Source organism: Passer montanus, unplaced genomic scaffold, assembly GCF_014805655.1.
Source record: "Passer montanus isolate IOZ18808 unplaced genomic scaffold, ASM1480565v1 scaffold2, whole genome shotgun sequence".
Classification (NCBI taxonomy): Eukaryota; Metazoa; Chordata; class Aves; order Passeriformes; family Passeridae; genus Passer; species Passer montanus.
In genome coordinates this window covers 1549296-1620548 of record NW_024366591.1, presented here as the reverse complement: position 1 = coordinate 1620548, position 71253 = coordinate 1549296, and the positions used below count along the sequence as shown (strand labels likewise).

The 71253-nt window shown below is 42.7% G+C and overlaps 2 protein-coding genes and 1 long non-coding RNA gene across 12 annotated transcripts in view; 1 reads left to right on the top strand and 2 right to left on the bottom strand.

Moving 5' to 3' along the window:
* TUB (TUB bipartite transcription factor) overlaps nucleotides 1–20204 on the top strand; it is a 144998-nt gene extending 124794 nt beyond the window's left edge. For 7 of the 8 annotated variants that reach the window (XM_039706956.1, XM_039706957.1, XM_039706950.1 and 4 more), the window contains 6 exons: nucleotides 468–659; nucleotides 1235–1347; nucleotides 2315–2429; nucleotides 7280–7378; nucleotides 7775–7946; nucleotides 8362–20204. In XM_039706956.1, coding sequence (XP_039562890.1) covers nucleotides 468–659; nucleotides 1235–1347; nucleotides 2315–2429; nucleotides 7280–7378; nucleotides 7775–7946; nucleotides 8362–8495 — 825 coding nt within the window. In that variant the 3' untranslated portion in view covers nucleotides 8496–20204. The remainder of the gene's footprint in view (nucleotides 1–467; nucleotides 660–1234; nucleotides 1348–2314; nucleotides 2430–7279; nucleotides 7379–7774; nucleotides 7947–8361) is intronic. The other variant, XM_039706954.1, reaches the window with a different exon arrangement.
* Nucleotides 20205–25772: 5568 nt separating this feature from the next.
* Nucleotides 25773–40827, bottom strand: RIC3 (RIC3 acetylcholine receptor chaperone). Of its 3 annotated transcripts, none has more exons than XM_039706960.1 (6): nucleotides 40538–40824; nucleotides 34607–34830; nucleotides 33977–34055; nucleotides 32401–32494; nucleotides 27402–27550; nucleotides 25773–26286 (listed from the first exon to the last, which is right to left on the bottom strand). In XM_039706960.1, the coding sequence occupies exons 1-6, from the start codon at nucleotides 40749–40751 to the stop codon at nucleotides 25799–25801; spliced, it is 1248 nt and encodes a 415-aa protein (XP_039562894.1). In that variant the 5' UTR covers nucleotides 40752–40824; the 3' UTR covers nucleotides 25773–25798. The 3 variants fall into 3 exon arrangements, with proteins under 3 accessions (XP_039562894.1, XP_039562896.1, XP_039562895.1); XM_039706961.1 differs by having other exon boundaries at nucleotides 25799–26286; nucleotides 27402–27547; nucleotides 40538–40827; XM_039706962.1 differs by lacking the exons at nucleotides 33977–34055; nucleotides 34607–34830; nucleotides 40538–40824 and adding an exon at nucleotides 32650–32707.
* Nucleotides 40828–43517: 2690 nt separating this feature from the next.
* LOC120501436 lies at nucleotides 43518–71007 on the bottom strand. Its single transcript, XR_005627289.1, has 3 exons — nucleotides 70854–71007; nucleotides 49140–49302; nucleotides 43518–43636 (listed from the first exon to the last, which is right to left on the bottom strand). It is a non-coding gene; the product is annotated as an uncharacterized LOC120501436 (long non-coding RNA).
* Nucleotides 71008–71253: the final 246 nt, after the last annotated feature.

Genomic DNA, 71253 nt, shown 5'->3' with positions numbered 1-71253 from the left:
TTGCTGGGCATTTTCCCACCCTGTTCTCTCTGCTACCATCTGAACGTAAAATAAGATTTCGGCTGGTTCAAATATTCTAAATCACAAGCTCTTACTAAACCAGTTGATGATGCCCTGCTCTTTTATATACTCTACTGACTTCCCATCTTTGTTAGATCTCTCTGGAGCTTAAGCTATTACTCCCTATCCCATTTCTTTTTCCGTCAAAGGCCATCCCTATCCTTGAGCATGGCCTTTCTGACAAGGAGTGTGGTGGGATGGGCAGGTGTGAGCCAGGGTTTGCTCTGTAAGCCCTGTGCAACACTCTGTGCTCCACCAGGTGGGTCTGCACACAGAGCACCAGCAAGACAATATGGCTCTTGGTTTGACTTTCTAAAAGTGCAACTTCTATCAAATGTCATTCCTTTGTGCTTATAACCTTGTTGTAAATGAACATTAAAAAGCCCCGAATTTTGCTTGTGTTTTAGGAAGCAGCCTCAGCCCCCAGTCCTTCCACAAATGAGCCTCTCATAGATGTGGATGACCTGGAGGAGTTTGCTGTCAGACCCGCCCCACAGGGGGTCACTGTCAAGTGCAGGATCACGAGAGACAAGAAGGGAATGGACCGAGGGATGTACCCTACTTATTACCTCCACTTGGAAAGGGAGCATGGTAAAAAGGTCATAACATAACTTGAATGGCATACCAGTTGCATCTGAATATTAAAAAAAATTAATAAAAATATTAAGGAGTCTTACAAAGAAAATGTAATCTTATATTTTGAATACATTTTTGCTTTCACTAGATTTACCCTACCTTCTTCACGAAGCCAAAACAACAGTATCACTTTCTCCCACTGCCTTTCTTCATATTTAATCTTTGGCCTTAAATAATCCATGCATGGCACCTTTATGTGACTGCCAGCAGTTGGGGCTCTCTGCATTCTGTGGCCTGAAAAGCATCTACTTTCAATTCAGCTGGAAGAGCCAGAGCAAGTCAGAATGAAACATTTAACAAAATAGATCAGATTTAATTATTTAAACCATAAATAATGGAATGAGTGGTTGAGAAGTCATTTTCCCTTACCAGATTTTTTTTTTTCCTTGGTTTTGCTAAATCCCAGGAGATTTTCTGCTACTTTGCTAGTGATGCTTGAAGACAGAGAAATTGCTTATGGTTTGCTTATATCAAAGCAGGAAGTGGTGTGTGCTAACCTCTTTAGCATTCTAGAATATGGTTTTTTTGCATTGCTTAGGTGTTTCTGTTGGCTGGAAGGAAACGAAAGAAGAGTAAAACCTCTAATTACCTCATCTCTATAGACCCAACTGACCTGTCTCGGGGTGGAGAGAGTTTTATTGGAAAACTGAGGTAAAGAGTGATAAGTCCAGGAATTTTCTTTATATATAAAGTTTATTTGATATTAAGAAGTCTGTAATCCACTGTGTCTTCTTAGTTAGAGGCTTGACTAAATCATGTGATCATGGTCTTAAAAATCACCAGTATCCAAGGCATGTTTTCAAAAATGTCTCAAGTACTTACAGGATCACATTTTATTAAAAGTCAGCAGGACTGAAGCTCTTAAGTGCTCAAAGGCCAAATTCTCAAGGGTGTACCAGCACAACTTATCTTAATGGGATTTGCAGAAGTGCATGAGTACATTGTGTCTAGCCTCTATTGATATAAATACTTTGGAATGCACTGTTACACAGTCTGAAAATCCCTTTGGTTTTGCCTTTTCCTCAAGATCCAAATTAGTTATTTACAGGTAGTGGAATTATTTCAGAACCACGTGTTCCTTTTCTGTCTGTCCCCATGTTGTACAACCAGTCTGGTCTTGATCCCTCTGTGGAGCCTCTGGGTTTGTGTTCAGATCATCTGTGCCTGCGTTGTATTTTACACTCCTTTCCATTGCAATAGGAAAGATTTGATCTCACTAATGGCTTTATAAAAGTCACTCCCTTTATTCTAACAGAGTTTAGTAGTCAGGTAAGAAAGCAGATGGTTTTGTTGTGAGTATTTTAAAAACCGAGCAGACACACAAAATAACCCCGCCCAAGTGTTTCCTTACAGCTTTCTTGTATTTCCTAGTTTGCAAGATGTTATCAGAAATCTCCAGCATGATGAAAAGGGACCTTTAGTATACACATCTGTACTGTACCTTTACATTTTTGTCCTTTTGGCCGTTAATCTGGGAATTGCCATGTATCTGGGATTAGAAATAACACCTCGCAGTGCTCAATATTTGCCTTTCCTTTGGGGCCACAGTGCAGTAAAGGATAGATGTCTCGGGCAGCATTGCTGACAAATGTGATTGGATTTTCCATTTTTTTGGTAGATCAAATCTTATGGGAACTAAGTTTACAGTTTATGACAATGGAGTAAATCCAATGAAAACAACGTCCAGCCTGGAGGCGAGTACCCTGCGTCAGGAGCTAGCTGCTATTTGTTATGTAAGTACTGCTCACAGGCACAGCATGCAGGAAGGGCAGCTCACTTTCTGAAACAGCACACTGAATTTCCTTCTCACTTATGATTATGTAAATCAGCATTCAGGCTTTGATGTAACCAGGCAGCTGATCTCCACCAGAGAAACAGGGAGGCTCAGTGCAAAGTAGAGGTGAAAAACGTTGTGCACTGAACAGGGTTGCCCAGTTCTCACCTTTGGTGAGAAGGAGGTGTTGGAGCTCTTACATAACCCTCTGGAAAGGGTAGGAGCACAGCCTGCAGGCACCTCCTGAGGGAACCTCCTGAACTGGGAAGAGTTGTGTACGTGGCATTACTGATCTAAAATACGATTGTTTGTTATGGTGTTTTGGAGGAGGCCTCTCTGATCCAAACCATTGGTAGCTGACAGCTAGGTCTGCAGCAGCTGAGATTGGGATAAAAACTCTAAAACTCCTTTTTACCAGGAAACAAACACAAGTAAAATCCAAAATTTGATTGAATGAGAGAAACCAGGCTCTTACAGGAGAGTAAGTAGCATTTATCAGGAGCAATGCAGACAATCAAGACTTGAAACACGGTTGCTGTTGTTTCACGATTGCTGGATGAATAACCTTTTTGGTGAGAGTGTTCTTCCTGTCCAGAAATGTTTGGGCCCAAGAAACCCTTCCAGTGAAAACTGGTATGTACACTGCTACAGGAAGTTGTCTGGTTTCACAAATCAACACCTTCAATAAAAATACCCAAGAATGACTTTTCTGAAGAGTTCCTGCCCAAATCTAATCAAGGATACCTGGAAATCTCTAAGGCTGAGGTCCACCACATACCCCATGTATGCACAGAATGTGTTCCCAGAAGGGTGAGCTTTGGGCTGTGGGGAGCAATGCGTCTGGAAGATTTCCATGAACAAGGAAGCTGAGAGCCATCCCTTTTGTGCAAAGTGCTGGGAGTTCTGAAGGAGGGCAGTATTAGCTGCCAGCACATTCTCTTCCTGCTGCTTAGGATGCAATTTTAATGTGGCAGATGAGCGGATACATATCACTCCCTTCCTGTTGGATTTGAAATTCTGAGAATTTCCAAAAACTCAGCTTGTAGGATTTAAAATGAGACTGCAGGATTTGAGGTCATTTTGACTGAAATCTCAGTAGAAGCCTAGCAGAACATGCATGTTTAATAAAGGTAGTTTTATTGGTTTATATAGGATGGCATTCCCTGGAGCCAGGCAACTAATCTATGCAAACTGGAAATGCAAAAGGAAAACCAAAGTCAATTTTAAAAAAAAGTTATGTATTGAGAAATTTAGGCATTGCTTAAGTCAGGCAACTAATCTATGCAAACTGGAAATGCAAAAGGAAAACCAAAGTCAATTAAAAAAAAAAAAGTTATGTATTAAGAAATTTAGGCATTGCTTAAGTTAACAACAAACAATACTTGAATGATGAACAATACCAAATAAAAAGCTGTTGTGGTCAGCAGAGGTAATTAGAAGTATGGGTGTTGGAAAGAACCAAACCATAGCCACTGTTTGGAGAATGGGGCTGAGATAAGCTGCTTTTATGTCTGTAATCAGCAGTTTGAAACCTGGTACATTTGTATAAGAAAATTACTTGTTCCATTGATATTTTGGTAGTAGTGGAGAAAAGAAAGGCAGCAGGCTTGCAGGTGTGCTGTGGCCAGAGGACAAAAGGAAATTGGAACTGTATTTTATTTCAAACTAGCCAGGTTTGCTGAAGTGAGATTATTGTTCCTAGCTGCAGCAGAACCAGAGCAGAGAGTGCCAGGAAGAGCAGAGCCGAAACACCCTTGTCCTAAGGCAGTCTTTTAATTCCTGCCCTGAGATTTCCCCTGCAGCACAAGCTATAAAAACAATACTTTGAAAGCACCACTATGCCTCTCACTGTCCCTCAGCTCATCTGAGCAAGTACCCATGTGGAGATCAAGCTGTACCCAACTTACTGAGCATGACCTGCTTAATCATCTCAGCAGGTATAATTTGTATAGGCAGAAACTGGTGCTGCATCTGTGGCTGACTGTGGGATAAATGTGGTGAGGGCTCTCTTTGTGGAGCTCACCTTAAGTGTGTTTCAAGCAACAGGATCAGAGCTAGGTGAGGTCTGAGTTTCCTTGGGTGTTGTTGACCACTTTTGCTCCCCTTGTGTTGGCAGCCCAGCATATTAATAAACCTGCAGCAGCACCTAATGGCTGATTGCAGAATCGTTGGCAAAATTTATCCAGGAGCAGTGAGGAGCAACTGTGCCACTGGTAGCAGGATTTTCTGTGCTGGATTCCACAGGATCTCAGAGTTGAGTTTGAGTCAGATTCCAGGCAGTGAGCTCAGCTGATGCCCTGAGGTGTGGCTCAGGTTTCAGTACAGTAGCAAGATTCTGTGTTCCTATTCAGGCCTCAATCACTTGCATTGTGCTCCTCCAGTGTTGTGGGTTATGTGAGCTGGGTCTTCCTTGGAATGGTAATTTCTAGAGAAAATATTAAGGACAAGGCACAGCTGTGTGCAACAAGCCCAGGAAGGGAAGTGGCTGCAAGAAAATGGGAGTAATAAAATCAGGAATCTCCTGGGAGCTGCTGGGATATTCACCTTGCTGCTTTTATCATGACAACTATTGCCACTAAAGCAATGTGCTTACATAATTATTTGAAAGTATGCAATATTCTAAAGGCAGCCCTGGGGAGAGGCACTTGCAGCCCAGTTTATTGTGAGGCTGACTGGATGGGCTAAGGCAGAGAGTGCAGCAATCCTGGGCTAAGTCCTGAGCTGATAAAAATCATTGGTGTCCTGGTTAAGTCAATAGGGCTCTGCCAGTGAACATTTGTATTCCTGTGTAAACCAAGACTGTCAGTGGCACTAAAATGGTGTGAAATCAGAATTTGGTTTGTGCTCCCCTAATAATACCCTTTGCAGTCTTAAATTTCCACACACAAAAGAGTGGAGGAGGAAAATAAAAGAGAGGCAGGGAGTGAAGCAGGAGGTGAGGTAATTTTAATAATTTTCCTCACATATTCCATGTTTATATAATTTCAGTTTGGCACTGTGAGTTTAGCAAAAGGGTAGCATTTGCCAGCACAGTGTGTGATAATTGGTGATGGTAGTAATGTGCAACTAGTAGCCATTCTCTTATCATGTGCCAGAGGTACCAATTTCAGTGTTTCTGAGTAAACCCAAAGAATATAGTCCTGTTTCTTTCCTCTGCTTGTTGGGAGGGAAGTGATTCAGCACTATTATTTCATTTTACCTTCAACAATGTCTTCAACCAGTCAGCATCTAAATTAATTATGTATAGCATAACTGCAGCTTGAGGAGAAGAAAAGCTTGTAAGGCATAGCAGAGAAGCCCAAAATTGTCAGTACTTAGAGGAAAATAAGCATAAGCATGAATCTTTTCTTAGAACTTGTCCTCTGCTGAGCTGAGTCTCTCCTACTTATAAAATCTGCTGGCAGTCATATCAGTTTTCATCTTGCCATGATGCAGAACCAACTGAACTGATAACATGTTTTACTCTGCCAAAGGAGGGGACATAAATGATTCAGAAAAGAGGCAGAATCTTCTCATTAATGCGTAGAGTTAGGAAGATATATGAATATGCCTGGATTGCTTCAGGAGCATGCAGTAAAATAATCCAGTAGAATTTCTCTTGCCTGCATGAAAATCTTTAATGAGTTGTGGAAAATCTCCAGACGATTTGCTGGAGCAGGTAAAGTTATTTCAAAGGTCTGATGATGGCAAAGCTGCAGGTATTTTAGGTGGGTATTTCAGATGTTTCCAGTGGGTTGAGATGCATGGATTTTTGCTTGCAAAAGTAGAGGTGTTTTAATAAGTTTAGTGTTCTGTAAAATCAGGACGTTTTAATTAAAAATGTAAAAGCAGAGACAACTGAATGTGTCACTTTTAAATGTCCCAGTGGTAAAGCCACAGCAGCTGGAGCCTAGGGTTGTCTGGTTCTTGGCATCCTGTGGTATGTTGCTGGGAACAATGGGAATGTTCTTCCTGAGATTCCTTAGTGCATCTCCAAAGCCCTTCATTTCAGTTTGGCAGATGGAGAAAAAAACATGTATGTGACTGAAAAAAAGCGATCACAAAACACGAGGAGATGGACTTCAAGGTGTCACTGTTTCATTCATTGGGTTAATGCTAAAATCAGGTTTTACTGGAAAATATTGCTTTTTACCTTTTCTGGTTTTCTTGTGAAAAGCTGGTCAGGAAAGCATCAGATTATTTTTAATAGAAAAATTTGTATTTTCTGTGGATTTATTTTTGCTGCCCATGTGGTTTCTTTACTTTCCCTGGCTTCATAGCTAGAAAATTTGCTTTAATGCTAATGTGTTTGTTTTTTTTTTTTTTACTGTGGTCATCTCTAAGCAAACTTTGAAAACCACAGCACCGCTATGAGATGTTCTGACTAGCATTTTGTTTGCTTTTGTGCTGGCTCTGGAATAAATGGAGCTGATCCCATATATTTAATTTTGTCTCGCATCAAAATGTGTGACTGCATTTTATGATTTTTAAATTGCAACTACTTTATTTTGGGATCTAGCAGTAGCCAAGCAATCTGGTTAATTCATATCCTTTCTTAACAAAGGGATTCTTAAAAAAAAAGTATTTTAAGGTTGCTGGCAGCCAATGTTAGGAGTGTTTTTGGAAACCTCTCTATTTCCATTTTTCCTGTTGTCGGAGCTTCTAAGACAAAGCTAGAATGTTTGGCTGTGCCAGTGAAGGTGGGAGTTTCAAGATGATTTTTGAGTTGACTAACAAATAAGTTCCCTGGGCTGCCACAGTGTCTCTATGCTGAAAAAATTAACTTTAAAACTAAAGATCATGATGAAATCTTTTCTAAATATTTTTTAGGAAACAAATGTCCTGGGGTTTAAAGGACCTCGTAAAATGAGTGTGATCATACCAGGAATGAATATGGATCATGAAAGAGTTTCCATCAGACCACGAAATGTAAGTCTTACCAGCAGCCAACACTAAAAATTACTTGAATTCTTTTTCCGGTAGAGTTGGGTTTTTTTATTTTCATTTCTGAAGGTCTAGAAGTTAATAAAATAGTATTAAAACAATTGAAGAACAATGGGATGTGTGACTACTTTTGTGACTCACAAAAGCTCTACAAATAAAATATTTTGATAACAAAAGGTACAACTAGCATTTATCAAACTGTGGAATCAAATGCACATTTGCATTTAGGTCCTCACCGTTCTCAGTTTCATTCACTGAAGTCATTTTGAGGGTCGAGGGTTTAGTCTTTGGGCCAGGATTGATGAATTTTTTCGTCCCTGTTCATGTATTTTGTGTCACGTGAGCGTGTTAAACTGAAGCGTGTATCTGTGGTGTGTGCAGGAACACGAGACGCTTCTTGCAAGGTGGCAGAACAAAAACACAGAGAGTGTCATTGAGCTGCACAACAAAACCCCAGTCTGGAATGATGACACCCAGTCCTATGTTCTGAATTTCCATGGTCGAGTCACCCAGGCCTCGGTGAAGAACTTCCAAATTATCCATGATAATGATCGTAAGTAGAGCTCTCTGCCTGTGAGGTGTAGGAACAGCACTGCCTGCACAGTCTGGGGGGGATTCTGCCCTCACAACTGTCACCAGAGCAGGTTTAATTGAGATCTGTATCAGAGGCTTCAGCAGTCTATAGAGAAGCCATCGTCTCCCTGTTCTTGCAAAAAGCACTTTTTATATGTGTCTTTTTTTTTGACGTTAACAAGTCTTGCAACCCTTTATCACTCAAGCTGTCCTTGCCTCTCGCTCTGCTATCAGCACACCCACTTGCATGAATAAGTGCTGTGAAGTTTGATGAGTGAGCATGTTTGGGTGGTGTTTCCTTGCTCTGGGACAGAGGGTTGGGTTGGATGCCTACTTAATTAGTGAGGGCTGCAAACAGCAGTAATGCTTTTTGCCTTTCCTGACCTTTCTGGCAGCTGACTACATCGTGATGCAGTTTGGCCGCGTGGCTGAGGACGTGTTCACCATGGACTACAACTACCCAATGTGTGCACTACAAGCCTTTTCCATTGCCCTTTCCAGTTTTGACAGCAAGCTGGCTTGTGAGTAAAGGGGCGTGGGTGAGCATCCTCTCGAAGGAAGCAGTTTGCCATATGATTCCCAATTCCTGCTGGTGTCGCTTATGGTCCATACTAAAAAGGTCAGGGAAAAATACAGTTGTGGAGGACCACTCTGTTGCTGAAGAGAAAGTAAAAGGAATCTTCTAAAAATTCAGGACATTCAGGAAATTATATTTTCCTTTTTTTTTTTCTGTCATATTTTTCTGGAAGTGACATCAAGTTTTTGTAAATAGGAGTTGTCTCTCACGTCCCTGGTTATGTTATGGATGTGTGCCATGATGTACTGTACCGTGGCTCCAGTAGCACCATGACAGTGGTGTCTTTTTTAAAAATCCAGAAAAGGCGTGAGCACTCCAAAAATTTCTTTTTACATTTAAGAATCATTCCGAGGCTGCAATCGTACCTCAAGGTTGCATTCCTGCATCAACTAATCAGAGCTTCACATCATCCAGCATAAGAGAAAGATGAGGAAAAAAGATGCACTTTTTTTTCTTTTTTTTTTTTTTGGATTGTGCAAGGATCTCATGTAGTATGCAGCTGAGTCTGAAGGTTGAAAACCTCTACTGGACTGAACTTGATGCATTGCTATTGTACATGTAGTAGGGCATGATGAATTTTAATTGCAGTAGGAGGAAATGGAGAAGTGGAAAGCACAAAATAATGTTGCACAAGTCACTTGAATTCTAAGCTGTCATTATGTTTTAACATCTACATGCTTTTTAATTTGTTTCAAATGGGAATTTGTATTTGCAGTACAGAAAGGGAAAAGGAAAACATCTCAATGCCAAGAAAGCATAACTTATGTTGAATTTGGCATTTCATGGGCTGGGAATTTATATCCTTGTATTGCTGTGGTAATTCAAACACATATTTTGTATGAAGTGATATAAACAATTGGATAAAGGCACTCTGCAGAGAGTCTTATTATTTTGAACAGGCTGTGTAAAGCTGAGGAAGGTAAATGGAAGTATTTTATTAAATTTGTCTGACCTTTTGAGCTTTTACAATTTGTTGATTGCATTTTTTGAACTTTGAGCAACAACCACTTTTCATATTTATTTCCCATTGTAAGAATGCTTGAAATCGATTGAAACTGTGTATGTTGTTCTCTGATGTAAACGTGCCAGCTACTGAGCTAAATCCTTCTAGGCAAATCTAGTGTATGCTGCATACAAATGAGACACTGGCAGGACACAGAATAGCTTAAAATAGTGCAGATTTTGCATCTCCATTTTTCTGATCTATCTGGAATATACAAACAAATACCATTTCAAAACAAAACACAAGCAAAGAACAAGCCATGGTTATCGTCTCTCCTGAACATTTCAAAAGCCAGGAGCTACAACTCGAAAGCACATTGTAAAAATAATAGTCACATATCTTTAAAAATAATGGTCTTGCTGCCATTTTCTGTGCAATGCTGTCCAGAATGGCACTCAGAGTAATAGAATTTATATGTTCACCAGAAGGGTGTGGAAATGTGAGTGAAGTAGTAGCTGTGTTTTATACAACATGTATTCAGGCCCTCCTTTTTATTCCTTTCAAACTCTTGCACTGCACAACCAGAGATTATGTAATGTAAAAATGAGACCAAATCTGATTGTCTCATAGTTGACAGGCCCTTTTTGACTGTAGGGCACAGGCCATAAAGCTCTCCTTAAGGTCGTGCCATTTGGACTGTGTTATTTCAACTAACAAAAGAAATATGCTCTCTTCACCTTTGCCTTCAGCTCTCCTTCCCAGTATACAGACAAAGGAATTTCAGATAAGAGATGAAAATAAATAATTACCAGCATTTTTAAAATCTTTTAAACAATCTATGGGAAGAAAGTCTGCTGGCTTTAAATGGTGTTTTGTTGATAGACTCAGCATGTCAAATATTCTCTTTAATTAACAGGAAGCTCTGTCTTTTTTTTCCCCCTCATTTTTTTGCAAGGAGCCTTTCCATGCAATGATATAAAACGGAAAGACAACTTTTGTTTGAGAGAGCATCAGTTCCCTCCATGAATGATGGAAGTGCTGAGTCATGAGCTGCAGGGTGATTCTTTGGCTTTGCACATGAGAGCTTTGTTTTTCTCTGTAGCTGGTGGTTTCCCACAGTTTCACATCCCATCTGTCATCTCACTTTGGATTTAACAGAGAAGGCCTTTAGGCCTTCGCTTACCTCATCTCAGCCTTTAAAAACTAGCTCCAGTGACCACCAGAATTTTTTGTTTGGGCTACTGCAAAACCAGTCAGGAATTCCCAGTGCTGTTATTTAGGTGTGATGTGGATTTGAAGAGCTGTGCAGCATGGGAATGGCTGAATCTGCATGGCTTGAATTCTGTGCCTTGCCAGTCACACTTTAGGGCTGAGAAGTGGCACCTGACACAGTTTTCTGCCTCTGTCCGTGCACAAGACTGTGTCAAAGGAGCTGAGTGTCTCGTGGTGCAAATGCACAATCTGCTGGCTTTAGTGGTGGAGCTGCTTTAGGAAGGGTTATTTTTAACCCAGTTCATAACAATGGTCTGACTCACATCATGCCCCCCCAGGGAATTGGCACGAAAGGAGACTCATGTGCAGTGAACTCCTGCACAAGGGTGAGAATGAGGGGCTGGGGAAAGGCTGCAAGTTCATCTTCTTGGGACAATTCTGCTGCCAGCACATTGTGTAACTTCACTCTCACTGCATGTTCTTCCCAGCCAGGTATTTTTTTTAACCTGTAACCATGCCAGGAGGAAAGTGGTGACTCAAATTCCCATCATCTTAACAGAATCGTACAGGGCCATCAGCCAAGGAGCTGCTGAGGGAAAAACACCCCACAATAAACTGAGGTCACTAGAGGGGGATGTTAACCTGGGACTAGGAATGAGGGACTCTCATTAAATCTGGTTCAGTTCGAATAGGATTTGCTCCTAATGCCCTTTGCCAAAATCCTAATTCTTCACTGTTGTTGAGCATGGTACTGGGTTTGATTCACTTGGCCTCCACCATCTGCTCTGGAAGGAGTTTCAACGATTAATTTTGAATCTGTATAATTTCTGATGGATAATTTTTGCTGGATATTTTCTGGTAAAAGTCACATGCAAGGTGATGCCACAAGCTTTCCAGCACATCTCTAAATTTTGTCCTTTTGACTTGGAAAAGTCCAACCAAGTTCTGTCATACCTGAAATTACATTTTCCTTACGAAGTCACATTTCCTTCCCCATCAGTAATAAAATCTTGGTACTAGTAAGTCTTTTCAGAGACACATGCACACTGAAGTAACCAAGGAGTAATTAGTGGTGCACTCCTGTTAGTAACTTCTGCTGGGCCTGCATTCAGTGTGCAGCAGGGCATAACCTTGTTTATTCAGTGTGACAAAGAATAGAATGGCCCCGAGCTGTGTATTTCCTTCACACAGTCTTAGTGAATGTTTGGATACGGTAGATTTAATGTTATTTAAAATCCCAATATTGATGATTTTTTGCATCTGCTGTTGATTTTGGCAGAGTTGTAAACAAATTCCTTGCCTGAATTGCTTATGGGCAAATGCTGCATGCTTTAATGAGAGTTCTTAATCTAACTTGTCACTCTGTTTACATCAAACAGTTTCTTCCTGGCCCTTTATCTAATTTTCTTCATCTCTGATGTTCTGTTCCTTCTCATTCTCTTTACAATTCCTTTATCTGCTCTTCAAGGATGTGCAGCTCAAAAGTGTTTGACAATATTGCTCAGTGATCTCTCCACAGATGAATAATGCCTTTGGTGCACATTCAGTGATGCTCCTACAATAAAAGCCTTATCAGAAGGGTGAATTTGGCCCTTTGGCTTTTCAGTAGAGTAAATTAACACATTAAAAGGTAGCAGATAAAAAAGCTTGCCTAAAATATAATCAGAATTTTTCCCAGTAAACATTCAGTTTCCAAAGCATTGGTTGCAAATCAATGAGCAGAGCTGTCCACAAGCCTGGAGGCAGGCTGTTAGATTCCCTTTGTAGTGCTGCCTTATTTTTCCTTTTTTTTTTCCCCCAAAAGGTTGGAAGTGATTTTGTGAGCTGAATTGTGTTGGTGGCCTGAAATAGTTTATTTTGTAGAAGCTAGGCATCGCTCTGTTCCTTTTGTAGGATAATATATAGCACATAAATCTGTAATGTCATAGGCTCTTGCTATAAATTCTGCTGTTAAGAAATCAGTGAGAATGGTTTTGTAATAATTACTGGGCAAATCTCTTGCTATTCAAGTTGCCTTACAATAGTGCTGGAGTTCCCAGCTGGCTGTCCTCATGAGGTCCTAGCACTGAAGGAGCTGGAGTGAAAAGGGCTCTGTAATAAAATCTGGTGGCTGCACAATTGAAAAATATCATTGTGGAGTCAAATGACACCACAGAGTTTTATCAGTCATGGGGAACCAACACCATCAATTCAAACTTTCTGAAGTTTTGCTCCCTTGTGGTGAGCAAAGGAGGGGCTTTAAACAAGCAAAGACACCAGTGAGCTCTCTAAAAGTATTGGGCATTAGACCTACTTTTCTGCTATTAAAATCTTACCCCTACCTGGGTGATGCCATTTAAAAAAATCAGAAAATCAATCCAGTCCTTACTATGGAAAATCATTCCCAGTTCTTGTGTCATAGCTTTTTACAAATTTTATTATTAATTAATTTGTGATTTCTCATAAGGATAAAACAAGGATGGGGAAAGCAGGTTTTTGCCCTGAAGGGATGACGAGTCTAGACCAATATCAGATTATTTTGTCTTTGTTTATTGTAGTAGGACAAGACATGGGGCTGCCTGGTGTTCTGGGCAGAGAGGGTTTCTCCTAATGTATTGCGGGTGTCAGAGGGAAGATTTTGGGTTTGATCCTGTGACATTCTAACTATTTGCCCCATACTATCTCCTAAAACATCATTTGTGAGATTTTTTTCCTGCTTTTACAGAAGCCTGTGCTCACCAATCAGATATCTTTGCTTGTCAATTAAGGACAGCACAGCAGTCACCTTTATTAGAATTGTGGGCTGATGACTCAGATTTCTCAAAAGGCCTCATTTTGATTACTAGAATGAAGTAGTTTTATACATATAAATCTTGCAGTAGAGTTAATCTAACTGTAGGTGCAGGCTTCTCTTGTATGTGCTACTTAATGAATCAGGCTCCTGTTGTTCCTCATGTACAAAAAGTACCTTCCAGGGTTCTGCTCTGTAAGTCTTTGAAATTAATTTTGTAGATATTCTTCAGTTCTTTCTGTTGCTCGCCAAGGAACTAAGAAAAGAATTTGCACAACTATCTCAACGCTTTGGTGTTTTGCTATGAACTATAGCTCAGTAGCTGATACTCACAAATGCCTGTATATTGGATGAAAATGCATTAAAACTTATTTTGTATGTTGTATTTTATTTAACTGCCTATACATTTTTGATTCCCCTTTTTCAGTAAGGGTATGTTTATCTGTACCTTTACTGAGAAGATGTGAATTGAGTGGCTTTCCTGAAACTCTTTAATGGAACCAGTACTCTGCTTTGCTGAAAGGCTCTAGGAAGAGGACACAGTTCAGAAAAATTATGTGTACATTTTTGAGAGAAAACCTTCCCTATTCACATCATAATTGGATTACACAATAACACTGGAAGCTTATCATGGTTTTATTTAAGTCTGCAATGGCAGTTTGAAAATTACTCTGGCAAAAGCTTGTTAAGCACATGGCCTGTAACAAAGTCCTCCTAGAGAGTCAGAACCTCACAAGTACTTGGAATACTCATAATCTATTCTGTGCTTGGGTACAGGCAAAAAAAAAAAAAGTCCTGAAGAGTCAAAATCTGTATTAAAGTCAACACAGTCTTCTAGGCTGATTCAACACAGGCCTGGGGATCAGGTCACCTGGGCTTTAACCCCAGCAGAGTGTCTGACTTTGTGCAAATCTTGGAACCTCTTTGTGCCTCAGTTCCAATGAGTTGAATGGAACTCCTGGGTTTTGGCCTGGCTGTGTCCTCTCTGTTCTGCTGAGAGGATTTCCAGGAGTGCTTTGAGGCTGGTGGATTACAGGTGGTGTTGCCCTGCTCAGAACTCAATTTAATGCTCCCTGAACCAACCAAAATATGAAGTTTTCTGTTGCCTATGTAGAAACCACGTAACTAACCAATCTCTGAGGATCAAATCTTGATGCTGTTGAATTCTTGTCAATGATTGAAGTGAAGCTTCAATTTTTTTACCTTGTGTTATTTTTGGTTACTAAAAGTGCAGAAAAAAAACAGTAAGGACAAACAATCTGATACACTATTCCTTCTGACAGTGCGTGTTGTTGGTTGTGTTTTATTTCCCAGCATCTGTTGTTTTAAAAATATTATTCCTGAGCACATTGCAGAGGTTCACTTAATGCAGTCACCTATTTATGCTTTTATGTAGCAAACTGAGACCCTTGGCAATTGTGCTGCAAATTGCCTTTTTGTATTTTTGTATTTTTGTTTGCTTTTTTCCTTTCCCTTGGATGTGACTCAGTTGTTCAGAACTATTGTTACTGCCCACTTTGACTCTGTCATGCACATCTGATTCAAAAAACAATGAGCCTCATGATCTCTGACTACCTTTATACTCAGCTGGGATGTTTACAGTGTTTCTCACATTTCACCCTGCATCCGTGGCTTCTTGCTGAGGCTGTCCCAGTTGGCACAATACCATTAGAAGTGTCAGTAATTTTGAAGTGTAAGAGTAATTCTCAAAGTAACAGAATGTGATTTATAAACATTTTTATCAATTTTAGCATTAAAATCTAGGTAGGTTGAATGCTTGCAATTTGGATGAAATTGCAAGGAGATTATTTGTTCAAAATTTTCTTTCCTTAAGCTTGGTTTGCAGCTTGAGCTCGCATTTAGGAGATATAGGAAGCTTTAGTAAGCTTCTGATCCTGCAGCTCCATGCAGATTGCCAGGCTGTGACTGCAGCAAGCTGTCAGTGTGATGAGGACACACTAATTGATGAGAATTCCAAAATCCTGGCAAGAGTGCACTTCTTAATTGTCTTAGGCACTCTTGAGCATCACGTAGGAAGTCATATACCTTTCCTATATTGACTTACCAAATAACAGCAGGAATATTTTCACTCTCTTTGAATTTTAATTTTGTTTTTAAGGCCTACTATCTAGGTAAGTGTAATCTTAATATTTAGTCTTGATGTGCTGGAAAATTACATCATGAGATCACTTATTTTACCAGTGCAGAAAATCTCACCAGAGTGTGTTGGGTGGGCTTTGGACACCTCTCATGGAATCAGTGAGGTTGGAAAAGACCGCCAAGATCATCAAGTCCAGCCTTTGATGTCCAGTGTTCAAACAAGTTTATGAGCCCTGGCACCTCCTAGCCAGAGGTCTTCATTCCAGGCTGGGTCAGCAGAAGATCACCCAGCTCTTACCATCCTGTTCTCTTCCCTAGGGAGAATCTCACGGCCTTCTAGAAGTAGAACTTTGTTGATCCTGATGTGTCTTTAAATATTACAGCATTTTTTAGCTATTTTAAAAATGTTTTCAAAGATGTGGTTTAAGCTCAAAAAAAAATAGTCGTTCAGGTAGTTAGAGGTGTACCAAGTGGGCATGGCTGAGAGGCAGCTGCTTTTTCCAGCAATTTCCTCAGCTGTTGTACAAGCAGAGCTTGATAGTCCTGCTGGAAAAAAAACATAGCATAGCTGTTATATTATATATATATGTACATCTATCTCAGCGTATTATATAATAATATGCTCTCCTTGGGTTTTGCCTAATGATGCTGCTGGTTTGTGCACCACGACATTTCTTTCTGAAGGGCAGAATTTCCAGTACTAAACACAAATAGAGCTGTGTTTTCTAGTAAAGGCTCTGCCTCATTTCCTGCTGCCTTACATGTGGTTTGGTATTTGTTACTAAAAATATAAACTTTTCATCCAAGAAAAAAATAGGATTTCTAGGCAAAATCACTGACACTTAGTGCTGTATGCCTGGATTGGCAGAAAGCTTTTTTTGCCAACCAGGAATGCTATTATTCCTTACTGTTCCAGCTGTTGCCATGGGTGAGCACTAGGAGACAGAGGGTGTCCATTTTGAACTTCATTCTGAAGACTAAACTGTTTCACTCTACAATACTGGAAAACTGAATCATGTAACTACAGAGTTTTCATCAGGCAATTAAGTTGCACTGAAATTGAGTTTCATGCTAATTAATTTATGAGAATGACCTCAGACAAACATGGGAACACTGAGCAAATGTCAGGAACTGAAAGGTTGCTCAGCAAAATATTTAAATCAAGTCCACTGAGTTTTCCTAAGTAAAAAAAAAAAAAAAAAAAAAGAACAACAACAAAACAAATGAGGCTCTGTTTCATTCCTAATTGTATTTAGTTGGGGATTCAGTGTTTTATAACGTAGGCTGAAAAGAAATTCTGTGTACTGTTAATTCTAACTTCTGTTTTAAAGTAGGGCTGCAGCCCTACTGTTTACTCTTACAAGCTTTCTAACAGTGTCACCTCAAAAAGCTTATTGTGGAATATAGCTCTAACTGAGGAATTCTCAAGAGTCCAGTGATACTATGACAAGGTTTTTGTTGGTTTTCTTTCCAAAAAAAACCCCAAACCTGTTTTCAAAAGCACTGTTTATTCTGTCTTTTGGGCTGCATTGCACAAGTCCATGAGGCTGAATTCCTGTTTGGTATCACTTCAAACACTTTCTTGCAGGTGGTAGATGCTTTTCAGCTTCTTGGTAATCTGTGTTACTGGAATTCCTTCTTTTGCTTCAAGTTTCCTGATTTTTTTTTCCCCACCCCATCTCTAACCTTCTTTTCTTTCAAACTTGTGCAGGTTTTTCCATATGGGGGACACTGCAGAACACTAAGTCAGTGAAAGCTCTATAAAGTCAATATCTGTGAATTAAAGTGTGTTAAATCCCTGTGTATACGTTCTCATTTTGAAGTAGGGTGGCCTTCAATTCTGGTTACATAATCTTCCACCTGGGCATTCACTAAGTTAGACAGTTCAAGGTTGTTGGGGAGTTTTAAAGTGCTGAACAGGTTTCAGACCAAGCCCTGGTGAACATGTAAAGGGATTCACCCCTCTGCACTCTCAGGGTGGCACTTAGGATTTACTGTACCACATTTTTTGGCTTTTTGAACTGTACCTCAAAGCTCAGCACCTGCACAGTAGAGGCCAAATTTCCCAAATCGTGTTTCCCTACTATTTTTTAGCACTATCTGATTTATTGCCACCTGTATGATGAATTTAAGCTTCCTGACAACAGTGCACTTTCTCCCTGGGATTTAGTGGCTGCCAGGATGCTTTACTAGTGCAGCAGAGCTTGACTCTAGGAGCGTGATGTAAATGATGCCCGTAGAACCAGGTTTATTTTACAGTGCCCATCAGAGGGTATGCTTGTTTCTCAGAAAATAATCTTCCTTTCTCTTTTTCTTCTTCATTTCTGTCTGCCTGGATCTGGAGGATGAGAGCCCCTCTTAGCATTCATGCAAGCCATGTCAGAAAAGCACACACAGCGGGCTTCTCACGGAGCCATGCCGCTCTCACGTGCTCACTGTCACCCTGCTCTGTCACAGTGCATGTTTGTCCCCGTGTGCTGTCCCCTACCTTGTGTGTCTGTCGCCAGTCAGAGGACACGGCTGCAGAGACGTGCATGGAAGCTTAGCAGAGAAAATGCTGAACCGAAGCCATTAAATTGCAGCTCTCCCAATCCTGAAGAAAGAGCTCCTCCTGAAGGCAAAAACCGGGACCTGAGGCTCTTTCAGTCACTTGAACTTTCCTTGTGTTCACACTGCATTTCAGAAGAGAACACCTTTTTGTTGTACTTGCACTATTCTGAGCCCTAAGCCCAGAAAAAGGCAGCACAGGATCCAAGGAGTGCAGTTGCAGAGAAGCAAACCAAAGTGCAAACAAGGTCCATTTGCAGATGTGAAGTCCGGCATGCAGGCTGGGCAGTGGGATGTGCTGGGAATGGCAGGAGGGTGATTTCCTGCCAGGGAATGAATGGGCACACTGCTTGGCACTTCTTGGAGGGAGTCCTGGGTTTCAGTGTTCAGTGACAGACTGATGGTCACTGCTTATGTTGTGTTATGTTGGTAAGAACTCTGCCCATGCTGCTTGTTTCTCATCCAAACTGCTCGATTTCTGTACAGATTTCTTCATGATGTCATTTTCACCCGTTTATTTCCGTGGCAGGCCTGATCCCAAGCCTGCTGGTGTAACCTGTGTTTCTTTCTAACTTCTGCTGTGTCTCCATAATGCCACACTTGTGTGTCCCTGCCAGACTCCTCATGTCTTCTTGTCTTTGTTTAAATGTGGGCTTAACCGGATCACAAAAATTGGGCATTCCTGGCATGAACACTTCAGGAAATTGGATTTGGAAGGGAGGCCAAAGTTTGCCCTTACATACATCCCATGAAGACTCCCCCCTCACAGGGGGGATCTAGAATATCTGTTGGTGAAAAATGTTCACCTTTTCCATTAAATGTGCTGCCAAATTCAGTGATGTCATTGCTGCTACTCCACAGAGCATTTAGAAAAACAAAACCTTGCCTATGATTTAAAGGATAAAATAGGGTAAAATTGAATCTGCACAAGAACTAGCAAATCACAGTGAGTTTCCCTAAGAAAAAAGGTCTGCAAAAAACAAACCTCACAGTGGCTTACGGAAAAACATGTATGAAAAAGACAAATATTGGAGTTTTAATAATTTTTTATTATCTTAAGTGTGTAAACATATTTTCTGGTGATTGAAACTAAGTTTATTTCAAATTAAAATCCAGTGCTCAGTGAAAGGAAAATCAGCTCCTCTGAGAGTGGTGTGCAAAGTATAAAGGGGACATACATACATGCCCAGCAGGATTTTCAGTTTCAGGTGTGGGATGGGTTTAGTTTATGACTTTCCCAACATTTTTTAGGTTTCTAGATGTGCAAACATTTGTTCACACACACATATAAGTATGGACACAGTCTTAAGAAAACCCCTTTGGTGATATCTTCTTTCCCCTCTGTTCACTGACAGCATAATCCATGTGATTAATTTATCTTGGGGTTAATCATTGCAAAATATCTCTAAAAGAGTCAGTTACTTGAAACTGCTTTTAAAATCATTTTGAGCAAGTGATTTTTTTCTGCTGAAAAGATTACAAAAAGTTGTTCTCTCTCATGCTTTCCGTGTGAGGATCTATTACAGAGAACCACCTGCTTTTCCTTTGAGCTGACTTTTCAGCAGGATTCATTCACACAGTGAGCTAATCTCTACCCCATGATCACAAGACTGGGGCTCTTGTTTCTCCTTTTTGAACAATTTCTTACACTCAAAAATGGGAAAACAAAATAAAAAATGTCTGTGGAGGATGTTTTGAAATTTGTTGTGCCACTAGAAGTATCTCAGAAAGTACATACCCTAGAGGTGGCTCGTTTCTGAGAGCTCCTAGTAGCCACTGAGCTGTTTTGGTACTTTCCAACACTGTCTTCATCCAACTAATGACAGTCTGAAAGATCCAGTGTTTGGGAGCAGCTGTAGAAATACTCATTTTAGAATATGTTGAGACTATATCTGCCTGTAAAGAAAAATAACCTTTGTTTCTGATATGTTTACTTAAACTTCAAGAAGTAGAAAATGTGCTACATTAATGTTTCTGTCCCTAGAAAATGAAGAAGCAGATTAATTATTTTTTTTTTTAATTCCCACAGTAAACATTTTATGATTCATCTCTTTGCCTTTCTTAAATAAACCGATATTATACAGTAGAATTTGAATATGTTATGGTCTATATTTTCTTTACACTATATGGGGTTTTAAAGAATGGAATATATCAAATTTGATAAAAAATGGCCTAATCATGAGAACTAATATTTAACCAGACGTGTTTTTTCACCATAGCTGTAACATGTCAGGCTTGTTTGCACACAAGCCTGTCTTGGCCTGTTTTGAGTAGCCAGGCATCTCCCTTTTTGTTCATACTTTAGAGAGTTTTAGATAAACCTGCAAGAACGTGCTTTTGCAAATTAAATTTTTTTTAAAGAAACTCTTTGGTATTCTGGAGTAAATGTATTTATTTACCAGTATGTAAATGACTGATTTTAGTGTTTGTGAATACAGAACACTGTGCAGAAATATTAAACTTACTTTGTTTGAAACAACAACATCTTTCCCTACCCAAGGTCGGAAACACCTCAATAAATTACTTCCACTGGATATGGAGTTATTTGACATAAGGAGTTTCCAGTGCCATTTAAACTTTATTTTTACAATTCCCTCTGTCAGGAACAATATAGTTTGGGTAATCTTGCACTTGGGCAGGTGTTTGATCCCAGCAGAGAGGAGGAGTGGTCTGTGAGCACTGTCTAAGCCATCCCAGGAAGATCACTGAGAAAAAGGAGAGGTGTCTATTTGCTCTTTAGGAATCTGTGCCCCTCCCCAAAAAAACTGATGAAGTTCCAAAGCTGAGAAAAATCACTTGAGCAGACCAACCTTTCCAGCTGTGTTTGGGATGCTCAGTCTGTCTGATCTGGTGTTGCATTCATTTGCTTTGAAATACATGGTCAGTATAAAACCCTTGACATATAGATGATTTTCTAGCTCTTACCTGGTTTTTCTTCCCCAGTGTTTGAGATACATGAAGTTAAAAACATAGAATTTTATTATTTTTATTAGGATGTGCAAGTAAATATTATTTAAATGGAAGATTATTGCACTAGCTTGTTCTGTGTTCTCAAAGGTAAGCATAGTTTTCTTATTCTTAGCTGGAAAATTAAAAATCCAAGATGTGGACACTAATTGCTAATGCAAAGAGTAGGTCATAAACTTCTAAGATATTTATCTCTTTTCCAAATACTGCTTGATAACTAATCCTCCTTAGAGTATTTTTGGGGCCAGCAGGGATCTTACTTTTTTTGCTTTTTTCCTGATCCCATGGAATGCCTGCAACAATCTGTAACCATTCTCAGATATGCAGGGAGAACTAAGCCCATTTATGGGTTTTAAAATCTAGTTTTGTCATAATATTTCCTTTTAACAACACATGTGCTGTTTCTTTTAACTGTAACAAAAAGTACAGCCATTTCATTTGCCAGGTGGGAAACATCACAAGTAAAGGAACGTGTGCTTTTAAAGAGCCTGACTGCTTCCAGTGGGCATCCACCTGAGCTTCTGTGACTTTTTCTCAAATTCCCAGCTTTGCTGATGTTCTGACCTATGATTTTGATTTACTTACTTCATCAAAGTTCTCTGAGAATCCCGATTTTGTTCAGCTAAGCTCTTCTTCAAATTGTGAGTGTTCTCTAGTAGAAATGAGCAGTTAATAGTTGAGAAAGCTGGAGACACACATTTGATGGTCCTTTTCTCAAATGCCCCTCTAAACAGACATTTCTGTTTCAGAGGGGGGAGAGCTGAGGCGAAGGGTGAAAAGGAAATATTACTCAAACAGGAGGAATCCCAGTTTGAAGGCTGCTGGTGAGCGGCCACAGGAGGCAAGTCTGGCTACGCTCAGAGAGCACTTAGTGGTCCCTGGGGAGGGGATGCCAAGGCCATTGACACCTCAGGGATGGGCTCTTGAGGCTCTCTGGCAATTGCTGCAGAGAAACAGGAAGCCTTTAGCTCTGTCACAGGTGTTAAAAGTAGCCCTAACAACTCCCAAGGTGTAAGGGATTAGAGCCCTTGCAAGGCACAGTAAAAGGGGAGTTCAGCTCGTCTTTTTTTCCCGTGTAAAAGTGGGGTTCACATCCTTCTTAGTGCTTGAAACAATGGGAAATAAACCTTTTTGCAAACCTGGGAGAAAATGTCTGGTGCAGCATAATTATTCTAGTGGCACACAATAAGGCTGTGCCAAGAGGATTAGGCAATTCCCATCTGGAGAATGATGGCCATCACGAGGAGCTCCTGATCAACACAAAGCCACTTTCCCGTGGTGATGTCTACCTGCTGGATTCCCCGATGACGTGGATTACTGGTATGTTTGGAACGGCTGCAGCTGGTGGGCCAGACCCACAATTCAGGGATACAGACACCCTGGGGGCTGGGCTGCTGGGCTTGGCATGAAGCAGGGCTGGGTGGTGACTCTGGATGGGGCACGGGCCCTTCCCATGGGTGGCATTGCCATGGGCACTCCCCCACGTCCCATCCCAGCACCGATGTGAGCAGGGCTGTGGGGGTAGCTCCAGGCTGGCACCCCGCCTTGACTGGCACCCAGCTTGGAGCTGGTGCACACCAGGGGAATCCAATTTATTTCATTAAAGCAGAGTGTCCCAGAGGCCCGTGGTGGATCTGTAGATGCAGTGGGATGCCTACCTGGGATGTTCCTGTCTGCCTCAGAGTGTCACAGTTCCGGTGACACACAGGGAGCACTCGCCAGTCTGTGACAATCCAGGGAAAGGGTATCAGGCTCACATGGGCTGTGCCTGTATCCACAGCAGGGCTGCAGCACGTCTCCTACCATTTCCCTGGAAATACTGGGGAATGAGGTAAGGGCTTGACTGGACATTGGGGTGAGGCTGACACTAGACCAGATTGGCCAAACCCCAGCCAACATGACCTTGAATGTTGACAAGGATGGGGCATCCACACTTTCAGTGGGCACCTGCTCCACCACTGCCCCAGCCTCGTGAGGCAGCTCCCTCAGCCTGCCCTTGTGTGCCATGGGCCCCAGCTCCTCACCATCTCCAAGGCCTGGGCTGGGCCTGTACCCCACACATCACTACCTTTCCAGGGCTGTGGAGACCAAGAGCGGACAGAGGAATCCATAGGCACTCACCAAATCCCAAAAAAGAGAAGAATAAAGAAATTTTGCTGGTTTTTTTTTTTTTTGGTTTATTGGTTTGGTTTTTTTTAAATTTATTTCCCAACATTGAAAAGAACTTCCTATGAGGCAGCTAGAAGGGACCTCCATGTGAATGCCAGTACTTCTTCCTGGCCGAACTGCCATCTGTTGCTTCTCCAAAGAAACAGCTGTCTATGTTCTTGGTTTGGTCTGCTAATATTCTTTATGCAAGGCTGACTTCACTCATCCATCAGGGATTGTAGTTGACCTCAGACTGTAGCAACCCCACCTGCAGAACCTCAGTGTCCCTCTTGGGGATAACTCCTGTCACCTCAGCACAGTAGCCTGGTGAAAGCCAAGTTAATTAATGTCTTTCCCTGAGGAGCTCCAGGAATAGGGGATCCAGGGTAGGGGATGAGAAGGAAGGGCTCACATAATGCATAGCAATCAACAAATGATTATTGATGCAATCAACAAATTATGTTGAGGACATGGAATAGGTGAGCTAGTAGGACAGGCCCCATGTAGAGGCTGGGACTCTGTAATATTCCCTAGCACATCTGCAAAGAAGAAATTCCTAGGGCTCCATGCTTTCATTATGATAACTTTACTCTGTTTAAAAAAGCTAGTCTCAAATTGTTGATGTCATAGCCTAAGAATCACAAGAAGTAAGGTGGCACCAGCAAAGCAGGATGTGGGCATGGAACTGCAAAGTTTCTAAAGTTTCTAAAAAACACCTCCTACTTAAAGGGTCATGGGAGCACAGGTGCTGTCGCCAAAGTACCAAATAAGGAGGAAGGACAGGATTTTCATCCTTTTCTTGTTGCTTATTTTTCAGTCAGGCAGGTGCGGATTTTGAGCCGCCAGAATTCCTGGAGGCAGGCGCTGCATGCCGTCCCTCGCATGTTGGCAATGGCTCTCATGGTGCAAGGGCTGATGCTCCTCCTTCTCTTCCTTCCCCTCCTCCTCCTGCACTGGCGCCTGTTGCCGTTTTTCAGGCCCAGGGAAAGGGACTCCCCCTTTGGCCGCTGCCGGGCGCGTCTCTGTGCTGTCCCACGCAAAGGCGGGCGGCCGCCCAGCCCGGTGCTCCGCTGGTTCCCTGGCGGGTCCATGTCCCTGGGCTGCACACCGTTCCCTGGTGGGCACAGGGCCAAGCTCTGCATGGCCATGACCAGGGAACTGAGGGCGGCGGCACTCATGGCAGAGGGGTGATTTTGTTCCTCCTCTTCCTCCTCTTCCACGGCCTCCTCCTCGCACATGCCCTCCTCTTCCGTCATCATGGGAAGGGCCCTGCTGCCGTCCCTTGCAGAGGTGCTCTGCCACCCGCCTCGCTGCTCTGCCTTTTCTTTCTTCCAGAGGTTCACCAAGGGCCTCAGAGCTGCAGAGGGCCCTGCTTCTCTAGTGCCAGAGCACGCAGGGGACTGGTGACATCACAAACAGCCCCTGTGACTGCGCCATGAGTGTGGCCCAATACAATAGTTGAGTTATGGTGGGCCTGAAAAGTGCCCAGGTATGGGAGAAGCAGGAGGGTCACGAGGGAATCTTTCCTGGAGCCCACCCCACCTGCCATGCTGCTTGTACAGGAAAAGCTGTCCCTTGGGCATAGGAACAGCCTGGCACCTCTCCTCAGGAGCCCTTGGCTCCAGTACCCTCCTCATCCTCCTCCACTCCATACTTGGAGCAGCCTCAACATGACCCTGGCAACAGCATTCCAAAAGCATAGAAAACCCACAGGTTTCCAGAAAGAAGGAAAAGCCTACCTGCTACCTTCAGTCTGAGGGTCCCCCTCATGCTGTTCTCTCCTTTACAGACAAACCTTTACACTGCTTTTTTTGGTTTTAATCTCTAGGGATACTTTTAGTGCTCTCACACATTGTGGTCCACTTCCTGCAGTCATCTGGGAATTTCACCACAGCTAAAGCAAAGTTAAAGCACAACTCACAGAGCTTCAGTCTTGCTCACACAAGTAACACAACATGGATTAGGCTACTGTTCCAACAACACGGAATGACTGGGAAAAGGGCGGTGGGGTAGCAGAGGAGCTTTGTGGATTGTGGTGACAGCAGTTTCTCAAAACTAGAGAGCAGTGACAGAGTTGAGAGGGTCATATGTGTGACTGTGATCTGCTCTGCTGAACAGCTAACACTGAGCTAAGAGAAAGAAGGCATATTTTGTCCTTCAGCACCCCAGTAAACTCATGTATATAGAAGGATTTGATTAACTCTCCTAACTGGTAGCACACAGATGTTTTTGAAAAAGTCAGAAGAGACATTTGGTTAACTCTGGGATGACAAGGGGCAAAACCAAGCACAGCTCCTTTAGAATTGAAAAGGAGCAAGTCACAAGTATCTGCTCCAAAATACAAGGCTTCAAAAATCAAGGACAAAGCACTGTTGGCAGCATCATGGTAACCCATGATGAGTGCATGAAAGAGGGCATTGGTTTCCAGTTCAGGCAGATGATGTGACTGGTACCACGAGAATGCAATAGGTACAAGGAGATGAACACAGAGAAGTCCTCAGTGGGAACAGAACCCACGTGGATGACAGTTTATGACCTCTGCCTTTACCATCCAGATGGTTGTCCCCATCAATCAAGTACTTTGGTGTTGCGCTTTCTCAGTGTGCCTGTCTGCTCTGAATCACTGCTCTTTTGCTGGTCCAGTGCAGCATTTTCATTTTCTGACTCCACGGACAGGTCCTCTTGGCTTGCATCTTCTGCTTCACTGCAGCTCTCAGAGTGGAATCCAGCATTCTCTGCTATGACAGCAGGATCATCATCACAGCAACAGCAGCACTCCCCAGTGCTCTGGCTGGGAGGAAGGTCAGTCTTCTCCTCCTTGACGAGAGTTACATCATCCTTTTTCTGCATTAAATCCTGACCACCCGTTCCCATGGTGAGATCACTCAGCAGGGTTTCATTGTAAGGATACTCCTCATCTTCCATGCCCTCCATTCTTTCTGCCAGCTCTTCTGGAGAGGGCTGGCTCAGGTCAGGGTAATCCACAAGGATTGTGTCCTGCTTGCGCTTGAAGCAATCGGAATTATCGTAGACAGGATAGGTCTCTTCTGGATAACCTTAGGAATAAAGGGATATGCAGCTTGGAGCATTACCAGCATTTAAAAGGAATCCTGACCTCAGTGGTGGATAAAAAGCTGGCCAGGACAGTTGTTTTTCCTACTGCCAATGCAAGTGTCAGCTCTTTAATGCCATGTACACATCTCAGTATGAAATCCATGGCAGGAATGTGCAAAGCATGTCTTGTTGGGAGATGATGAAAAAAAATTCACTTACTTTAGGGAGCCAGGATATCAACCCTGAATTTCAGGACTGAAACCTCAGCTTTGGTGGAAGCTATGAGGGCTAACAGGTAAAAATGATGTGTCTTAGATCTTTGAATGAATCCTTTTTTTTTTTCTGCCTACAAATTGACTGATGCATGGTTTGAACACTTGCTATGAACAGCATTACTGATAAAGTTCTGATGAAGTTGAAAAAACAGATATATCAATGACTTTGTGCATTTCATTTTAGAAATAACATAATAAACTTGACTTTATGAACAGAGCTCAAGGCCATTATTTATGCTTTATGTTTTGGATCATTTTTGAAAGCTTTGTAAAAAGCAAAAAATTAAGCCTGCATTTAAAATTATGATACAGAGCAGCTCAACTAAGATATCTTGAAAACACATTTATGTAGCAGGTAAACACCAAGGAATACAAAGGACATTAAAATAAATAGTTTTTAAAAGACTTCCTGGAGTTGACTTTTACAACATTGGAGCTAACAAAGAGCAACTAATGAAAAGAAAAAAAAAAGTAAGTTATCTAAAACAAATAGATCTGATTTCCAAGGTTTTTATGATTGTCAAGAAATCCAGGCCAGCACAGAAAGGGAAAGATACAAACCCAGAGCAGTCAATGCATTTGGAGCATATATGAATATTCATATGCCACTTTGGGCAGCAGATAGTGCAGTGTTTACACTAAAAGAAATGTTGGATACAGCAAAATCTATTTTTTTCTGTTCTGGTTGGGGACAAAAAAGCCAAGCAACCTCTTGCAAAGTTTTGAAAACTGGCTTCTGGAAAAGGAAGGATAAAGTTAAGCAAAACTTGGAAAGGATCTGGAACTGTAAGTAGTGTTTATCCAATTTTTCTAGTAAGGGTAATGGTAAGAAAGGCTCTTACCTTCCCAATCTGCCATGTATGGAGCTTCCTCAGCTTCCTTCTCAGGAGAGATGTCATCTATGAATTTTCCTTCTTTCATAACTCTGGTAATTTCTCTGAGTTGTTGAAGTAACATTTTTTCCTGGTCTGTTGTAACATTTTGAGTCCTGCTAGAAAATATTAGACATCAGAATTTAGTCCACTGTTATTGCAAACTATGAGAAGAGGTTAAACCCAACTGTTTGATCCATGCCAGCAGCACAGTCTGGAGAAACCTGCTGAGGAGTGTGATCCTTCCTCAACATCTGCATGTGCTCTGCACTTCAGCTGGGTATAGTTTATCCCTTTACCCAAAAAGCCTGCAATTTAAACAGGTAAAGGAAGGCAGGTAAAGCCGATGTGAGAGAAAGATGAAAGTGACACACAAACAAGAGTTATGGTACAAAAGACAGAAATCTCTTGCCTTTAAAAGTGTGTTAGGTAAGAATTAGGGTGCAGTGCCTTATATGAAGTATTATAAGGAAGGAAATTCTGAATCTGTGCCACATGTGTAGCTTGTGAGGCTGACCAAAATTTCTCACAGTCATTAGTCTCAAGAGTCTAAAATCTCTCATCATGACCATTAAATGTGCAAATTGGACAGATCATCCTTTCATTATAGACAGTCAACAATGCAGCCTGGTGGGGAGGTGGGGGGCAGAAACAGGAAGGAAGATTTAAGAATGGAAAGAAGGTGTTACATTTAACTGTCACTTGCCCTTTAGAATTACAGGGAGAGGACCGAGATTTTTATCAGATGGAAAGCAAACTTTTGACTTGTTCTACACTGCTGGATCTAGTAATTAATTACTGCTTAGGTAATACAACTACTGCTGTAACAAAAGTACTTGCAACAGATAAGATCATGTAGTCATTACATGTGATTTTCTCTGCAAAGAAACAAAGCTTCTAAAATCTTATGGACAAAAAGGTAGGATTTGGAGGGGGGTGCTCTGCAGTATGCTAATTTAGTAGGCCAGAATAGGAAAGATACTGGCTGCCACCAGGGGTGAAATTGGTTCTGACCATTGGTGCTTATTTCATCTTGAGTTTAAAATTATGGTAACTTGAGGTTTAAGTAATCCTTGAGCAGTAATGCCAGTTCAAGCCACTCCTCTGGAGCTCTTTTGGATCTGTGTATGAGTCAGAAGCTGTTACCCCCTTGAAAATGACTTGAAAGGGTGGCCCTTGGCATGCACAGAATGCTGAACAGTAGGTGGCATGTGAGGTCAGAGAGATGGTCTCTGGTGATCCCTGGTCTGGAGAGCAGACAGACACATAATCTCCAAGAGTGAGATTTCATCTCCATTCACTGAGTAGGCTGCTCAGTGAAGTGTAGGAAAGAGATGGGAAGAGAGGAGCTGGAGGCAGATTTTGGCTTTAGGTCATGTAAGCCTCATTTTAATTATCAGAATTCTAATAACCTTGCAATGTCCTTCTTCAGGTTTTCCCCTTACCAGCTGCTGGGACTGGAGCAGCACTCCAAGAGGTACTTTGTGGCACTCTGCCTAAATGGGAATGATGGTGACACGATAGCTACTCCACTAAGGGCAGCTCAGGTTTTCCCCTTACCAGCTGCTGGGACTGGAGCAGCACTCCAAGAGGTACTTTGTGGCACTCTGCCTAAATGGGAAGATGGTGACATGATGGCTACTCCACTAAGGGCAGGAAAGGCACACTGGTTTAAAGTAAGATTAGCATCCTACTGCTGGTTGGTGTGATGGTGGTGGAAGTGCTGATCCCGGGCTGGATTTTGTGCACAGCTGGATTTTGCAGGCACAGCTGTCTGTAACTGAACCTAGCTCAGGAGCTGGTTTGATTAGCACCTACCTAGGTTAAACTGCTTCCCTGAGATCACTTTTCTGCTTTTCTACCAGGGAGCACTTTGCCCCACAGTTTGAAAAGTTGATATCCCAACACTCTACGTAGGTTACACTGATTTCCCCCAGGCTGTGGTGGCAATCTGTTCCACAAAGAACTGAATGTGTGAGGCAGCACCTTCCCAAAAGCCTGGCTTATGCAGATGTGGAGTCTGAGATGTGAATTAAGAGGCTCACAAAATGGAATGGTTTCATCAGCCTTTGACCAAAGCTGTGACAGAATTGCTGAACTAATCCTCCTTTAAGAGACAAAACAATTTGAATATATATCACTTGGCTGAAGACAGAGAGACCTATCTCTTTAGCACATTGGGCAGATAAGCTGGCTCAGATAAAAGGATCAGTCAATGCAGCTGCATCACTGTGGCATTTCATACAGGAAAATTCCCACTATGTGGGATACCCTCATTAGAAAACACTCCTGTCTTACTGCAGCACAAGGGCTCTGTATGTCAGAGCATTCCTTCTCCAAATATCTTGCTTAAAAGGCAGATTTCCCTGCAGAGAGGGAGAAACTAAAGCCCATGTGTTATTTTGACTTCATTTAAGGCCTCTGGGAAGACTTACTGTAGGTTGCTGGCAGTGTGTAAGACATCTGGCTGCCTGCACATGGGAGATTTACCAGGATATAATGCACTTAGGAACACTCAGAGGATAACAGATGCAGAAGCTTTACAGTGCAAGAAAAGGTCATTATTTTTGCTGTCTGCGTTTGTAGCTCCAACATAAGTATTATTTTTCATAATGGCAATATTTACACTTTGTACAGTCCCAAAGAGCTCACTAACAGGCAAAGTAAAGGCTTCTTATTCTTACTGTGAGATTAAAACATTTCCTAAAGAGCCATAATGATTGCAGGGAAAATAATGTAAATAATCTAAAATGGCATCTCAGACATTTTAACTGCTATTTTTTAGCTTTGTGATCTTAAAGTAATCACTATCAAAATGCAGCTACATCCCAAAAAATGGCACCCCACAGAGCCTCTTACTCTTCCATATCACCTTTGCTCAGTTTATGATAAAAAAGGAAGTTTTTCCAGTAGACAGCCTGGTAAACAAGACTTTAAAAACAGGTAGGTGATCTGCATTATTTCTCTTACCTAACTACCAGAAATAGAAATTTCTGGTTACATTGTTGAGGACATGGCCAGGCAGTTCTTTCTTCCTCTTGCTTTCTTTATCTTGCTTCTCATTTTTCCTACAACATGCTAGGCCTTATTAAAAGTACCTGTACTTGTACTTTTGGATAATTTTGTTTTTCTGGAAGGTTGTTTCTCTACTTAACAGTGTAGCAATTCCAACTGATATGCTGGTTTGGAAGGAAGTCCCCTCAGTTGGTTTGGAAGTTCGTCTTCAACTAATGAAAAAAATAAGCAAATCCAAGTTTCTGGTTGCTGCTTTCTACAACAGAGGCTGGCTGTTGCTTTGCCACACCTGGTGTAAAGGGCCATGGTCTCACCTGGGGTCTTTCAGCATTAGCTGAAACTTGATACCAGTTATTTCTGTCTCTGACCTTTCTGTGTAAGGGTTTAATTGCAGATCAATAAATAAAGCTCAAGTCATTTTTACTCTCTTATTCTTTCCTTTTTATTTAAATCTATCAATATCCAGACTGAAAAGACTTGCTCAGTACTCTAACTACACTTTCTAACCATAGGTTTTATTTTAATAGATTTATCCAGTATTAGTGAAATTAATGAGTAGATTAAGCAAGCTTCAAAGTGTTTGAAAACAGCTATTTGTGCCATCAAGAGGTGCCTTTCCCCTCCTCTTCAAAGAGGCAACATACAAAATTCTTCATTAGATTCAGATTCTCATTTCCCCTGAGACCTTTAGACCCATCTATATAAATAGTCTGGTTGAACAAAGAAGGGAAGTTCTACTAAATAGAGGCTTTGGGCCAATAACACAGAGTAGAACAAATACTGGATCAGACCCTAAACCGATTTTCCCAGTTAAAAAAAAAAAAAAAATCCCATCCTGAGAATCAGCACAATATCTGGGCAGTTCCTAAGCCTATTCCTGTCAGCTTAGAGGAACGTGTAGAGCATTGTGTCAGCTCTGCAGCACAGAGATGAGTGGCAGTCAAAGCAGGATCCTTCTGCGCTAACAAAACCAGGGCAGTTCAGGGGCTCTCCCACTGGGACCTGCTGAACATGGGCAGGTTGGGCACTTTGTCTGCCCGAGACTGTACAGGGCACAGCCCAAAGAGGGCAAAGCTGCACTCAAGGAGAAGTGGTTTGAGCCATACATTAACAAAATGTGCATGTTCAGCACAGGATTCCTACAGGATCGGTGAAAACAGGCCTTGGATGATCCAGACAAAGTTAACATGATTTACAGCCAGAACAGCTCTCATTTTTTGCAAACCTCACCTTCATATTTATGGTATTTCAGTTTTTATTTTCAGGGTTTTTTTTCTCACTGCAATTAAGCAGTGTACTATTGATCTGTTCTTCTTATGAAAAACATAGACTTGTTTCCAGCGTTTCTTTGTAATACAGACTGGTGACAACAGATTTGTAGGAAACATTAATAAACATAATAAAATTCTGAATGCTGATTTTACAACCCTTTGTCTTTTGTATTTAGAAGCAAATGCATGAATTTAAAGTGGAACTAAGTTATGTAATCAGATTATTATACAATTCTGCCTTAAAGAAAAATGTTATGGTTATTTTAACAGGAATTTACATAGATTATAACAGCAGTTCAATTTAGGAAAATAATCCATAGAACTGGAAAATAATATTTCAGGATATTATTTTGGTCACATAAACAGGCTGTTTTATGTACTTTAAATGCAGATGATTTATCTTCTTTTTACCTGTCATTTTCTTCCAAATAATACACTTTACAAAGGGGGGAAATAGGGATAACTTCTTTTCTAGTTAAGGAAATGAAGTTGGAAAAAATATTTATTTTATATATAGATACTGAAAAGAGAAAAACTTCAGAACAAGAATTGGGATGTGTAAAACCAAACTTCTATAATTTGCAGTAGCATTAAAAATGCTATTTTAATATAGATAATGGAAGAAAGTTGAATTTCCAATCAAAGTGGAACCTCTCCTTGAAATATTCTGTTTTGAAACACACCTGTCATATGTAGGTCCTACTCTGTTGATTAATTTTTCCATTGCTTCTTCTGTCTCTCTCAGTCTTTCCTGGAGTTGAGTGAGCTCATAGTCAGCTGTAAAACAAAACAAAAAAAAATCCCAAGGTCTGTCAGTAGGAGCCTTGAAAATGTATTCCTGTACCAAACCAAACTGCCTGTGAGGAAATGAAAAAATTCAGCTTAGAGAGTTCTACCCACACTTCCTGGCCTAAGAAGGTGAAGAACATTACCAATATTTACACCCATTGGAGCAGCATAAAAGCACAGTGGAACTTCAACATAGTAGGAATGGAGAAATCCATCAGCTAACCTTCTGCTTTTACAAAGAACTCTATCCTGCACAGATTGCCATGACTTAAGGCAAACACTGATGTAATTATTTTGCATGTCTGAGACTTTAAAAGAAGAGGAAGGGGAATTGGCAAAGAGAAAGGAAGTCACTTCCTCCAAGTCACTATGTAAGTGGTGACTCAGTCTTCAGGCTCCTAATCCAGTGACCTGTCCCCTGCTCTGCTACAGCTTGCCATGAATGCTTTAGGAATATAAATGAAGAGCTGTAGAAAAAAAGGCAGAATAATTTTCACGGTTAGTTCTTTGGGATATAATGATGGCAAAGTTAACTTACTACAAAGTTACTTTCTCTCACCAAGCATCAGAGAAAAATATGTAATTACCATTGCTAATATATTGCCCAAAATTGCCAGGCACAACACAGCACGAGTGCACTGGAGACACAGTCTACAGCACTGAGCACATTAGGCATTCCTAGTATGTGCATTAATGTCAAGAAAATTACAGCTATGTTAAGAGAATTACCTTCCTGCTAGCACTTTCTATAAAGCCCTAAGTACTTTTCTTTTCTATTACAGTTTAGCCAGCTAAACACAACACATTTAAATGATGTAATGGGAACTACTCTTCCAATCCTCACTAATAAACTTATTAATTTATCTAATAAGTGCCTACAAACACTTGAATCTATCTCACCAATGTTTAGGTAAAATCAAATTAACATTTCAGAATACGATTTGCTCTCTTTATTGCATGCATTAAATCTCTGCAAAAAAAAAGGACAAATTAGGGAAGTTCCTGATGATGGCTGAGAATTCACCATATCAAAAAAATTAAACTAGCTTTCATGGTATCTTTCTATGCTCTTACAAGACTGTTGGATTATACAACAATTATAGCTGGACATCCTATTATCCATTTTTAATCATTAGTGACACAGTTTTTCAGCAAATCCGTGCAGTTAATTCAGCAAACCTCATGAAAAGCCATTTCTTCCACAGGGGCTTGGGATCAGGCTACTATCACAGCCTCATGGGCTGGATGAGATTAGAAAGTGACAGCGCAGTAATTCTTTTGAACTCTTGCTCATTCCAACACAGAAGATCCTGGCTTGGTTTTGGGTTTGTTTTTTGGGTTGTTGTTGTTTCTTTTGGTTTGTTTTTTTTTTTGGGTGGGAGGGAACATCAGCTTTACAGTGCACCCAGAACTCAAAGAACGCTGTTGGACCATTACAGCTTCACAGACACAACTCAGAGCCATACTCACTGATTTTCCTCTTCATGTTCCCAGGTGTAGCAGGGGGGCATTTCCTCTCCGCAGGAGTAGTTCTTCCTTTGGAAGCCAGCTGATGAGGACAAGAACAAGGCCCTTCTATGCAATAGTAATAGATAAGCCCCAAAGCAATGGAAAAAAATTACAGAAAACTGAAATAGGCCAGAAGGCAGCCACAGAAAAGCACACCCACCAGAAAAACCATGAAATATGCCTGGAAGATTTTGCCAGCTGAAAATTCCTGTCAGACTCTTGGAACAAATGTGACATACAGAGTACATATAAGTGTAGCCATATACAACAGGGAAAATAATACTACATGTATATTCAAAATTAATCTAATATTACTCTGCACATTTTCCAGGAGGAAAAAAAAATCCTTAAGAAATTTTAAGAGGTCAGAGGCCAATGCAGGATCAGAGAAACCCTTCCCTGCATTCTTAGCTACAGTCTTGCAATAGCAAAACCCACAGGATACTCCAATCTTTTGACCACCAGGCAAAGGTCCAGCATAAGCATTTTTTTGAGCACAGCTGAAATGGAACAAGGTACTGAAATGAGAGTATGATTTTTTTTTTCCCAAGCTTTTTATTTCCCTGACTTTTCAATTTATATTGATCTTACCTTAAATAAAATGTACAGAATATATAAGAAGATGCCAAATCCATATATAGGGATAATCTGTCCCACAAGACCTCTTCCACTTCCACCAGTGCTTCCACTGCCACCTCCACCTGCCTTGGCCTTGGCAACTGCTTCAGTAAGGTGAGACCTTGGAAAATGAGGGACAGCTCTGCCATCGGGAGTGGCGTGGGAATGCATCCTCGGTGGAAAGCGACTGAGCTTCCCTGCAAAAAACCACACAAAGATCATTTCTATTGCTTTCCACCCTTTTACACGCAGCATCAACCTGCAGCAGGTGCAAGTGACCTATTTTCTCTGCTTGTAAATTCATCACCACTGATGAATAAAAAACTTGTTGGACCAAGTCTGTAAACTCAGTCCTCAGTCTCTTGTGATGGGCAGTGCTGGGAGTTAGGTTTTACTTAAAGCCATTTACTCCTAGCAATTTTACTCCTACACAATTAGGAGCAGAATCACAGAATTAAAATATCCTGATTTTTAGCAGAGAAAGAGCTGGCAGGGCAATTAAAAAGACCAGGGATTTTAATAGGTATATTCTTGTCTGAATACACAACAGATCACCATCTCCAGCAGGATAAAATGACAGATTCCTACTTCTTTCTCTCCTCAAGATCCCCCAACAACGTATCAGTTTTCCACTGTGAGCCTGATCTTTCAGTACTGCCCAAAGGCATTTAATGTATAAATGTATTAATGTCCAAACCATTATCCACCTAACTCCCTGACACACGACTGCAGTGTTTGCCCAGAATAGATTTCTGGTTATTGCCATAAGAAATAGTATTTTACCTGATTTTACCAAGCGAGTAATGAAAGATTAAGAAAATTGGTTTTACCTCAAGCTGTTCTCCTTACAAAGATCTAAGGTAAAGCAGTGTGAAAAAGGAGATTGAATATAGCCTGGGACATATTATCTTTGGCATTTTAGAGGGAAAAAAATGTAGAGGTTTCTAACCTTTCTAGGCAGAGCTAATTTAACACGAGAAAGGAGAGCAAGCATAAATGGATGTACAGATGCTAGAGGTAAGACTGCAGAGAGCCTGAAATGGTGCTGCAAATGATTTCACACAACTGAAGGGTGCAAGAACCTCAATAAATTTAAGCTCATGCATTATTCTATTTTCTTGCTGCCATCAATTCAACAGTTTTTCTATGAAATTCACTATTTTACTCCTCTGTAGTTGATATCCTACTTTCCATCTCCATATCCAGTTTGGATGTGAACCTGCACTTCTTTCCACTGACTGGCGTTGAGCTGAGTTACTCAGCTACCCTGCCAGGGAATCTGGTGGTGGGAGGCGCTGGATGGAAGCACCAGAGATGGGATTGCCAGGCTGGGCTGCAGCTCACTCCCTGATCCCGGCTGGAAAACTCCCCCTCCCTGGCACACGTGGACACTGCTGCTGCCTGGTGCTGGGACAGGCTGCCTGTGCTTGCAGAAAGAAAATGAAAATGAAAAGCAGGTTTGAAGTGGTGCTGCTAATAACTGAGTTTACTTCTGCGAGTATGCAGCTGCAAGTGCTTTTATGAGACACAAGAGAAAAATTTAATTAACATTTGGTCTTGCTAGGAAACACCATCACAGGCAGCTAAATTCCTGAGCACAGAAAATTGCAGTAAACACTTACTAGGAAGTGGTATCAATAATTCATGAAGTTCCACTATTAAAAACACATTTTTATTGTAGATGACAGCACATGTTCCATGAGTTCTTTGGTGTAACTGCCAGGGCACACTACCACTGACCAAAGCCACTCTCAGATTAGCTTAATTTCGAGGAAGCTGTTATCATGCACTTAAATTTTAGTGAATTATTCAAAGTCTGTGATGGAAAGCATAGCATCTTATTTACAAGAAAGTCCCCCTGCTCCAGCAACAATGCCCTGCAGCAGTAGGTCACTGTGGAAACGAGTGTGATGTCGTGCAGAGCACAGCATCACTAAGGTGGGGATGAAGCAGCAGGGTAGGTAAACACTCATAAAACATCTTATATTTATGCAAATATTATTTATTTTTAAAAAAGAGAGATATCAAGAAAGCAGAAAATAATTGACAAAGGTGAAACTGTATTTAAAGCGAATAGTTTTCTAAATTATCCACAAGGCCTCATTTGTGCTTTAAAAGATTCAATTGAATTAAATCTACCAGGCCAAGAGGACAGACACTAGAAATTTAATCACCAAGATAATTTTAAAGGGGAATTTCATGACTCCTATTTCTAAACCTACCCTATTGATTTTACACTTCTATAATTATTTCCTTAATAAACAAATACTATCTTCCATAGTTTTTTACTGTGAAGAACCCATGTGAATTACGCAGAAAATTGAGGGCACAAGCAACTTGAAAGCAACATATGCACAAGGCTCTTAAATGCACAGTATATAAATGAAAAACGTAACAATTTGGGGTGCCACTGTGACCTGAACAAGATTCCACACTTCCAAGGATGAAACAAACCACTTTCAAACGCAGACAACAGCATACAGGAACAATAACATAATATCAAGAAAATCAGGTGACACTTGATGAGCACAGAAGGGCATGTCTTGGGTCCTTGTTTGCTACCCTACCCAGCTGCCAGTGGGGATGGTGACATTTTTCTGCTGTGGGAATGCCGTGGAAAGAGCACTAACTCTGGTTAGCTTTGAAGGGTGCCAAAGTGCTGCTCTGCTTTTGAAATATTTCTCAGCTCCCCTGTGACAGCCCGAGGGCTGCCTTGCTGCAGACATTGCTGTGTGTGGTAACTCCCACCAAAAGTGCTGCTCTGCTTTTGAAATATTTCTCAGCTCCCCTGTGACAGCCCGAGGGCTGCCTTGCTGCAGACTGATTGCTGTGTGTGGTTAACTCCCACCAAGCACACCCTACCTGGCTTTGCAGTCTTTTTACCCCGGATTTATCCTACACATTTAATAATGTTGTCAGTTTTAATGCTTCAAATCAACTTTGCAAACCAGCTACAGGGCAAGCAGAGCATGTTGTGTTTAACCCAGTCCCTTCAAGAGCTTGAAGTCCAAAAATGAAATTATGCCCCAGTGAACATTTGTGTTGTTTAAAAGGCTGTAGTTTCTGAATGTAGATGAAGTCCTCAATGGCATTTTCACATGAGAATGACTGTGGGGTTTTTAATCTTGTAACAACATTAACAATCAACTGAAAAGAAGAAAATCTTAAAAACTGTATTTACAACACAATGAATACAACAACCAACCAGATGATGATACTCTGATCACTCAAGCATCTTTTTTCCACAAAAGCTGTTATGTGTTCTACTTAATGGGTTTTAGGAATTGCTAATGAGCCCAACTCAACTATTTATAAAGATATTTAGACTTATATTACTGTACTATTCAGCAACTCTTAGTCTAGGTAAATATGTGTCTCTGCCACATAATTTTCTTCAGGACACCAGCAGGCAACTGATGTGTACATTGCACAAATTCAAGTTGAGCAAGGAGGTTACCTGAACTGTCATATATATATTTTTGTAAAGCTGCTGTCTGCTGCTGTGGTGGAGTTGTAAGGTTTATCTGAAACTACCAGCTTAGAAAGTGGCTTTACAAAATGCATGGCATATATTTATGAGCACTAGCCTTTACAAGTACTTTTAAAACTGCTAGTGGATCCCCCTTTTGCTCCTCTTTAAGAAAAGATAAACATTCTAATGCCTGCCTGTGAAGTCAGCTAGGAATGTGATACAAACGCAGTAAGTTCTTCAAGTAAGGTTTGTCATATACATGAAATTATTACTGTGAAAAAGAAGATAATACTAACTTCTGTAGTTCAATGCACACCATTTTCCTAAAAGAGACCTCTGAAAATGACTTTATTAGAGAAAGTTCCATTCCCCTGCCTAAAGCCTGTTTTGATAAAAAGCCTTCTGGTAACATTGAGTTCTAACAAACGGTACTAAATTTTAAGCATGTTTTATTCAGAGACATTTTGCCCCCAAGACTACCATAAGCACTTTATTAACTTCAAGAATGACATGATTACCTCAGGCCCCTGAAACTCCTGCCAGGTAACTGCAGTTATCAGTGCACTGAGAAGGACAACTAATGACAGAGATATGAATTAAGTGGTTCAATCAAGATTTATTCTTCCAATAAAAAAATAACTTCAGGTGAAATACAATTTGGTCCACAGAGCAGGTGTAATGAAATCCTTGCTATCAAGTTGAAAACACAGGCTACAACCTCTCATCTGAAACCAACCAGCTGAGGTGAGTGATTACACCCTGAGCCAAAGGCAGGTGCTGGGCTGCAACAGGAGAGCAACGCTGGGTGCCTGTGCTGCATCAGGCACACACAAACCTGTGCTGTCCCGTGATCTCTGCAGGAATGATGGCAAGTATTTACAACATTGAGGATGCAGAGAGTGTTTATGTTACCTATTTTAAGCATTTAGCTGCAGCTGCAGGTGATTAAGCCGCCCTATCACAGCACTGCCCAGAGCCAGCTGTGCTAGAACAGGTACAAACATCATTCATTCAACAGATGGCACTGAAAATAATTGGGGGGCACTGAAAATAACTGGAGAACAAGTTTGTTGTTGGGATTTTTAAAGCTATTTTCTGTCAGATCAACCTGCAGCCAAAGGAAGGTGCACCACAGCATTAAATGAGAACTGCTTAAGACTGTACTGCTGTGGGAAAACGGTGTGTCAAATTCCATCATCTGGTACCACTGTGGGATCAGTCGGGAGCTGGGCAGGGGCAGAAGTTAATGGGGAGCCAGGTACCACCTCCCAGAGCATCTGCTCCCATCCCTGCTGCAGGGATGAGGACTCCACAGTCCTCACCTGTGCTGGCTGCTGGGCCTTTACAGATTTTCAGTGTGAGGAGATCTGCAATGGAGCTACACAGCTGCAGATCTACAGTGCTGACCAACCTCCTCTCAAGTTCTCAAAGACCGAAAATACACACGGTAACCACGGAAGTGCTGCTGGCATGGAAATCCTGTATTTGGCTTCAAGGCAACACTGTTTTAGCAGTACCTCCAGCCTGGTAATCCTCAGAAAACTCTGAAATGGAATACTAAATGAAATCCATGTCACTGAAAAGTGCAGACATGAAGAACCAGGCTGTTGGAAGGATGCAGAAGACAGCCAGTGAACATGAGTCCCTGTGGGACAGCACCCTGCAGAACTGTAAGTTCTCTGTGCTCCCACCAGCCTCACCTGTGGCTTGCAGGCAGCCCTGGGCAAAACTCCCTCTCTGCCAAGGCTGGGGGTTATGGCACCAGCTTCTCTGTGAAGTGCCTGGGGCAAAAAATAACCTCTACAGTACAAGGCAATGGGCACAAAAAGGATGGGAGACGCTTGTATGAACCCACTCCTTGAGAACTTAAAGAGAGGACATGTGGAGTGGGGGGGACACAGCTGGGGGGGCCACAAGGACAGGATGTGTGAGCCTAAAACAAGCCATCATGAGAATGTGGTGCATGAGAACAAAAGTTTGAAATGCTGGCATAGGAAATTGAACAATGAAGACAACTCAAATGAATTTTTATTTCTTATGCAACAACAAAAGCACTCCATACACAAAGTAACAAAGTCGAATGAATAGAATGAATACGTCACTTTTCGGGAAGCTTTAATACCCCGCACATAAGTAAAACGGCATTTTGAAGTTTCTAAACTACTTTAAAAAAGAAGCAAGTAGATCACAGCGGCAACCACGGATGACTCCTCCGGCACTCCACGCGTCGCTAAGGGATGAGCACGGGGGAGAGACGTGCCAAGAGGGAACTACGCTACGTTTCCACACCGGGCGGCGGAGCTCCCTGCGAGCAGCCCCGGCCCCTCACGGAGCCCCCGCAGCCCGCCCGCCCCGGGCTCACCCCGAGCGGGGCCGCGGCGTCCCGGCCGGGGGGGGACAAGGAGGGGCGGCGGCGAGCAGCGGCCTCTTACCCTCGGGCGGCGCGGCGCCGGGCTCCTGCCTGCCGCCGGCCCGGGGCAGGAAGGTGCGCGGCAGGAGCAGGGAGACGCAGAGCACCAGGCAGGACACGGCGGCCACCCGGCAGCACGTCCAGGCCGCCATGGCGGAGCGCGGCGCAGGCGCGCGCAGGCGCCGGCAGCGAGCCTGAGGGGAGCGCGGGGGGAGGCGCTGGGAGCGTGTGGGCATGGCGGGGAATGCTGCGGGCCTGGAGACATGCGGGAATGGCAGGGAGTGGGCTGGGGTGCGACCCTGGAAACGTGTGGGGATGGCGGGGAATGGGCTGGGCTGCGGCCTCGAGGGACAGCCCTGAGCCTCGGAGAGCGGCGGAGGGGACACGGGGCTCCCTTCATCTCTCCGTGCCTGAAGGGAGCCTGCAGGAAGGATGGAGAGGGGTCTTTTACGTGTAGTGACAGGTCCCAGGCTTCAAACTGAAAGAGAGTAGGCTTAGATTAGATATGAAATATATGTGCTGATGTCTTTAAAAACAATTTGATGGGTGAAAGTGGGAGTCTTAATGTCTCTACTGTCTTTGGGCGGTGGGTTTGTTGTAGAGCGCAGACCCGACATACGCTAGGGAAAGTACAGCCTCAACTTCAAAACTTCGTGGTAAAGCAGTACGTTCAAGGGGCGATATGTAGTAGGCGGTTCGGGAAGGCTGTGCCTTCCTAGTACCTCAGCCAGTGGGAAAAGGAAGAGGGGAATACACAGCCAGGAATTAGGATAAAAGGAGGCTGATCTTTCCAAAATGGAGAGGAAGAAAACCCTGCGGATGTGCCCCAGTGGATTCTCTCCCTTTATTCGAATAAAGCTGAAGGACTCATCAGTCTCTTATTTTAGGACAAAAACCTCTGGTGTTTGTGCGTTTTGCTCAAAACAAATGCTCTCAAGTGACCCCAGAAGGGACTCAAATGACCTCAAGAACCCCCGGGTTTAGCCAGGGTCCGGACTGGAGTCGGCAAAAAGCAAAACCCAGGCCGGATTCCAGCCGGAGTCCGGGATGGAGTCGGCAAAATGGAAAACCTGGACAGGATTTTAACTAGAGTCCAGAATGGAGTCGGCAAATTGGAAAACCCGGACTGTTTTTTTGGCCACAGTCTGGAATGGAGTCAGCAACAGTTTTGTTGGTTTTTTTTCCCCCCAGGGTGTTTATAGCATCATGGTCTTCAAGATCTCTTTCAACTGAGACTACTCTTTGATTCTTCCTTATTCCCCATAACCGTTTCACAGACTCTGGTCCTTCCTTGCTTGTAGCACTTGGATCTTTCTGGGGGAAAAACACCAACTCCTCTGTGCCCTGTTTTTCACTCTGCAGTGTCTGGGCTGGTCTCTGCAGGAGGCAGTGGTGGCAGTGACGGGGTAGGTGGGCACAGGGTGAGCAAGGCTTGGAGTATCCATGGAGCGTGGTTCCCATTCTCCCTGGTCTGAGAAGGGGCCAGGACATTTCCTGTGGCAGGACTGCTGGAGTTAGGGCAGCCAGGCTGCAAGGGCAAGAAGGTAGTTTGGATAAAAGCACTGCTTGAGGCCATGGCTAACCTGGATTCTCCTTGTCCATTTATTTCCTTCCTTTGCACATATGTAGCACAGTTCAGACCATACTTAAGCTTAATTCAATTTACTTCAACTATCTTACACAACAAAAATTAAAAATGTGCATATATGTTCTGAAGAGGGTGTGAAATGTACCTCTTGTCAGTGCACTTGTTTAGGGTGCTGCTGTGCAAAGTCATCCTGAAACCAGCTCCCAACTGCACTAGCAATGAAGGATCAAAGAGGGAAGTTCAGTGTTTGTACTTGTTCATTTTCACCGACTTAAGCAAAAAACTGTCAGTCATGTCAAATTAAATTATATGGTTTTGTATTTCCATTATATTTATATTACACTGTATTACTGCAGTTGAATTAGACTATTTTCCATGGGGTCTGGGCTGTGACTACTGAATTTAACTCACTTTACGCAAGAGCTACCCTTAATTAGACTTGAGCTGAGAGCAGAATTGCTTTCACTAACGCTGCAGACCACTATGGCAGCAGAATACCACAGGCTCTCAAATTACTTTAAAAGAGATATTCACTGTCTGAACAGCTGGAATTGGATGGACAATTCCAGAAATCCTCCTTAGTGAGCACCTTCACCCTGGGAAGACAGGAGTCCTTGGTCAGACCCCACCAGCCCTTACAAACCAGCCTGGCTGGACTGTCTCCTTCCACAGCTCCCATCACTCACTCACCAGGTTTCAGGCTTCTCACAGTAGGATTTCTGGGAGTCCCTGCACTGTTCCTGGAAATGGGAATTGTGGGAGCTGTTGTTTTGGTGTTTGGGCCTCTTTCCTAAACTTTGTTGGCAACTCTTGATGCCTCCAGAGGCCAAGTTAACAAGCGAGGGCATCAAAAGTTTGCCTTGATCAGAAATGTGCCATCAGTTCACTAACATCAAACTATTCCCTCACTCCATCATGAAAAATACATTGTTGTTGTCTAGCAGTTTATAATACTCTGAAACAACACGTATGTAGCAAAATACCCTTCAGCCAGTAAAACCGGTGTTCAGCAGGTACCAACAGAAATTTCAAAAAAATTATTTTAGACTTCTGGACAGGAATGTTAAAAAGTAATTTCATTTTATTCCTATTTATTTAACCCTCGTGTTTTCTCACCTACCTGTCTCTCTGCTATGACATGCTTACTGGCTTTTCCAGTTTCTCATTATGGGATAAAGCTTTAGAGGCAATTTAACCAATACAAATCAGAGGTGGAGTTTTTTCCCTTGTTTTTGTGCTTTTTCCTTAAGTATGTTGTTGGGCTATTTGATTTTGCAAGACAGCTCAAAACCCAGCAAATGAGAGTGGGAGTTGTGGAAATTGTAAATGTTCATGCTACTATCCTCACTGGCAATATCAGCAATAAAGCAACCATCCCTTTGCACAAGTATTTGTAACTTATTTTCCATTTTACCTTTTGTAGAGGAAGGTTCATCTTCAGAAGGCAGAACATTTTCCACATGTGTAGGTAAGGATCTGCATGAGCCACGGGACTACCAAACTTTGGATTATGTAAACCAATATTCAACTGTTCTGAAAAACAGGAAAGGCATGAAGACTAGAGAATGATTGCTGATAATTCAGTGAAGAGAAAATTAACGTGAAAGAAATTGAATGAATCATTTAAAACCTTTTTATCTTTTTTTTTTTTTTTTTTTTTTTTTTTTTGCCTGCTCATTCTTGACTGGCCATGTATAAATTGCTATAAAAATGATCAATCTGTGATATAAATGTAAATCAGGGAGAAATTTCTTAACTTAATCAAACTAACAAATGACACAAGAGCTTCCTCATTTCTCTAGGTTTTGTGCTACCACAGCTCCTCAGCTCAGCTGGGGAGGTGCCTGTGTGCATGCTGCAAGCATCCTCACTGCAGAGTACCTCAGTGGTCAAGAGCCAAACGCTGCGGTAGTGGGCAAATGCTAACACCAGTCAGAAACTCGAGAGCTTGTTTTCTGAGGCAGAATCTAATTCCTTGGCAATTCCCAAAGCTGTTGATTAGCTGCAGAGCAGGCAAAAATCGCTGGCTGGGCTGTAGGGGCAGAGCTCTCTGGGAAGGTCTCAGTGCTCTGCAGCAGGAACTTTGTGCACAGCACAGGAGCTGGCACAGCAGCAAAAATGGGTCACATCCTCCTGCCCTCTGGGGGCAGCCTGCAACCAGGATGTGGTTTCTTGTCTTCTGTGCGTGAGCAAACCTATTTGGTGTCTCTCCAAGCCTTCCCCTCGCTGAGGACTGGAGGATTTGCCCCAAAAGGAGCAGTGTTGACTGGCAGCTCCGCAGTGAGTTGTTCAGGTAGCATCCAGCAGCAGGTGGGATTTCTTGTACAGCGTGATCAGGAACACAGAAAAGGCTTAGCCCATGGACAAGGTGATGCCTTGCAGAGGGAACACCCTTTCCTGGCACCTTTCTTGGTGTTATTGATCAGCAGAAAGAAAGAAAGCTCTGATTAATTTTGTGGCCGACCTGTCACCAAAAAAAAAACAACCAAAAAAACAACAAACCAAAAAACGGGAGTAGTATTCTGCTCCAATTAATTAAACAAACTGATATGAATTCCGCACTTAAATCTCACTTTGCATATCCATAATCTCTGCACTACATTTTATGTATACTTTACCCTTGGGTAAAAATTTGTGAGCATATAAATGCTTTCTCATATAATCTTGCTAAAGCACGCTCTTCCCTATAAATATTCATACCACTGCCAAAACATTTGCAGGCTTTCCCCAAAGGTGAAATATGTGTAATGTACTTTGCCTTCTGGGTATAAATATTATCCAATACATTTTGGTTAATATGAATACACTAATTATTCTTGTAACCCTTTTTAAAAGGGTCATCCTCATGATGTGAATTTTTTAAAAATGTAATTACAGTAATTGGATACTTAATCTAATTAAAATTGGCTTTATCTTTAATGGGAATTTTTCTAAAGAGGCAGAATGACAATTGACTTTCTGATAATCACTGTTTTCTTTCAGCTAGAAGATGCATTTAGTACAGTAGGAACCAGAGAACATGGCCTTCTTACCACATGCCAGCCACCTTTAGGACCAGTTAAACTACAATTTTATCCATTACCAGGCAAAACTTCCACGTTACTTAGAAATAAAAGTTCTCAATGCTGAGTTGATTTCATTGTGGCTCAGGTAGAGATAATAATTTAGGGAGTATTTATGGTGCTGATTATGATGCAAGGCGTGCCTTAGAGAAGATGTTGCACAGGGGAAGGTGCCAGCTTCCCAAAGCTTGGCTCTGTTCAAGTATGAAGTCATGTACAGTGAGCTCCTCTGTCTTTGGGAGGTGCACCTGGATGGACCCCAGCATGCTTGGGGTGCATGCAAATTCTCACTGACATCAGCAGAACTCCAGACAATTTGGATTATTTCCTGGGTTTATAATTCAGATCAACATTTCTTTTATTTTGAGTCCCCACTGCATCTTTTACTGTGGGAAGCCAAGGAGAACAAGTTAGGAGTTGTATAGAAAAGAGTGGAGTAGTGGGTTCATGTCACTGCCTTCAGATACCTGTGACATAAACATTTATGTCTGCTATAAAGCTGCTGCACCTTTCAGGGCCTTTGCCTTACTGGAAGCCAGGCAAGAGAGAAAGGCCTTCAAGGAAAATCAATCAACTGTTTTGTAGGCTCAACTTGCCACTGGTGCATTCCCATATGTCTAAAGACAGACATATATTTCATAGAGAAATAAATCATTGTTTTCTAAGAAGGATAATCATCTACATCTACAAAGTATTTTTTAAAGAAATATTAGGAAAAAAAGAGATAGATTACATAGAATGGGCCAAATCATGAGCTAGTGCAAGGAGACACCCCTGATTTTGATATACCTGTATTTGACTGTCCTCAGTGTCTGCTGGGGGATGATCTGATTGCCAGAAGAGTCTTTGGGATTTTGTCCCTGCAGCCTGGTCTGTGCCAAAGTGAGACCAGACCACCCTGCAGGATGGCTGTGGCAGTTCTGATAGGAAATCTGTGCCAGTGTCTCTGTAAATGCTCTCTGTGCCTCTCCCATGGGCCTGGCTGTGCCTGGGGAATCACCTGGAGCTGACAGACCTGGAGCAGCAGCATCACATTTCCACAGGAATAGTTCTGTGTGCCCAGAGAGCTCCTGCTGAGCTCAGCCCTCTTGCAGGCAATCAGCTAACGAGCAAAGAGAGCAGGTTGTAATACTGTGCTGCTTTGGGTCAGGGTGAATTAATGTGTGTCTACTTCTGCTGAGCATGTGAGGTAGCAGTGACTGCAGAGCTGCTGAAGGAAAAGAGCGTGGAGGTGATGCTATGATTGAAACACTGTGTTTCAGAAACAACCTGTATGTGGAACACGTTAGCAAGGAGGCTTCTAAGAGAACCACTTATGTACTGCGAAAAAATCATAAATTTTGGAGTGAAATTAACACTGATTGAAAGAAGCATTTCAATTAAAAAACAGGTACCAGGAAAAGTTAATCATGAAATGAGTGCATAAGTTCAAAACAGCATCAGAAGTACCAAGGAAGCCTCAAGTTTTATCTAAGATCTGCAAGTGGTCTTAAACTTTAGCTTTCAGCTTATGAAAAAAATTTGACATATGAAGAAGTGTTGATGCTGAAAATATTGAAAAGCATGTCATTCCCCATCAGTTTGTTTTATCAGTGATATCTTTGTGTAATCTGGAAATTGGATAAAGTAATAAGGATATTATCTGCTAGCCTTCACTAAGCTTTAAGATTCCAGGTTGAAATTGGAACATGGAGGCAGTATTGAACTTTTCAGTGCACCTTTAGTGGCAAAACCCCAGTGCACTGGCAGGCAAGTGATCCTGTACCTGAGACACACAGACATGGCAGGTTCTGCTGCTATTACAGAAAGTGCATTTTTAGGCCTGGCAGTACTGCAGAAATGCTGTGGGAGGAGAGGAAAGGGAGCACTGTGGTGGCCAGCAGTGTGAGCTGCCATTTTTCCAGGCCTGAAGAACCTTCTGGTTGGTGCTTTTGTTTTGAGGCCATTATTAGCTACTCAATACTAAGAGAGCAGAGCTGAAAGCACAACGACTCGCTAGAAAATCTGAGTTCTTCAGAAATAAATATTTGGAGTGCCATAGGAATTCCTGTCCCTATTTACAAGGCCAGTTCAAGCTACACTTGCAGTAGCTTGTGACTGAGGAATCTTGGCAGATGCCAAGATCTGAATACTTAGAAAAACAGAAGCGATGTGGATTCACAATCTGTCTTGGGTAAAATCTCTGCACTGCTGATGTGGTCTCCAGATAGGCTTATTGTGAAACTAATATCAAACATTGCTCTGAGCATGAGAGAAAATTATTGCTGGCTGAAGGGAATAGATGTGTCCAGGGAGGGAAAAGAGTCTGCTGCCTCTCTTCTCTTTGCAGACATGCAAATGTTCCTCAACTATCAGCAGTGCAGTTGCAGGAAGACACTGCCAAGTAACCAACTTGACATCCATTTATCCTACTAAACCACAGGAAAAGTTTTTTTGCCTAAAAGAAAACTGCTCTTGTCTAAGAGAAAGATCTATGACAAGGTGTGACGTAAAAATCTTGCAGAGATCAGCTGTTTCTAGTAAAAGGAAGGCCAGACATGTCTTTTGCTTTGACCATAGTCAAAAAAGCAGTTGCCACTTTCCAAAATCCTGCTGTCCACAGGATTATTTCAGAGAGCAATTCAACACTATGCACAGTGAGAAATGAGCAGGACAATTGAGTGCTAGCAACTTCCTTTGCAGCAGCTTTGATATCCTACACGCATCACAGGCAGAGAAAACCATATCAGAACCCACAGCATTAGTGAAAGGCTGTGCAATTTTTGGATGCCTCTGAGGTCAGCATCCCTGCAGCATATGGAGCGTGGTGGGAGCAGGAGCTGTGCAGCTGGAGCTGTGTGTGGCTGGCTGACAGAGCAGCCTAAGTACCTGTATTCCAGCACAGTGAAGATGGGAATGGGCCCAGCTGGGTGTGGGTAATAAAACATGAATAGTTCACACATCGCTTCTGCCCAGCAGAGAGACAGCAATTGGAAGTGAAATTTGAGTAAAAAAAATCCACTTGGTTTTGAATGAAAATATCCTGAAAACAAGGCATGGAAAACCATAACATTTGAATAAGAAAACTAACCCAGCACCTAGAGACATGGGAATCATGCTTGGAGGTGAGGGAAATCTTTCAGCACAGCCAGAATCACTGCTTAGTAAGTTGGTAGGATGTTCAATGCTAATTATCACAGGGTGGCTCAGAAAAGGTCAAGAAAGCAGACAAAAAATCTACAATGCCATCTCTTTTCAGATGAAAGCTGCATTAGAAACCTCTTTACTGCTAAAATCCTGTGGTCAGAAAGCAGCTGTTCCTGGGTAACTGAATGCTGGGGGCATTAAGTAAAAGATCCTGCTAAATTCCTTGGTGGGCAACCCATTTTGTGTTTAGGGTTATGGTTTGTGAAGAAACACCAAACTGCTGGAGCACTTGGTCATTCCCACCATCTCCTTTTGATAGGAGTAGCCCACAACACTCCACACACCACATCCATTCTTGTTCCTCAGCAAAATCCTCTGATAACAAAGAGCTGTGCAGCCATTTCTGCACCAAAATCAGGCATCTCAGCAACACTTAAAGCCTCAAATTTAAGAGCTTGTTAGCTTTTGTACTTAACCTCTCTCTTGCTCTTGAGAAGTTTCTTTCAAGGTGAAAAATTGGGAGAACAATTTCAGTTTTTCCAGGAGATGGCAGTGCCACTACAGAAAATAGCTGAGTGGTTGAGCTGCTAAGGTGACTGTTCTGTAATTTGCCAGTTTAAAACTCATATATAACAAGTTTTGATTTTTTTTTTAAAAATAGATGATCAGATAATTATACTTCAATGACTGTCAAAAGCAATAATGATAGCACTCATTACAAGTTTAAAGTGTGTCTGAATTCCCAAGGGCTCACAACAAGCATTAATTCATCTGAATGGAAACAGGAGACATAATTGGGCAGTAACTCATTTCTATCACATATAGTATATGCTATAATTAATTTTCACCTCACGTTTTCACACTGGATGTTGAACTGGCCTCCTTACACCCATCTGCTCTGGCTGGGGCAAGTGCAGGTGTTGCAGGAGTTGCAGCATCAGGCACGTAGGCAGCAAACTCTGGATTCAATCCGAGGAAATGTGACAGCACATCTGGCAGCACCCAGCAAATCTGGATTATAAAGCAGGTGAATAAATGTATTGAAAATTAATAGGGAACAGAGCACTGCACCAGATGCAGTGGTATGCTAAGTACATTGCTAAATAGATTGCAATATGCTAACTAAACTGTCTAAAATATATTCTTGCTTTCATGAACTCTGTGAGCTGATGCCTTTAATTTTCAGGTTGAGCTTGATTTCTGATTATTTTTGTCACATCATATTTCAAGGATTTTGTATTATGATTACATGTGATTTACTAAAAATAACAGATCAATGAAAAGATGCAGAACTTACTGTGCTTCTCTTTCCATTCACTTATTATATTTTTCATAAGTCTTTCATTACAAAAAAAGGCCTCTATTCACACTAGAAAGGCTACCTACCAGTTCAGTGAGAAGAAGGCAAGCAAAGAGTTATTCTACACCCTGCTAACATATTCATATAAAACTCATCCAATTTTGTTAAGACCTTTTGTGGAGAATCAAAAGTTAGCTAAGATTGTATTGTAATTCCTCTTTCCTGACCTGAAAGTCACACAGCTGGATTCAAGTAGGCCAGAAATATGTGCTTTATAGAAGCACCTTGTGGCTGGGGCCTTTTTTGAAGCTCTGAAAGTTTATGCTGCTGACCCTGCCCCCCGTACCAACGACCGAGTCTCCAGAAGGACCTCACGGCAGAAGACAATTTGTCACAACTGTCAGACAGCTGGCAGAAGGAAAGATCCTCCTTGTTTCATCCATGTCAGCCCCTTCGTTTCCCTTGTAACAGGGCAAGAGTGGCACACTGCTCATTAGACCTGAGAGATTCCAGTTCTGTGGGACACATCAAAATTTAAATGCCCTGGAGGAAAATAATTTGCTGCTTGATCCAGCAGCACCTTTTGAAGTCGGTGTAAAAATGTTCATTAGCATCAATGAGATTCAGATTAGATCCCTGTTTCATAGTCAGCACTAATATAACATAATTGGCTGTTCAACATCATATTTTGCAAATCATAGGAATTCGTGGAAAGCCATGTCAACAGCAGTCTCATTTGTTAGAGCAGCAGCAGCAGCACATCCAAGCTTTTCACAGCCTGACAGGCACAAATGTTCCATCATTTGCATCCCTCCTCGGTGGTGCTGAACTAGGTCCCAGACTGTGTGGGGACACCACTTCACTGGTGGGTGCTCGTAGGAAGGACTGATAATTTGTGATAAAGGACATAACTAAGATACAGGAAGGAAATTAAGGCATGGCATAGCAACATTTTATAAGTGTAAATTTTAGATCTCATTGTTAATGATGATGGTGAAGTAGTGATGGTAGTGGTACTTTGCATTACATACATGACAATGGAAATTAATGTACATGGCAGTTAATCTCTCAATTATTTATCCCTTTTAATTTACTGCTTAGTCTTTACAAAAAAACCAAACCAAAACAAACACATAAATAAGGTATTTAAATGACGATTTTTCAAATATAACATTTCACATATTAAACTGTGCATCAGATGAGTAGGACAGGGTGACACCAAGAGCTAATCAAACAGGAGCTCAGGTCCTATGGCTGATAACTCTCATGTTAGGAAAACTGAAATTATCACTCATCCTGATTTCTGACCAACTAGTGGGTCCAGCAGCCTCATGTCATGACTCTGCACTGGCTGGGCAGGACTTGAAAAGTGCACTTTGGTAGAGCCACCTTGATTTATATCCACTCAGGATTTAATTCAGCTCTTTCAGTTCAGCATTTAGCACAAGCAATGCCAACACACGTGTCACAGACCGTGTTATTCAGAGATGTTGCTCTGTACATGTGAACAACAATGAGCACCAAACAGGCCAGGTCATTGTGGAGTGTGGGGCACCAAAACCAGCAGAAGGAGCACAGCAGGTTCCTGTCACGTATGAGAAAAGGCCAAGTGTGTCAGGGGTAGAGCATTTCTCATGCACACACCTGATAGCATGCAAATGTCTGTAAAACTCCAACCAGACCCTGGAAGAACACACCCTCCCAAAAAACCTGATGGAGCTGGAAGCAAGCTAAATGAATAAGACTGAGAGCATGTTCATAGTCATCTGTTGTCACCCAGGTAATTTTCAGAAGTAAAACCCTCTACCTTTGAAGGCACGTGCACCTCCCACATAAGCTTAAGTGCAACTTATTCTGGGGTGTGATTCAATGCCATCCCACTCATGCAAGAAATACATGTGCAGCCCAACTCCATGCAGCACATCCATCCCTCTGCAGCCCCTGGAAGGGTTAGTCACCAAAGGACAGGCAGATCAAAGAGCAGAACATTTACCAGGCTCTCAGGGGACCTCTTATTTCTGGGACAGTTACTCTCCATGTGTCTTTACTGAAGCCATTCAACCTCTCTTGTCTTTAATTCCTGGTTGGTTGGAACCTTCCAATTGCTACCAGGACTTCAGCTGTAGTCCCCATTTTATGTTTAAAGCTCGGTTGAAGCCTCTGAGCACACCACTATTGCTACTACTGACAGATGGTTCCAACAAGTGAGGAAAAGAAGGATGCCATGTGTGTGGCTTGTTTTAGAAAGTCCCATTCTCAGAAACTGAAGAAACACCCTCAAAGAGAGGCACTGGGGCTACAAACACACCAGGATGAAGGAAGATTTAAGGGCTTGGCAAAGAGGTAGAAGTGATAGGTTGTGATTTTTCAGTGATTGGCTGAGAAAACATTCAAGTTTAAATAATTTCTGGATGTGCAGCTGTAGGGACAGCTAATACAGAGTTCCCATTAAAATCTCTCAGGAGATCTTGCAAGATTAAATAAAATTAGACCAAAAGCCCAAATTCTGTCTGAAAATCAGGCATCATCCACTGAAATGAAGAAGCCCAGCCACATGGGCTGGCACTCACCCCACGTGTGTCTCCCTGCCTGGGCCCCCATCAGCACCTCCCTGCTCCCTCCAGGGCTGCTCCCAGCCCACTCTGGAGCTCATGGCTCTGCTGACACACACAATTACACATTGAAAAATGCCTGGAGAAAGGGCAGTTGGTTGATCCCACAAGGGCCAAGTCTGGATGTGCCTGATACTACTGCCACTGAAAAGCTGGAGGGCTGGGCACCTGTCTTTGGGGTAGGGATGGCTGTGAGGGGCTGTTTGGCTGGCACTGCTGGCTCACACAGCAGCGACAAATGTTGACAACGTGAAAAAATATAGGGAAAATAAATCAAAGAAAGTGAAAAAATCCCAGAGTTATTAATGGGTATGAGCTGATGGTGCAGGTTTGCCTTACTTTTTCCCGTTACATCCTTAGGCTGTGCAGCAGACTATCACATTGTGCCACAGCCTGTGATACAGCTCTGGCAACAAGGCTTTTCTCGTGATGGCAGACAGATCTCTGGTGGAGCTGCTGCTGAGCTGGGGGCAGGAGATCTGCAAGCCACAGCTTTGCAGTGTGCCCAGCTCATCTAACACACTGGCCAAAATTTTTATGCCAGTCATTACTGTTTGCATTTGGCAAACCCCAGCATTGCCAAGTACCTGCACCTGCAAATAATTCCCTGGGAATCGCTGGCTGCTGGTACAGCTTGGAGCTCAGCAGCCTCTCTGCTGGTCCATTAACTCTGGGAGATGTTTATTATGAAGCAAGAACTTATTCAACCAAATCTCACAACAAATAGAAAGCATAAGAAAAATATTAGGTCAGCACTTGGTAAAACAATAAAGAATTTGCTGTTTACCAGGGTAGGTCTCAGTGCTGTTTAAGTGGTTGCAGGAGGAGACCGGACTGCACAGCTACAAGGCACTGCTTTAAGCAGACTTTTCCTCTCTGATCCACAAGAATACTTCCATGGGAGTTGCTCACCTGTGCTTCAATCATTGGAAATGCAGAGCTAGGTCTCTTAAACCTTACCAAAACCCAGAGGGATTTAGGCTAAGGAGTCCTGTGTGTTTGAGGACATTCAGGCGCCTCAGTCTGTCTGACTGTCTGGGGTGTGGGATGCAGTGCCAGGCACAGATCCATCCTGCTGCACTGGCACACAGTCCAAGATGTGGTGCAGCTTCTCCAGGAGTGCATCCATACACATCCATCTTCAGAAAGGGACAGTTTATAGATCGAAACGGCGGATAATGGGAGGACGGTAATTTAAGTCAGAGTAGTTAATTGCACGTAAGGATTCCTACCAGCCTCTTAGTTTCCTAATTGCTAATATACTTAACACTGATTTTATCAATAGTCCATGATATATAAAATTACTTCATATCAGCTCATTAGTTAATTAATTATAGGAAGGACACACACATCAAAGCCAAATGTAGACTGAGGACCCAAACTTCTCCTTGAGCACAAGGAGCAGCTCTAGTGCAGTGCCAATTCCCTCTGTGTGTTTATTTTCCCAGAAATTTAGTCACAGCAATGCAATTTTGCAAAGGACAGGTAAGGAGGAGATGTGGCCACCACGCCAGGACCAGCCTGTCATCTCAGCTTTCTGAGACTTTACCTTTAGGAACAAAGAAGCTCCTGGGTAAACCACAGCTCAGAGCTGCAGTCAGCAGATCAATGGCTATGAGAAAGTACAGACTTAAAATTATATATATATATATATAATTTTAGCATTTTTTGAACCTCCTCCAAATAGCTGAATGAGTATGCTAAGAAATGGGATATAAAGTTAATTTTTCTATGAGAGTATCTCACTAAACCAACAGAGAAAAAAATATTAGTTATAATTAGACAAGCACTCTAAACTGTGTTCAATGACTGCCTTCTCTATGGCTGATTTCGGAGAGAGTGAAATATTGTACATTTTTCCTACATTACACAAAAATTGGGTGAACTTAATGTTTCTGACCACCCAACCCAATAAACAAAGCTATTTCAAGCCACCACATTCTACTTCTAAAGTAAGTCTAGAAAGGGACAGACAGCCATTAAACTGATGTGCAACAACCCTCTAAGTGATGGTCTGTCCACAACCTGGAGGTCATCCCACTCGTTTATGAGTAAGGATAGATAGGATTGTTCAGTAATTTGTGGGGTTTTTCCTTTTTCTTTCCTGGTCAAAGTGGAGCAGGAAAGGGAGGAAGGCTCCTGCTCCAATAAAGAGTTTTTATCACACAGCAATCTTCTCTTTAATTGTCCAGTAAGTCAAAATTTGATTAATTCTCTATTTTAAACATCAGAGCAAAATGATCACACTTTCTTCCCAACACTGGCAAATGAATGGTTTTAATTTCCTCACCTAGGATCTCTCCCTTTTATGGGGCTGGAGACCCCTCTGCCCAACCTATTCTCAGTCTTCTTCCCTTCAGCTTCTGCATGTGATATATATGTATATAAAGAAAATGTGAACAGCCAACTAAAGTGAACAATATGAATTTTAGATTTGCAGCCTTCCAATTTATTATTTACAGAGAAACCCAAACTCCAGTGGTGTTTGCTTCATGCTGATTATCCTTCTGGGGATTCCAAAAAAACCCAAACAAAAACAAACAAACAAACAAAAAAAAACCACAAAAAAAAATCCCCCAAAAAACCCAGTTGATTTTAGTTGATTTTTCTTTTACCCTAATTTCCACATTGCTTCTGTGCACACAGTCTGTATACCCCCTTACATGATTTTTTCCCTCCTGTTGAAGACCAAAGTGAGGGCTTTTTTCAGCCACAGACTCTTTACGAGCGCTTCGTTTGTCCCATTTCTCACCCCAGCCTACAGTTACCCCTCTGGTTTCATGTGCTGATTTATTGCTAAAGACTATATTTTCCATTAGGGGAGAAGAAGGGAGGGAGTACCAAACAAACTCCAGTGGCTGCATTCAAAGTGTAATGCTTCTTATCACAAATAATTTAAAAAATGCAAGAACCCCAATTTGCAGCTAGGAGGCCCACTTGAGGGATCAGTTAAAATTTACTCCTTTATACGCATGCCAACTTTGACTTCAAAAAGACTTTATTCCCAAGGATAAACAACCCAATATTTGTGTAATATAATTAAGTGAAGGCATCTTTAAATGTCATACCAGCTTGTGCCATGCTTTAAATTGTTATGCATCAACAGAATTTAACGAGATGGCCAAGGATCCTGCTTCCTGCGTGAATGCGATAAGGCACAAATACTGTATAGCTCTTTAATAGATTGCCAAAATAAAGCATTTTGTATGCAAATTATTCATGGAGTGGCAAAGCTAATATAGTGCCAAAATTACGCCCACTGGTCCCCTGCAATTAGTAGTTAAGTTGAAGTATCTTCAAACTGCAGAATTTCTTTCAGTGTCTCCCAATACTTGAAACATCTTTTCATTTATGAAAATAGGAAATAACAGCTTTTATTTTCTCTTTAAGGTTTAGGGTATGTGTGCTATAGCAGAGAAGTGGCAAGAGGGATCTAATCACAATAATTGCACATAGGCTACCCAGGAAATAAATATGAAAGTCCAGTGACTTGCAAGAAAGTTGAAGGAGAAAGAAAAAATTTGATTTCCCCCTCCCCAGCCCATACCCCTGAAATAAAGTCTGCGAACACTGTGAAGTGGGTCTCAAAAAAGCTAAGTGGAAAAACCAGAGCAGAACTGTAGTGAAATGACAAGCATTTACCAATAGCTGGGAACGGATTTTGGTGTGCTCCCAGGTACAGCACCTTCCCATCTCCTCATGGAATCTCCCTGTTCAAAACACACCTGCATTCTCCTGGTAGCACCAGGGGAAAATTTCTTGGGGTGCACCAGGCATAAGAGCTGCCACCATGAAAGGCCCACACCTGTAAACCTTTTAAGCTATAGCTTCACTGGCAAGAAATCACCTGAAATGTTCTTTTCTAGTAGGTTCAGGGATAAGCCATCCATAACCAGGAGTTTCTAGTTTCAGGTTAAGTACACAAATAACCAACAGCCACATCACTTGGGAAATACTTGCAAAACTAATTTTTTTCTGTAAAGTAATAATGTTCTGCCTTGAATATTGGTTACAGGAATCCTTTGTCAAAAACAGTAAAAAAAGAAAAAAAACAGGATTTCCCAGTCTCCACATTTTCAGTGAAAAATCTCTTTCCCTCTTTTTCTGCTCTCTAAGACACACATAGGGCTGGTGAGGGACCCATGGCAAGGGGAGAAAGCAGCATTGCTCCTTGATGGACAAGTTTTTTGAGAAACCTTAAACTGCAAAGTATCCAGGCTGTATTTACCCCCTTTGGTCACTTGCAGCAGCATGTGGAAATGCAGCTTGGTGAAGAAGTGGAGGGGCAGCTAGGTCCTGTAGATCAAGTCCCCATTCTGCAGAGGGAACTCCAGCTGTATTTTCCATTTACAACCTAATCATCAGAGTAGTGTGGTACATGCCAGGAGCCTGGGATGGTGATTTAAGGAGCCTGTGTCAAACTGCCTGGACCTAGATGGCCTTTCCATGCTAACCTGGAGGATTTACTGCCAGCTAAACAACAAATGTAATTTCACTCACAAACTGTTCCATGAAATGTTGTGGAATACCATAAACAACCGTATTCAGTCCAGTGAACTCCAAAAGCTGTAATCTACAGCACTCTCATAACCTGGGGGGCAGTGGGGACACCCAAAGCCACCGGACCCACTTCCATATTTTGATATTAAGAGAGGGAAAGGACAGCAGGCCTTACAGCAGAAAACTGCAGTCCCTTGGAAAAATAAATAAAAGCAGCCACCACCACCACTCATAACATGGATCTTGCATTTTGTCATTTTTTGTAGCAAGGCAGGTTTAAATGTGTCCTTTTTTATGGCGATGTGGGTTTTAATGTCCGCCCCGCCAAGGGGAGCGTTCCCACTGAGTCTCTGCTGGACAAGATTTGGCAGAAGGCACGGGGAGCACACTGCCCCAGCAATTCCATGTGTGCCTGGCCAGCAGCACCCCCAGTGCCATGGGGAGCACTTGCCAGATGCTATTGGTCAGGGTCCCACACTGACAACTTGTCATCGATTCCGCCGGAAAAAAAAATAAAAAAATTAAAAAATGGCAACCAATGAAAATCAATCTTCTGATGCTCCGCTGCCTTAAAGTTTGCTAGAGCAAACAAACAGCCCTAAACAATACAGCAGAACCCATATATCAATTACCCTAAATGCTCAAGCATTTTTACTTCACAGCCTGCAACATCCGACTGTGGTACCCGCGCCCGCTGCGCCGGGATGATAATGGTGCCGCATTGTTCCCGGGCGTCTGGCGGCCTGATAAGGGCTGCCTGTGCTTAGATGATAATGAAAGTGGGCAGGCTTAACATTGTGATTGGAAAATTTCTTGGGTCTCAGAAAAAGGTTCTATTAAGCCCACTGACCCCAATTGAATATTAATTAGCTAATTAACAGATTTATTGTTCCACGCAATTTCTGGAGAGGCGATTTTTTTTCAAGTGCCATTATTTTTTTAAATTATTTTTTGCATTGTGTATAATTGAATCTTTGCAGCTGCCAGCATCTTCTGCATTATTTGGCAAAAAAAAGAAAGAAAAAGCACTTATAGCTTTCCTTTTTTTTTTTTGAGACCCAAATGTTTCCAATCGCTTTAGCGAGTGTTTGGGGGTGGGGGAGCGAGGGAGGGGGAAAGACACAGCTGATTTATGTTACGTTCTACAGATTTATTTATTCTTAAAAGCTTAACTTAAAAATGTCCACACTTTTTTTTTTTCTATTATGATTCACTGGTCTGTCTTTTAGCCTGAGGTTACCACACAGTGCACTGTTATTCCCAAGGAAGACACTGAGGTCTATGCCCTGCCTTTCATACACATCCTTTTAGGCACTAAACATCTTTCCTCAGCTCTTACCTGTTTGTTCCTGCTCTTTTCTGCCATGCAGATATTTTCTGCCCTGCTGGGGAGGGCAGGGGGCTTGGGCCAGCCTGGCTCTGCCCTTCCTACAGGAGGGCCCTTTCCATGGACCACATGGTTCCACATTTTTTGCAAAGTATTTTCCTAAATACTGAATTATTGGTGAAGAGAGGAGAGGTGATATTTTACCATATGGATGATTTCTGACCGTTTCAAAGAAGTTTATTTGGCACAGACTGCTCCAAGAGCTTCACATGGCAGTGAGCAGGGGCCCACAGTGATCTGTCACATGAAGCTGTTTGTTGGGGTAGGGGGTTGTTGCAAATTTCTTATAAATCATTTACTGCATCATATCTTTTTCTAAAGGAGAAAGACTTTAAAATAAACCCATGGTATTTTTGCTGTTCAAAGACACTAACACAAGCACTTTTTGAAGTTTCAGCATTAAAAATCCGGACATTTTTATAATATTACAAGCTGTAGTAGAAAATGTCAACAGAGAATAGCATTATCCTGTTAAAAGTAGAAAAGACAGGAATAATCTTGCATTACAGAATAGAGAACTCAATTTATATGGTGCAAGAGGGCGTACAGATCTCTTCAGTCCACATGCCTGGACTTTGGGCTACTTCTGATGTCCAAACACAGGATTTGCAAAATCTGCTGTGGCAAATGTGGTTCAAAACCTAGACCTGGATCTTCTAACAGTGTCTTCTTTTAGGGCCTTCCAAGACCATCAAGACAACAATATGTTATAGTTTAAAACTGTAAGAAGTGACACCCTGATGGGACATGTGAAAGACTCTTAGGCACTTACAGAAATTAAACTACATTTGCCTCATGCCCCACAGACAGAAGACAATACAAGAGAGACAAGTTTATACCTGCCACAGCTACAGGGTGATGCGAGGATGAGAGCTTACAGATAGTTCCTCCTTGATTTCTTTCTCAGACTGATGGTTTTTCTGTTATTTTTCTTTCTTTCTTTTAAATAAAACTGCCAGTGTTCAATGAAATAATTGATTCGTAGCTTTTAAGCAATTCATGTTTCTACAGCTCACAGTCATGTTTAGAAACCTGTGAAACAAGTCCTTGATAACTCAAGACACTTTTTGGATCCACAGAAATGCTGCCAGATTAAATGAGTGAAAATACACCCAGTGTCTTGACTGCTGCAGGTGACACCAGTGCAGATTATGGGCTATACTTGCACAGCAACATAAAACCCAGTTTGTTGTTCCTGAGGGGGGACTGACACTTTCACTCAATGTCCAGAACTAAGTTGTATGACCCAGAAGACAACAAGCCAGCAGAGGCAGCTCTGGGCCCTGCCTAAATTTGGATCCAGCCAACAGTTCACCCAGTCACGGTGAGAAGTGCAGGTGTTGGGGTGCTCTTGTCCACTGCTGAGATAACTGAACTGAAATATCAAATCACAGAATTGTTAGGGTTAGAAGAGACCCCGGGAGATCATCCAGGCCGAGCCCCCTGCCAAGGCAGGGTCACCTCCAGCAGGTGACACAGGATCACAGTCAGGTGGGTTTGAATGTCTCCAGAGATGGAGGTTCTGTGATCTCCCTGGGCAGCCCTTCCAGTGCTCTGACACCCTCAGTGTAAAGAAGTTTATCCCTATGTTGAGGTGGAACTTCTTTTATTTCAGTTTATGGCCATCTCTCCTCATCCTATCCCTGAACACCACTGAAAAGTGTCTGGCACCATCCTCTTAGCCTGCCTTTGAGATATTTTGTGCACTTTAAAGATCGCCTCTCAGCCTTCTCTCCTCCAAACTAAACAGTCCCACAGTCTCCTCACTCAAAAGATGCTCCAGACCCCTCATCATCTTTGTGGCCTCTGCTGGACCCTCTCCAGTGGCTCCTTGTCTCTCTTGTACAGAGGAGCCCAGAACTGGACACAGCACTCCAGTGGCCTCAGTGGGGCTGACTGGAAGGGCAGGATTAGCTCTCTCAACCTGCTGGCCAACTCTTCCCAGGGTCCCATTGGCCCTCCTGGCAATGAGGACACACTGCTGGCTCAGGGACAGCTCATGACCACCCAGACTCCCAGGTCCTTCTCCACAGAGCTGCTCTCCAGCAGGTCACCCCCAGCCCATGATGGTACTTGGGGTCATTCCCCTCCAGGCCAGGACCCTGTTGAACCTCATCAAGCTTCCCTCTGGCCTAGACGAATCACGACATTTTCATAAAGTGCTGTTGACCCAAACTTGTTTTTATTCAGATTTCTCTGCCTTTTACCCAATCCTGAAGTATGCTAGTCAGGGAGGTGGTGTTCAAACCACATGATCATTTACTTTAAAATGTTAGATGAAATACTACTGGGGCTCCAAATAAAAACACCACAAAATGGGATTTCTAGTTAAGCATAAAAACACAAGGACTAGGGAAAAAGAAACATAAAGCTTGCACTAGGCTTATGGAGATGCATGAACTGTGCCAGCAAAGAGCCTGGACAAGACTCATCAAAAGGTTGGTTGATACTATTTCGTATTGACTTTGACCTTCTACTCTAATGTAATTACTAGGAACAATTTAAATAACTTTCCTCTTTTTTTTTTGTTCCCAGAGGAAAAAAAAAAAACATTTTCTATTGCTTAAAACTGGAAAACAAAATGTTTGATTGAGGTCATCTTGACATCCATTAGTGTGATAAATGAAGTGGAATTCAAGGCTGCTCCATTATCAAGGTTCATTTTCGTTGTTCAGATCTGGTTTCCCCCTCCCCTCTCCCTTCTTTTTTTTTTTTAAAAACAACATGGCCTCAGACTCAAGGCTGATTACAATAATTACATTTTCTCCCCATAATAGTACAAATGATTCAAGGAGTTATTCAGAATGTTTCAATGTCAGCACTTAGATAAATGCTCCTTCTTTCCCAGGGATTGCATTTTTTATGCAGAATGTTAGTTAGCAGCAGCAATAACGGTGTAGTTGTCAGAAAACCGTGAATTTACGTGCCCAGTAACTATATTCACAATTGTTTGGTACTCGGCCTGGCAACGAGGCTGAATGGGACACCAGATAATTTATAACTGCTCCCCAATACAAGAAGAACAATTATATTGTGTGCAGTATAAAATGGCCATTATTTAGCTCAATTTTTAAAAATTATTTGAACAAAATGCCTATCCTTTGCAGGGCTATTTTCTTCTTGGATCTAATTAGATACCCGAGGAATACAGGATATATAAATTTTAGCCAGCAAATATATTTATAGAATTTTAATTTGCTTCTTGTATACCTCTGCCATAAACTTTGTAAGCCTTCCTTGGGAGGTTTTTAATCTTAAAAAAAAAAAAAAAAGGCAAAAAACCCAAGAGCTGTACAAAAAGTAGCTGCTGTTTTTCTGATGAGCAGCAAGACGCTGGCTGTACATTTCTCCTCTCGCACCATAAAATTACTGCTGTTTTATGAGAACAAGTTTGTTTCTGTGGACTTGACAGATTGCAGCTCCCGGTAGGGAGGAGCCGGGCAGAGCTTTGGAGGGGCCTCAAGCAGGTTGGGATCCATGGGACTTCCTAGCACTTGAGCTGGAGTTTCCATCCCCAGCCTCCACCCCCTGCCCTGAGCCTCCCCTTGGTGGTTGTGATGAGCAGGTCAGATTGCTGTGGAAGGAACCTCTCAGGCAAAATGCTCCATGTAGCTGTTCTGACATCTCACAGAAGAGGAAACAGCCCCCAAAACAGTTTGTAAGCTCCTGACTGCAAAGATCAAAACTCCCCTTTTCACATGGGAAAAGACAAGGGGTAATGGCTACGAGTTACTCCTGGGGATATTCCAGATAGACACAAGAGGAAATATTTTCACAGTGAGCACAATCAGCCTTTGGAATAATCTCCACAGGGAAATGGTAGATTCTCAGACACTTCTAAGATTCAGCTAGGCCTTTTTTTTTCAAGTCATGCTTTTGCCAAGAAAGATTGGACCAGATGATCCTTGGGGTCCCTTCTTCTTATGATCTTATGAGTGTGTGACTGCCCACCTTCCTCTGAAGGTGGCAGGGGCAGCGAGGCTCCACAGCACTCAAAACACCTGGCTCTGGTACCCATGCAAAACATGGAAAATTTGGTCTTTATGCTAAAATTTATTTCCATTCACAAGGGTGGCCACTTTTCCTTACTTTGCTCTAAAGTATTTCAGGGATGAACAAAATGCATGATGAGTAGGGACTGGAGGAAAGTCAAGCTTAGCCAGTCTCTGTATAATTTGTACCTAAATAGGAATTCAGGTGGAGAAGGGACAGAAAGATGTCAGAAAGCTCAGGTTTGTTAATAACTGGGCCCAGTTTAAGACACCATCGAAACTTAAATTTCACCAATTTTGAAAGGAAATTATCCATGCTATTACCATGATGGTCATTCAGTCAAAGTCTAAAATTAGGCTTTCTCCTGAATGAAACCTTAAAATATCTGACATATATTAATCTAATCCAGCTGTCTGGGAGTTGATGTCACCCATCATTGGAGAGCCAGGTCACAAAACATTGCATTAACCCCTGCCTTGGGAAGGAGATCTTTCCTGGAATTGCATCTGCATCCATCTAACTAGAGCAAATCCAGTCATATGTCTTGCAATGGAAAAAAAAAACCAAACAGTCAAGGGAGACCAGGAAGGCAGCAGGCAGGGGAAGGGCTGCAGTGGTGTCCTGCCAGCATTTCAGCTGCCACAGCTCCCACCTGCCCTTGCCTTCTCAGAGTCCAAGGGTATGGATGCAGGAGAGAGCTGGGATGAGAGGCTGTGCTGAGTGCAATTAATTTATATCTCCATTTAAATAAAACCCTCTCATAGACGCAGCCTGGGAGGAGGCAGCGCCACTTGGCAAACAAAATTGTATTAAGTGCACTCCACTAGAAATGTTTATACTTTGTCCCTGAGAAATGTTTATGCTGGAGTACAGTATTTAACTTATCAATTTGAAAGTGAATGACGAGGAGTACAGAGGTTTTCTTCTTTCAGAAGCATTTGTTAAGTGCCTTTCATTCGTGGCAGCTCCAAAGTCAGGGTAAATCGTCTTTGCCTGGAGGAGTCTGCAGTGACCACAGCCATGCTGAGTGTGCCTGTGGGGGCACTCCAGCAAATGCACACACAAAAAATGAATGAAGGTTTGGGGAAATGTCTTCCTTTATGATTAAATTCCTTTCTTCTCACCTTCTCCTGGTGCTGACTTGCCTCAGGAGCCCAAAATTATCTTAGAGCAACTGGACCAGGGCTTAAAAGAGAAGACCGTACCCATAAGCATGAATTTCTTCCCATTGAGCAAACCAGTGCCTCCAAGTTTTGATCAGGGGCCAGCAGCCAGATGATTCCATCACCTGCAATACTCTGCCTTTTTCTAGGGAACCTGCCTCCTAACACCTGGGTGCATGAGGAGCGTGCACACAAGGAAGTGCTTGAGTCCACACTCCTGTTTGCTGCTAACTTAGATTCCTCACTGGAGAGTCTGCAGGCTTCCTGAGAGGAATGTCTTGTCAGAGTTCTAAAGGCATTCTGGAAAGGCAATGCAGTGGTGCAGAAGATACAGTTTTCTGTAGAAAAGGATTCCTAATTAAATGTTGTGTTCTGCAGAAGGACAGTGCAGAAGTTGTGCACATTGGGCATCTTCAGGAGTCTCAAAACCAGGATTGTCTTGTCCTTCTCCAGCAGCTAGCAGCTCTTTCTCCCACCACACCCCAAATCGCCACAAAAGACTGTGCTGCCATCCCCAGTTGTTTTTGCTTGGTGCAGTGTGGGAAAGATCAACTAGAGTGGGGGGAAATAAATGTGGGGAAAAAAAAAAAAAAAAAAAGGAGCAGGAGGGGAAGGAGGATTGCTCACTCTAACCATCATCCATAACATGGTATTTGATCTTTACATGAGGCTCCGAGGGAGGCAAACAGGCAGTGGAGGTCTGAATCCAGGAATAACAATGTGCACTTAATAGTTCTCACTGCATGATGGAGTGTGTGACACTGACATTTTACCAATGTATCTTCAGAGGTTAATGGGGGAAAACCTGCCTGGAGCTGACAGCCCAGGACCTGCCAAATGGGAACTGGTTCTTTCTGTGAGGAGAAGAGACCCCAAAGAGGAAATAAGAGGACACAGAACAAACCACCTTGTGTAACTACATGATATTTCAGTGGCCAACTATAAAGAGAAAAGGGACCTGGTGCCAGAGCGGAGGCAATGAGGGGAATTCAGCAGCTTGTGGACAAGGAGTAGGAAGAGAAGAAGAGCCACAGGTCCTCATGACAGTCTCAGCATTGAACATAACATCAAACAGGCTCTTCATTGTTTCCCTAATGTATCTGTCCCTGATATTTTGTCCCTGTTCCAAAGATTTGCTCTAGAACGTACATGACCTGGATGCCTGAATCAGCTCAGAATCAGCAGCATTGTGATAACAATAATAGTAATTATAATAATAATCATAATTTTAAAAAGCATTCATGCAGAGTGGGAGAAGTAAGCATGACTTCTGAGAATCCCAGAAAACTCTGCAACTCTTGGGTACAAGCACTAAATGAGGTTTAAAAGCTTGCCGCCCTCTCCAGTCCATATGTCAAGACCAGAAGTGGTTGTGGAAGATTGAAGGAGAATAATTTGAAAGGAAGGGGTATAATTTTTCAAATTCTGGGAAACTCATCACTTTGCTTTGGATGGGAACTAGTAGCAAAAATAGCTGGTAGTGATGAACAGGTTTTAAGTGGCACCTGCTCCAAAAGTGCTTTGTATTATGCAGAAACAGAAAATAATTATAATTTAAAAAGATATTTTGCCTTCCCTATGGTTCATTTGGTCTCCTCTCAGCAAATAAATGAGATAAACAAAAAGAAAAACTCTCTGAGAAAAGATGCAACATGTGTCCCTGCTGAGGGGGACAGAGCTGCTGCCTTTGGCACATCTTGGTCCACAGGTTGCACTTTTTTCCCCCCAGCTTATTTTAGGAAAGCTGCACTTCATTGCTAAGAATAGCATTCTTCATCAACAGGTACAAGCCTTGAACTACAGGAAAAGTTGTCTCCTGCTAATGGCAAGTGTTCTCAGGGATGAGAAATCCTGATCAAAAGCTCATGTGACAAATCATGCAATTATTTCTGACTCTGACACGCGGTGAGCTGCGGACATGGCATCAAATCTCATTCCAATGTGCTGGAGGGGCTTCACTGGCAGCCCTCAGGGCTTTCCAGAGCAGTGAATGCCCCACACACCTCAAGATCCATCCTGTTCCTAGCCATGGCTGCCTGTGGCATGACCTGACCCAGCCTGGTCCAGCCTCCTTTTCTGTTTGGACCAAGACACCAAGTGCCCAAAGCAGGCGTGTGGCTGAGGTCAGGGTGCCTGGGTCTCTTCCCAAATGGTTCCCAGCCATTTGTGGCTTCTCCCCAGTGGTTCCTGTGTGGCCACTGGTTTCATATCAGCCATCCTGTGGCTGACAAAGCCATCACCCTGCACACAAAAAGCGCCAGACCCCAAAGACAGGCTTCTCTCCAAGGGACCAGCACATCTCCTAAACGTGGGGTGGGATGTGTGGCCTTGGTGCCTGCAGCATTCCCGGGAAGCATCAGTGCCACTGCTCCCCCAGAGCAGCAGAGAAGTCAGGAGGCTAAACGTGGGGTGGGATGTGTGGCCTTGGTGTCTGCAGCATTCCCGGGAAGCATCAGTGCCACTAAACCCCAGAGCAGCAGAGAAGTCAGGAGAACATGGAGCACTGCCCAGCCTGCCCCAAGGAGAGGAGGGAGCTCCTTTATAAACCCTGCCTGCTCTGGAGCCGGGTCCCTCCCGTTACCCAGAGCCGAGATTTATACGGCAGGAGACGGGGGAGCGCAAGCACACGGGCTGGAGCAACTGGATACCCTCAGATTTATACTCCATTTGGGATGATAATGAGGTGGTTAATACAGAAATACAAGACAGCAATAAACCACTGACTTTTATAGATCTCAGTGTGAATCTGAATCATCATTTGGTGAGCAGGAGATGGGTGATATACAGCAGCCTGTCCCGCCTCGCTCCTCGCGGCTCCCTGGGAGAGCAGCAGCACAGGGGAGCACCGAGGCTGATAAATCCTGCCTGCCTGTGCAGGAACAGTGTCCCTGGGATGGGATTTGCTAATGGAATATGGACCAACTAATCTCAATTAAAAGCATGTTCTTGTTGCATCGAGACCCCTTTTCCTCTGCTCAAGTTGTGCTCATTTTAAAACCCTTAGATTTCATTAGAAACGCACGCTGGCAGCTGAAGGCAGATTGTGTTGCTTCCTTTAGTAAAGGGACTAAAAATTCCTTGGTTTCTGATGGGCAAGGAACATTAACTACCACTAAATAATCTACTTTCATGACACATAAAGTCATCTAAACTTCCGTCAACCTGTTTATAACTTTGAGAAAAAAAAATCACAAAACTATGAAACATGCCTCAAAGTTCACAGGAGCTAAAAAAACCAAAATAAAACAGCAACTTGACAAATTAATGGCTTGAAAGGCCCCTTTGCCTTACAATACGACATCTCCTTACAGCTGCCCCCAAAGCACAGACACTGGAGGCTGGACAAATGTTGTGGGCAGGCGCACAGCCCTGGGTGCTCAGTGGTGCTGCTGCAGGACACCTCTTGCAACTGTGCCCTTGGCTGCTCCTGCTGACCCTGGTTTTTGCTTGGAATTCTTTTCTCTCATGGACCAGGAAAGCCAAAAAATCTCATAGAAATACCTTCCAAAGTAAAACAGGGACTTTAGGCTATCTGGCTTTAACAGCCTGACTGCTGAGAGCAAACACTGTCAGCAGCTCCCAGCAGCAGGGCCATAAAAAACATGAGCAGCTTCCCAAAGTATTTCTCTTTGTGCATGCAGGTACTTTTCTGTGAGAGAGACTTAGAAGCTGGAGTGATATTTCATTAAGGGAGCTGGAGCTAATCCTTCCCATCCCCATTCTTCTCAGAGACAGCACAGGCAGGCAGGGCTGGGCAGAAGGGTTTCTGCTACCTCCACACCCCAAACCCATCAGGAATGGAATACAGAAGGATTTTATTTATTTATATATGATGAAAAAAACACAAAGTTAGAGGAAATGATCCGGAAATGCTGAATAATAAATGAAGGACTGAAGTGATCTACCCCTACTTTATGTAGTGGCATAGATATAAAAAAACCCAGGGCTTTATTATTATTATTTTTATTGAGAAACCTTTTTCTTCCCAAGAAAATTGTTTATGTAGAATGTACCAAAAAGCTTCAATTTTTGTTTATATATCCATATATATTATGTGAGTGGTGGTAATTTGAAGCCCTCCAAACAATCACTTGTAAATTACAGCCTTTCTAAGCAGCAATATATATCCACAAATCAGTCCCAGGACACTGAAGCTATATATGAAAAGGTCAATTTATGTTACTCCAGGCAGAGAAAAAAAAAAAATTGCTCGGTTTTATATAAAAAGAAAATTTCTTATTAATATGTACAGTTAATTGGATAATAAAAAAGAAGACCTGGGCTGACTAGAAAGTTGATCTAGTGAACTCCTGAGCAGTGTAATTTACCAGGGCAGCCACCACACTGCAGGTACAGGTTTACCTGCTGCACAGCCCCAGGTGTGGCTCCTGTACCCCCCACACACACCCTGGGAATGCTCCTGTGGCACTGGAGGTGGTCTGCAGCACAGCAGTGGTGTGCTCTGCAAGAAATCCCTGGAAAACTCAGGGCAGAGCCAACAATGTGAGAGGAGCTGGAGCAGAATGCTGTAGGACCAGACCCCTGACCCCAAATTCCACCTCTTACATCTGCAGCAGGCAGCCCTGGAGCCTCCTCCTCTCTCAGACCATCTCCAGCCACGGGGACGGGGCAGTGGTTTGAGCTTTTGCTAATGGGGATAAAACCTGAGCTTATTTTATTTTCGTGGGGTAGCCAGCCATAACCCCATAGCCAAGCAGGTGCTGCCCACCACACCTTGCTGCTGAAAAAGCCCCTGCCAAGTCATCCCCTTGGGACCCTGATCTGGGACATGGATGGGCAGGGTTAACTTTGGCCAGATGAGCCCTGCCAGTGGTCTGTGTGCGAGGAAAGACAACAAAGGTTCAAAGCAAGGTGTGTTTGTACCTGCAACTTTCTCACAGCCTTTATCTCCTGCTGTAAATGCAATGTTTGGGGTAGCTGAAGGAGGAAAGCTACCACAGTGCTGCTTGATCCTGTTATCAGCCATAAGTTGAGTTTCCAGGATCCTGAGCCTCACCACTTGTAAGAGCAGAGTCCAGATCATACACACACTTATTTTAAAATATGCTTTTCCTCAAAGCAAGACTTTAGGAGAAGCTGCTCACAAAGCCAGCAAATGACATCAACCAAAGGTTCCATTCATCAAGTGGCTTCTTAAGTGGCAGGAGTACTTTATAGAGGCCAAAGCATCTATTTGCTGCACCTTTTCCTTCCATAAATTGTACTCTTGGCATCCTCAGCGGAGCACCACTGGAAATATGAAAGAAAACTAACTGTTGTAGTGGGTCAAACATAAGAAAATAAAAATTACTAGAAAAAATGCATCCAGAGCACTTTCTCAAACACTCAGATGAGTTTAAACAGATGAGTTTAAATGAGCAGCCCTGCTTAGAGGGCTTTTGTCTTCACCTTCCATCAGTGCACAAGCTTTGCCTACAGAGCCTTTTTTTTAGGTGAATATTAATCCTGTCCATACCAGTCTTGGCTTTTGCCATATTTTCAGGGAATTATGACATTTCTAGGAAATTGTCCTGGCTGTGCAGAGGGAGAGTGCTGGGCTACTCTGGCGGTGCCAGAGAGGCAATTGGTGTGAGCCATTGCAGCTGGCCAGCACAGACAGCACACTCACACACCCCAAACCAAAAGGGGAAAAAAAACCCAAACTCCGTTAATTCTGAGTACCAACAGTCTCAGGAAGAGCACAGCCCCTTTGCAGATATTCAAAAATAGGAGTTGTGCTTGTTGAAGGAATTATTCACTGTGAGTTATTTGCTCTGCTAATAAGCTGCTTTCCCTCCACGTGCTTGCAGGAGGTGAGAGCCTCCTTGCTCTGCAAAGTCACCAGAATCACCCCAAAATCCCAACAGCACTGGGATGAGAAGGCATCATCCACACAGAGGGCAAAAGCAACTGGATATTCGTGGGAGAGAGGCCCCTCTGCCAGAGCCAGGGCTTGCTGTCACAGCACAGGGATGCTGTCCTGGAGCAGCGCCGGAGCCACCTGCTGCCGCAGTGCAGGGAACCTGGGAGAGCCTGTGCTGGGACACACGGACACAGGGGCAGGGGGTGATGCACAGAAATCACCACAACGTCATTGCCTGCAGTACCCCCGGGCCAGGATGGGGCTACAGGGCACCCCCTGCAAGGGTGGGTGCACCCTGTGAGCTGTTCTCCCCCAAAACTGCCCAGTGAGGACCTGCACAAGCCTCGTGCACACTGCTGGCCAAAATCAGAGCAGAGCTGATGTGTTCTATCTTGGGGAAATTACACCCGCCTCCCAAAAAAGGGCTCTCCCTGCTGTAGCATGGGGACATCAAATGCCATCAGGATTGAAAGGCTTCAGTAATTCAAAGGTTTTTGATCTTGGAATAAGAACTTTGCCTAGTGCCACTTGGAGCAGGCTTTGATTAAAGGGTATTTTGCTAATTGATGTTTAAAAGGAGGGAGGATATTTTGGGTAGTTTTTTTGCCTTTTTAAGAAGGGTTTAGTGCTTGTGCTATGCTCAAGCTGCCAGAGCAGTGTGACACTGCTGGGCATCACTGCAGCCTGGCAAGGGCCGAGCTCCTGGCCATTAATTGCCGGATGGCTCGATGTCCTCCAGCTCCTTCCCCCCTTCCAGCTCCAGACATTGATGAATTCTAAGCTAAAAGACCAACTGAATTTATTATCTTCCATTAGTCTAATACAATACAATTTATTTTTAAACAGCTTCGCTCATGCAAAAGCATCCCAAAATGATTCACAGCAGATGACAGGCTCTGCATGCAAATCCAGGCAGTTTATATCCTCCTGCATGAGTTGTCCCACTGGCTGGACCACAACCAGGAGGATTTAATTATCCACAAAATGGCAGCATTGTGCTTTGTCCCACCGAATGTACAATCAAAACAAGGTAAATATGGGAAACAACACATATAGGCAGGGCAAGGGGAGAGACAAAAGTAGATTAAAATATGAAAGAAAGGTTGAGAAAAAACACACTGCAAAAAAGATGCTCCATAATTTGGGAGGCGAGGGAGAAGCAGAAGGAGCAAGGAAGGGAACTGTTTGGAAACCAGTGGCACAGAAAGTGGAAGCTACTATAGAAGAGCAGGGAGATGACCTAGGACTCAGAAGGTGAGACAAATACAGTACCTTGACAGGCAGCAAATTTATTTGCATAATTTCAGGATCTAGCCCAGTGCCATTTCTACAAACAAACAACCAGCATTTTCCAGAAAACACTTACAGAAGTTTTTTTGACCAAGCCTCTCCCCTAAGTTGTGGTCAGGACAGATTTACTCAAATGACAGAGGGGAAAAACTCTCAGCACGACAGCCTGACTCAGCCTCTCTCCCAAAACCCAGCAGGAGGGGGTGGGAGTTTTGTGACCAAACAGGGCATCATTCCCCCCCTTGGCAGACCTGTTCTCCAGCCAAGGGGACGTGACTTAACCAGTGATTTGACATTCCTTAGGTACTACTGCAACTCCTAGCAAGGAGCCAGAACAACACAGCACCAGCACATACCATGTCTGCATCACAAGGCTCACTCCCTTGCCCAAGATATGCAGACACATCCTACACTTTCTCCACCCCAAAGAAAGGCTCAGAAAAAGCCCACTGACCTGTTCCAAGGTGAGACTTGCAGCATCTCAGCCCAAACCAACTTCCACCACCACCTGCAGAAGGTGTAGCCCTGATCATCTTCCTGCAAACCACCTGCAGCTGCTCCAGCACAGCCCCCTGGGACAGTTAAAGGGACAGAGGAAGGCCACAGCAGCGTGTCAGAAACCTGCAGGGTGTACCTCAGCATTCCTGGCTGAACTTGGAGCAGCAGGGAGGAGCAGCATCACTGCCCAGTACCTCAGCATTCCTGGCTGAACTTGGAGAAGCAAGGCCTGCAGGAAGCACAGGAGGAGCAGCATCACTGCCCGTGTGCAATGCAGCCATGGGGAAGCAGGAATCATTGTTTGTGCAGTGTATGACAACTGCAGTGATAGCACGGCCCTCGGGCAGCCTGGACAG

Coding starts and splice junctions, on each gene's coding strand:
- RIC3 (XM_039706960.1), bottom strand. CDS start 40,751: ATGCCCACACGCTCCCAGCGCCTCCCCCCGCGCTCCCCTCAGGCTCGC. Junction 34,831..40,537: donor CGGCGCCGCGCCGCCCGAGG/GTAAGAGGCCGC, acceptor GGTTTTTTGCAG/GGAAGCTCAGTCGCTTTCCA. Junction 26,287..27,401: donor ATACATGGCAGATTGGGAAG/GTAAGAGCCTTT, acceptor TTTATTCCTAAG/GTTATCCAGAAGAGACCTAT.